At 37.8% G+C, this 60,948-nt stretch overlaps 1 protein-coding gene across 1 annotated transcript; it reads right to left on the bottom strand.

Annotated features, from left to right (window-relative positions):
• Positions 1-525: 525 nt before the first annotated feature.
• Positions 526-38,492, bottom strand: cdh5 (cadherin 5). Its single transcript, XM_085427346.1, has 15 exons — positions 37,538-38,492; positions 24,752-24,985; positions 24,230-24,509; positions 23,401-23,520; positions 23,052-23,219; positions 22,705-22,886; positions 19,580-19,684; positions 19,075-19,217; positions 18,854-18,987; positions 17,748-17,857; positions 16,862-16,964; positions 11,541-11,671; positions 11,229-11,343; positions 6,691-6,823; positions 526-5,673 (listed from the first exon to the last, which is right to left on the bottom strand). Exons 2-15 carry the CDS (start codon positions 24,983-24,985, stop codon positions 5,289-5,291), a joined length of 2,343 nt encoding a protein of 780 aa, XP_085283472.1. The 5' UTR covers positions 37,538-38,492; the 3' UTR covers positions 526-5,288.
• Positions 38,493-60,948: the final 22,456 nt, after the last annotated feature.

Below are 60,948 nucleotides of genomic sequence, written 5' to 3'. Positions count from 1 at the left end.
GGTAGAGCAGCTCATCTACTAATTGGAAGGTTGGTGGTTTGACCCTTGGCTGCTCCATTCACCTATCATACTATCCTCAGGCAAGATGCTTAACCCAAGTTGCTTCTCAAGCACCCAAGTGTGAATGTTTGATCTACCCTTAGGTGTAGAAAAAAAAGTGCTTCTCTGAATGGGCGAATGAAACATGTTGTGTAAAGCTCAAGCAGAGCAGAAATGTGCTGTACATAAACCAGTCCATTTAACATTTTATAGTTCATTTGGTGAAATATTTTCTTCTGTCCCAAAGTGTCAGTAAAAATCACCAGATAAACAAAACATATTTGAGTGGATTTTTATTCTTCTACACTTACAAAAATTCATGTAATAAAAAGTAGTTGCTGTACACCATAAAACACTATAGAAAACATCGTGTTCACCATCAAAAAAAAGCATTTTTCTTTTTCTTTACATGTTTTTTTTTTTAAAGAGTAAAGGCACATGTCGCTCCCTTGCAGACCTTAATGTTTTCACACAAGAGAAATGTGGTTTCTTTCCCTTTTTTGTTTTTTTTAACTGGTCTGATACTCATTTGTGTGTATATCTACATGGGTACAGTCATGGTACAATCACAAGCACCCTTGCACACACACACACGCACACACACACACACACACAAAAGTAGACACACAAGCAGAAAGTTACATATTCACTCGAGGACTCATTCATGCATCAAACACTATTTTCTTTCATGTGCTGAAACTGAATCTAGTTTTCCTTTATACAGCAATTAAAAAAAGAGAGTGTCAAGTTTATAATCCTTTAAATACAGTTATTTAGGCAAAAATAATAGCAACAATAAGAAAAAAATAAACAAGGTGAGGCCAGAGAAAGATCCCTATTAGGCACATTTTTTCTATATACATTTCAAAATAAAATCCCTTGTTGAAACATTAGACAGAAACAGAAGAAAAACACTTAAATGTTGTCTTTTAAACCACACTACATATTTTTGTTTCTTCACGTTCATGTGAAGAACTTTTTTGTGTTGGGATCCCACCCTGAGAGGTTTAATTTTCACTGCTTCCAATGTGACTCCTTCAGCAGGGGAGGTAAATGTCCTCCCACAACCACTGATAACCAGCATATCAAATTAATTATGGTACTCGTATGGCTGTCATTGTCCCGTAGCGTGTTATTGTAATACTTGGAAAATGTTGGAAGTTGCAAAATCTGATGAATAAGTGTGGAGAAGCGGGTGAAGAGCTCAAGAAAATTCCTAAAAATGAAAGCATGCTGGGCATGATGGATTGGAAGAAACATGTTAGTCTAAACCAATATGTCCAAGTCTTGGTCCTGGCAGAAAAAAGAAAAAAGAAATATGACACGCTCTGGAAAATATTACGCCATGTCTGACTATATGGTCCATGTTTTGGAAGTGTTTAATGATTGATGTATTCTATTAATGGATTTTTGTCATAAAAATGTATGTGCTACATTTTATATCGTTTTGGAACGAGCTTAACAAGTTGAAAATACTGCTGGCCAAAATTGCTAGCGAATGTCCATCTGCCTCGAATAATGTGCCAGCTTTTCTCACCTAAGTACAGCCAGCACTTGTTGCTTTTAGGAAAGTAGATAATGGAGCACCTGTCTCTGCTACAGCCTGCTGGTTTTTAACAATGAAGTTTTTCTTTTTCATGGGAACACCTTTTAAATAACAGCCATGATTACAATAATAGTGAACATACACACACGCACACACACATAAAAAAGATTACTGTTACTTTTAGAGCCACGAAATAGCTTGAAATAACAAGACAAAAAGTTTTTCTTTCACTGCACAATGAAGCAAAATTGAACCAAAGTTTACAAAGTTTGTTTCCATTCTTTGACTCAAACAAAGATGTCAGACAGAAAAATGAGCCATTGCTTGTTCACTGAGCAAGGACATGGATTATAAAACTAGCTAAGATTCTTAGATTCTAGAAATGTTTTTTTTTTTTTAGCAGTGGTGCTTGTTGTGCCAGAATTTTTAAGAGATATTTGAAGGTTTTTTTACACTTACAAAACAGTGGGTTGCTTTTGACCAAGATCTTGAGTGCAATGCCTAAAAACAATGAGGAGAAATAAACTGAAGGTAAGAGTACTTAAGATTCCATTCCTGCCATTTTGAAGCCACAAAACTGAGACTGTGTTTGTTTGTTTTTGTTTTTTTTAAATAAACGTAATATTTACTGGTGGGATCAGCCTTCTTTCATGAGGATGGCAAATTGTACAGGTCAAAAAAAACACATCTTTGCTCTGAGGTGTTTCTGTTCAGCTGGAAAACTAATCATTGCTCTGCATTGTTCTTTTCGTCTTTCTTTCTTCTTAACCCCCAACCTCATCCCATGCGGCTCCTTGCCTCGCTCCCTCTTCCTCTTCAAGCCCATTTCTCAGGCTGGACTTGCAGGAAGTGAGCACAATGTGTTGGCCCAGGAGAAAGATAACACAGACAGGAAGAGGCGGGCACAACCTCCCAGATGGACAGGAAGTTGAGTCCACTGTTTGGTCTCACTGATTAGACGACGGAGAAAAAGACAGCGCCGAGGAGATATGGTGAGGCAAACAAGGAGAGCAAAGCTAAGACTGAGGAGAAGGAACTGGCTAAGTGTATATATATATATATATTTAAACCCCAACAGGAAGGCGTTGAGAGGACTTCCAGCTATTGTCTCACTGTTTATCAAAAGGCATTCCAAGCAGGACTGAGTTTTAAGGGAACAAGTTCAACTCCGATTCCTGGGACTGAATAGTAGGTTAAATAAACTGAAATGAAATTACTTTTTTTTAAAAAGAAAAAAGAAACACACTACGCTGTGTGTGTGTTCAGTAGGGTGGTACTATCAGCAACAATTGGTACTAGATTCACAGATGTCACAATAATCACAGACAATGGTGACCTTCTACCTTCGTGGTGCTTTATGAATGAATGCAGAAACAATGGTTTATTTCCTGGGCATTTGTTCGTGCAATAATCTAAAAGATCTGTGATTATTGTTTAAACGCTACCGAGTGCGGCCTTGCGATTGGTTGTTCCTGATTACTTAAGAGACGGGGCAGGCCAAATATCCAGCATATCTGGAAAGGAAAAAAGGAGCTACTTTGGTTTTTGAGAAGCTCTTGTGGGTATTTCTCATATTTATTGACATTTTATAGACAAAACTTCAATTTGACGCCAAGGAGCGCCGTATCCGTTGCTAAGTAGAATATCCTTACTATGTAATGCTAAAATTCAAGGTAGAAATAATCCTACACAACTATTAGGAGAAACTATTACCTAACTTTTAGTAGCTATATTAAGTAACCATCTAGACTATCAAAAAGTTTGGGGTATTTTTCATCTCAAGTTTTATGATCTGATAGCAGCCAAGAAGGTTTAGAGGTTAAAGTTATTCAAGCCACCTCAGAGTCATTGTGGCTGCCCAACTAGCTGCTTTTCCAGCTCTGTGCTTCCTGAGTTGTCTGAATTACTTTTGTTCCAGTAGGCCTCTGAGAATTAGGCTTTCATCTCAACAATAACTGTGATGATGGGTTCTGTCAAATAAACCCTCGGAACATGCTGTAATTCTGTCTGAGAAGCAGTAGCGTCATTTCCTTTCTGTCTGTCGATTGTCTTTTCTCTTTTCAGAGCAGAAGATAACTGAGAAAATGGGCAAAATGACTTACTCGGAAAATGACCTTATTCATATCAGAGGGTTGGTTTCAGGAACACAAAGCGGGAAAGTTTTTTTAAGGTTTTCACCTTAAAAAACAGCAAAAAAAAAAATCAGGGACTTCTGATGCTTCTTTTGAATTCTGTTGACTACTGTTCAGACACCTGATGTCATGTCTGGACCTCAGAAAAATCACGAACTCAATGGACACGTCACAAAATAACCCATCGGACTTGACGCTCTGATGAACAAAGTAGACTTTACAGAGCTGAACTTTCCTCAGAGACGGTCTCTTCTAGTATTTCAGATGAAGAAAACATAACTGGCATCTTGCTGTGATCAAACACTTCAAACCCCTTTGAGCTTAAACTCGCGTGGCTGCTCAGAGTTTCCCAGTACAGTAACCCCCTCAAGCAATCATATTTACAAATCAAATCATCAACTACAGATCAAAAATAAAATCACCTCGTTCTCCCAGTGTTCGTGTCCCTTTTGTCAAATTTATAAAAAAAAACCCCACACATCAAAGTTAGAAGAGATCACACGCCGTATACCAAAAGAGACAGAAAAAAAGAACGAAGGGGGAAAAAAAGATCAGCAGTGAGTTGCTTTCACACGCAGCATTTTGCAGCCCCTGTTGGATTGAATTATTACAATTCCTTTAATTCTCTTTGTAGCAAAATGAACTAATCTTCAGAGTCTGCAATATTATATTAGCAATACATTTTAATGTTAAACAGGATATAAGGATTTAAATATATGAATTCAGTTAATCATACATTAACAGGCCAATATGATGGGGAAGGTTAATGCTTATTTTAGGGGATACAAAATGAATCGTTATAAACTTTTCATCTTCAATAGTCTGTGTCTTTTGCCAAAGTCACCACAGGGGGAAAAATCATATTTCAAAATGCTGCTGCAAAATTATTAAATGCAAAAGAAATTAAGTAATTGAGTAACATCACTGAAAGGGACTGGATTATCCATACCCATCCATAACCAACCCAACTGGCTTCACCTGCTTAGACCTTTTTCAGAATAAAAGGGTTACCGTGTAAAACTCACAACACTGCTGTAAAGGAAAATCCTCATGGTGTGGATCTCGTATTGTCACCAAATAATCAGTCCTCTTGCTAATGTATGAAGCCACTATTTCTATTATTTCTATCAAAGATGTCCTGGTGTTCTGTTCCTTTAAAATCTTTCCAATATTTCACTGGAAACAGGAAAAAAGAAGAGCCTCCTTGACTCAACTTTATGGAGCTTCCAGGATTTTGATGAAGCTTTTTCTTTTCTTTTCTTTTCTTTTGACTGGGAGTGAACAGACAGAGGCACAACACACTAATGGATTCACTGAATTACACATCATAACAGAAGTTAGTCATTGTTACTGGATAAAAAGGAGCTCCCTGATTTTGTTTTGAGGAGCAGGAGAAGTCTCTCAAGAACACGGTTATCTACTGTAGGTCTGTTTCTGTGTGAATGTGTATATTTCCTGCATGCTTCTGGTCAGTATGTGAGTGTATTGCTATGGCTCTTTCTGATTACTGTATCAAGCTGTATGTTTGTTATGTATGTGTATGATTTGTCATTATGTGGTGGTATGTGGTATCAGTACTGATGGTAGTAATCTGGGCCATCTACACCATAGAGCTCTGCCAGGGTCCTGAACCTCGGGCCCCAATCGTTGAGAAAGTCATAATCCAAGTTCGAACCAGTAGAGGAACTTCCCAGAGAGCTGAGACTTCCGGCTAAAGACTCGGGTCCCTCGTAGCCGTAGATGTGGAGAGTGTCATAAGGGAATCCATCTCGGTCGTGATCAGCTTCGTCTTTCTTTACCTCAATCATCGCTGCCATGTCGCCCTTACATGCGGTGGGCTGAGTGTGGTGGGGGGGTTTCTGGACCATGGCGTAGAGTGAGGGGTGGGGGCGGTGATCTTGGTGGCGAAGCAGGGAACCGTCATGGCAAGCGGAAGTGAGGATTGAGACATCATAGCTAAAAGAAAAGAGGATAGAGTGAGTAAATTTGCTGATCACATTTCTTCATCACAGAGATTTTCTGGGTACGGACATTTAAATATGTCCACTGACATATTTATTACAGAATGCTTAATGCTACAGCTCAACTATCAAGTTATATTTGATCTTTTTGTCTTTTTAAATATATTTTAGAAAGTCACCAATAGTAATGTAATGTCTTGGCTACTCTGCAACTTAGATATTCTTATATTAACTTGCGTTTGTGGCTTTTATCGGCAAACAGTGAGTTCTGGTACATTTAATATGGATAGTTTACCTGAATTATGTGGATCTCTAGTGATATTTCGATTTAGATTAGGTGAAACTAAGTCAGTAGATACATAAAAGATGATACGATTAAAGTGCAAATAAATGGAGATATAGGAGGTAGCACACTTTATTATTTGTTGTCAAGGATTTTATAATAATAAAAAGATTATGCAAATAAACCATAAAAAAGCATAAGAAACGTTGAATATATCTGTTTCATTTATTTTAAAAATATGAATATCAGGATGTAAGCAATAGAAACATAAACAGTATAAGGTAAAGAGGAATGTTTAAATGTTTAAAAAGCTGTCTATGTTCCAGTAGACAGTTTCAATCCTACATTTAAATAATTAAAGCTCCCTTCAGTTTTTGTGAGCTGTTTTTTTATGCATGGCAGCCACAAAAGAGAAATTAATGACATAAAAAAGAGCATTAATGGCCTCACTGGCATTGCTGAAAGTGTGAGTAAGAAGCAACATTTATTTTACATTTTTACTTAAAATGGATTTTCTGTCATTCTTTGTCAAGACTTTATAAATTCTTGGGTTTTTGTTGTTTCATTCAGAGGTCAAAAATCTTTCCTTTGAGAGGATTATAAAGAAAATAGAATCAAATGTAAGTCTGCAAAAAAGGGGGGCTGCTGATAAACCATGTCAGCTCATTTCAGTTATATTCAAGTTGTCAGTTTAAAAGTGTATAGCAGTGCTTCTTTTCATCTGCATACCCATTAGTGTCCATCTCTCCTCCTCCCTCCTCATCGTATGTGACCAGCTGCTCATGAATCTCTCCGCTGTTTTTCATATTGGCCAGAGAATCCTTCTGGTAGCGTTTCCTCATCGCGAACAGGATCACTATGACTTAAAAGCAGAAAAGAAACGTGTGTTTAGAATCTACTCGGCTGACATCCAGCACAGCGAATCAAAACTGCTGTTGGTAGAAAATGAAGACATCAAGAGTAAAACAAAAAGACAGACTGCATTTAATCATTTATCCTTTCAGACCAATGGCTCTATGACTGTGAAATCATGATAGAGACTCGCAACCAAAGCAGAATAAGAATGGGGCCAGGAAACAAGTGAGAAAAGTAGAGCACTGACAAGGGAATGAGACTAGAGAACAGTGCAGTGACGAAGGAGAGAAAATGAGGAATAGATGGTTTAAGGTATCTGAGACGTTCGCCCCAAGCGTGAAAACCTTAAGTGAATCTACCCAGCCAGAGACATGCACAGAGTAACTGCACAAAGAAAGACAAGAAAGGGGAGCATAAAAGACAGGAAGGGAATTTCAGTAAACACAACGAGGGAAGTGGAAATGAGTGTGAGAAAACAACGTGCAGGGGTGTTGAGAAGGAAAGGAAAGAGAAGCAGATGACGATGAAATAAACAATTGTGAAAGAGAGAAACGGGGGGAGGGGGTGTAACAATGGGAGTCTTAAATCACAAAATCAATAAAGAAAAAACATTTGTTTCAGTTCAAGAAACAAAGACAATTATCAGACTTGAGACTTTTAATTATGTCTGTCTCAAAAACGATCGAGGTAGCATGCTGTGCACAGGGCAAAATATTCTAGCAGAACAAGGCCTAACTCTAAACCTAATTATACGTGCAAGATTATAGATTATATGAAAGTATAATCTGACTCGAACTGTGACATTAGTAATTTTAAAAATTCCACTGGAACATCAATCAATCTGTGTTCCTATAGTAAGCAGCTATGAACAAGTATGCTGTTATTCATAAATGTCTTTTATTTCCACACAGGAACCCAGCTGTGAGGGAGGTGGGTTGCAAAGTGGCTTAAACATGTAGAGCAACTGTGGGCAGGTTGAAGCAGCTATGCACTTGATTAGATATCAACCAATTGGATGTGTAGAAGGATAACAGCTGAGCTCGACTTCATAGTCTGCATGAAATAGCTCTTTGCTATTGTGTGTAAAACAATCTCAGAGAGAATGATGGGCAGCCCCTTACGATAATCCCCTTATGATTTTATCTGCAGGCTGTTACACTAGAGCCGGTCTGATCATTCATAAACTGAAGCTATAACTGTAATTGTTTCCAGAACAACCAGGCTTACTCTAAAATTAAACGAATTGACTTGTACACAACATTATGATGACATTAAAGTGGGTTCAAAAGGCCAAACTTGATAAAAAGTAGGGTAAAAGAAGCTCAGTAAAGTTTTTGATTACACGCTGCATGTCAGTGGGCACAGAGTACAGAGGAGAAGGAAGCAAGAGAAAAAAGAAGAAAACAAAAAGGGGGGGAGGGTACTGATTGAGGGGAGGAGGAAGTGGAAGAAACTGGCGACTTAGGGGTGAGGAAATCAGGAGAGAAAGAGAGCGACAAGGAGAGAAGGAAGGATACATTTGACATTAGATTAGGCCCCAAGCCTCGGTCCCGATATGAACCTCTTTCTCTCTCAGCGGACGGGCAGCATTAGCCATGCCTTTTAGTTGAGGGTGAGTGGGACTAATTTAAGTTTGCATGGGAAACCAACAGATTAATCTTTTACAACACATGCTCTGCAGTTTAATAAGCTCTGGAGATATCAGACTTAGAGGGACAAGAAAAGAGAGGGGGGGAAAAAGAAGCCCTTTCTTTAGAGAAGAAGGACTGTGAAAAAATGTCTTTTCGTGTGTCAAACCCGGCTTCATGTGAGAAAATGTGCCTGTGAATGGGGAGCACGCTAAATTGCTTTGGGCCCTGACAGATAATGACAAGTGCATTAAATAGTTAATCTAGCCTGTGTTGGGGCTGTTTGATAAAGAGAAGGAGAGATAGAAGGGGGAAGTTAGGGAGACAGAGAGACCCACAGGGAAAGAAACAGAGGAAGGGGGAGATGAAGGGAAAAAATGAAGGGGAAAAGGCCCGATAGTGAAGGAGTGTATTAATAGTTAATAGGTTGAGTGTTTGGTGGTGCTTGATAAGCAGACGCCACCTAAAGAACTGATAAACTCCCCTCATTACCACTCCTATTCTTCTGCTGCTTTTCCCACAATTCTCCTCTTCCATGTCTCTCTTCTTTAACCTCTTTCTGTCTCTCTGTCACTCAGCCGGTCTCATTCCATCTCAATTCACCGTCTTACATCTGTCCGCCTGTTTCACCACTCTCCACATCCAATATCTAAGTCTTGATATACACTTTTTTCCACGTGTCACTTTGCCTCCATCCCCCCTTATCTTAAAGTTCCTCTTCTTTTTTCCTTCCTTCTTCAGTACATCTCATTCCACATCCCTCTTGTTTGGCCAAGTATCTCCAGTGTGCCTCTCATCCAACATGACAACTGTCTCTTTTTCCCAAAGAAATACAAATAAGGCAGGGGGCGAAGTTATCAAAGAGAATATTGAGTGCACAACTACAGGCATTATTTTCACATCCGCCGCTGCATTATTCATAAAACCAACAACACCAGAAGGGGAAAACGTTCCCCGCAAAACACAAATCTTATTTATCGCAAAGCAAGGGCAAGTGAATCTGTGCACGTGTCCCGATCACTCAGCACTGGCTTTTTGCATCTATCACTGATGCTGTCTTCATGAATTTCTCTCAGAGAATAACAATATATACAGAAGTTCTCTGCTTACCGGTAATAAAGTTAAAGAAGAATGAAGAAAAGTACTATTTTTACATTACTGTCTGTCTAAACATTTAGGCATCGATCTTTGATTCAATCTTCAAATATTTCACAAAAGCTTGTTTATTATTTGTTGTGTGTAAATGCAAACAAACCCAAAACAAGGCGAGTGAAAATGTTGTTTTTTTCCCTGTTGTTTAGAATTTTTTTCAAGTCCTATTGTTCATTTTTAAAACTTTTCCTACTTCCAACAACAACATTTTTTTTTTATCCAATCTCTATTCCAGGCATAAACATGGCTGTCTACACAGTGGGTTAAAATGTTTCATTGCCCTTTCTGTTTGAAAGTTGTATCTCCTTTTTCACTTCCAGATCCCCTTGGGTGTGCTTTGCTTCATCCATACCCATATTATGTTTGAGTTTTTTCAGCTGCTCTCTCATTAGTTTATTTGATTTGGCACATTTTTCCAAGCATGTGACCCCTTCGAGCATTTTTTGTGTTTCCTCCTGGTCTCAAACCAGAGATCTTTCACACATAAGGTGAAAGTGTTAACCACTACACCACAAGACTCACACCCTGGAGTACACTTCAGTGAGTCTCTGAGGGTGAGAAAACACATCTGACCACTGGAGAACAGTGGAAAAATAGATTTTTAGGTAAGATAAATTTCTAGCTTTGAAATCAGTCAAAATGCTTTTGCATTTCACGAGCCAGACCGAGTTCAGAAATTAAACGATTCTGCAAAATGAAAATGGTTTTGTTTCTGAATGTTTATTGGCTTTGTTATTCCAAGAAAAACAGGAAAACATCTTTTTTGGAAAATAGTCAAATGTTGGAAAAAGCCAAAAATAATTACTATTGTAAGACAGAAGATGACATTAAGCAGGTCCTCTGGTATTAAAGGTGAAAAGCTATAGTCTTAAGAAAAAACTTGTCATTTGGATATATGGATTTTCCTGTTGCATTATAATCCCATCATTATGTGCACTGATATTGCACATGCCATTATGTGTAACTTGGACAGATTCTACAATACGAATGCAAAAAAATGCAATAAATATTTCAATGCATTTCCCATACTTTCAGCATAAATGCAAATATGCTGGGAATGATGTGTTTTCACCTTTCTATATATTCTAACACAGACAAGCATAAATAAACTTAAAACAATATAGAGATAGTTACTCAAGCAAGTTCACATGCAACCAAATCAGGATCTATTACCTAATATCATAACAACTTAAAACTTCATTTTCACATCATATTCATGATGGACGGTCTAAAAAAGGATGCTGAAAAACCATATATATTATTATGCTTTCTTCCTGTCAAAATCTGACACCTACAATACCCAGAATGCAACTCAACCACTGATAGATCTGTCAGATATCTGTTCGGGTTTCTTTTGGCCTCAAGCAAAGATGAGCAGAGAACAGACATCATTGCTTTTTATTAACTCCATACCTGCACAACTTCTAGTCATCTGTGACATCATTGAGGTTCAGATTTTATGCAGCTAAAAAATAATTTTCTTATAAACATTAATACTCTTAAAAAAGCCTGTATACAGACTATAGCATTAAAAATCTCAAGGTTAACCCTTTAAGGTGGCTCTAAAAGTCATAACAATGAAACAAGGTAGAAAAAACAAGTAGTATAACAAAAAAGTAAAAAATAACTTACCGAGAATTGTCAGTATGCAAAGCAAAATGGCTGTCAGGGCATGAACACTGACTCCCATTCTCCGAGCCTCAGGTTTGCAATAAGTACGATTCCGGTTGGGATCACACTGACATATCTACAACATATTACCAATCAGTCGGTCAGTACCTTGCCTGAATGTCCATTTACTGAACATTCATTGAAGCTACATATTTACTGCATTAAAACTGGGTTTACAGAGACAAGACATTTCATCTTTACAATTATTTAAAATTATCAGTGCTAAAATAATCTCAAGCAGCTTTCAATATCACACACACAAAAAATGCATACCCCAACTGATACTGTGGAGACGCTGCTCTTGGAGGGATGTCCTCCGTCACTGACCCTTATATCCACCTTGTAATTCTTGGGGTCATCCAGGCTGAACGGGCCCTGTTTCACAATGAGAGCTGCTGTGCCATCTATACAAAGAGATACAAGAAAATACACATAGTAAGTTAAGTACAAAATATCACACCACCTTTGCTTCACAAATTTCCCTTAATTTGCCTCACCCATCACCTCGTTTCACTAAAGCAAAACTAATGCTCACCTGCTCAGTCTACAAAGTCTATTTATGTGAGTCATGCTGAACAGATAAGACTAGATTTGAGATAAGACAGCGAGGAGAGAGTGACTAAATAAAGGCAGAGAGATCATTTGTGGTTACGGCTTTGATGCATTTCAGATTGGAGTCAATTAGGATCATAAATAATCACAGAACATAAAAAATCTGCAAAAGCAAATCCTACAAGGAGCCAAGGCGGTTTTTAAATGAAGTGGCAGAACAAATGTATTAACATAGATCACTCTCCTTTGCAGAAGAATGTTGTTGTCATTGGAAATATCTCTTCATTACAGACTACTCTGTATGTAATTTGGTCTATCAGTGACCAGACAAAGTCTGATACAGAAAACTTTGGTCATCTCATTGCCGTCGTTTACATTTTGATGCCTCTCCATCGATTCTTTTCTGCTTTTCTTGCCCCTCACCCCCCATTTCCTGGCACATGGGAACCCCCAGTGTTAAGACAGAGGTTTACCTTCTCACTCCCATTCAACAAGAGTAACTGCCATATTGACTTGTTGTAATAATGTATGATCTTCAGTTACAATAAAAAAAGGCACCTTGAGATTACTGTTATTGTGACGTTATTAAAAAAGCTATTAAAAAAGAACTGAACTGAATTGCAGTTTTAGTTAAAAGAAACTTGTTGAGTAGATTACATCGATGTCCTTTTCATAGACCTGAGCAACAATACAGTCATTAGTCAAACTCCTGGCAGGCAGAAATTTCCTGCCAAACGCTTTCCTCCACAATATCCCACCACTAGAGGAATTTCAGAGAACACAATGGCAGGAAGGACCCTTCTGAATACTCTCAAATAAAGAAACACATTCAGTAGCTTTGGTTTAAGTTCAAGTTCAAACAAAAACAACTTTGCGATTTTTGACATTTGGACTTGAAGTTCAAATCCAGAGTGTTTAACAGAAGCCCTGATTTTTCACCAGCATGAATAACTTCCTGCCTGAAAGCATTTTCACAAACACTTGCACAGAGTCAAAGTATGTTCTTACACTTAAAGTCCTTTAAAGTGTTGCAATTCTTTTTCATGTACAAGTATTTCCAGCGAAAATCAGGTCACACTGTCTTGTGTGATTTATATAGGGGAATACTGAGAATGTTTACTGAAAAGATCTAGTCAAGTATTTGTTCCATTGTGTGTTGAACACCCAATCATTTCTACCTTGGAAATGAAAATATATTAAATACCTGCACCACAATTTAATTATTTATTTATTGTTTTTAAACTCTTCATGAAGGATATGTGATATTGTTGCTCTTTGAATTTGCAGTTGAAAGAATGCTCATGAACACAAATGAGTATATAAACTCTAAAACTGTGCTGCAGGTATTTCAAGTGTCCGTGTATATGGGAAAAGCAGCAATAATGAATACAGGAGAAGATTCAGTTCTGTAACAATTCCTCAATGCTGTATGGGAAATAAACAGTGATGACACTCTGGTGGTATCCAACCACCTTTTTGCATTGATCTTTAAAATATGCAGAGGTTACAGAGACACACTTGTGTGTATTATCCCAAAAGGCCAAGAGCACATAACATGCAGGACAGTGGAGCTCATTTCAAAGAGAAAAAAGTACATGATAACAAAACAAAAAACCAAACATCAAAAAGAAAAAAAAAACTTGCTTGAGAAGCACTGCAATTTCTATTGTTTTTAACCATTTATCTTCACTACAAATACATTCTTTATCTTCTGAATTCTGATTTCTCTGCACGATGAACTAAACTAAATGATGAGACAAAAGCACGAACATGAATGAGACTAGTCTATATACACAGAGTCTTCCACATAATTTTGACTCTATTCCCAGTCACAGGACATAGGGATGAACAAGGTTCTGCATATAAGGTGCTTAACTAAGTTTACTATCTCAATAACCAAGATAAACCAGATAAAGCCTGTATGACAACATCTGCAAAGGTATGTGTGGAAGGATATGGTTGTAAATGAATCCTTAACTAACCGAATAAAAGATGAAACAGCTTCTGTCCGCCCTTCATCTCATCCCTCCTCTCCGTCTCGTCTCCTGCTCCGTTTTTGTTTGATTTAATCTCTTTCCTCTCTCTCTGGATATTTCTCACTATCCTCTCTTTCTCTTTCTTTTTCTATTTACATATTGTTCTTCCGGCATCCTATTCATCTTTTCTTATTTTGTTTCCTTGTTTTCCTACCTCTCCTTCCCTTTTGTCTGTCCAGCATTAATGGGCTAAGCTTCATGTAGTCATGTGGTCGGAACATGGAGTCCTGTCACTTCACTGTGCAGCTACATTGACTGTTGGAGTGTGAGATTCTTTGTGAATCCCATAATGAAGGTTGTTTTTTGCAAGTTTTAAAGAGCTGGTAGTCGATGAATATTTCAAAAGCCTTCACTTTGCAGCTCTTGTTGTGTATGTGTGTGTTTGTGTCTCTAGGCCATGTTTTAGTTTGTGTGTTAAGTGGTGTGAGGTGTTGTCAGATGGGTTTTGGGGGGCACAGTCTTGAGCCACAGAGGAAAACATCGGTTTGCACTGACAACCAGCACTTTATCAAACAGCTACCTTCTTCTCTCTTCTCTCCTTTTCTCTGTCCCACCTTTCTTGCATCCCTGTTTCCTCTTCACCTTTTTAACCACTGCTCTTAAAATGTGGTGTTTCTAATGTTCTTTCATGTCCTCATCTTCTCTTGCTACTTTGTTCTGCAAGTGTCCTTATTTCATTTTTCATCCCATGCTCTTCTTTCTTCTCCTCCCCTCTCAAGGCACTGCTTTTCCTCCCTCTTCATTAGTTTTAGTCCTCTTTTATCTCAGGTTCTCATCTACTGTTATTCTCCTTCTTCACCCTGGCGTTGTTCCCGCTAGTGCAGGGTCCGCTCTTCGGCAAAGGTTTCTCCATTTGGTTCTGTCCAAGGGGTCCTCGGGTGATGCATTGACAGACTTAATGTCTTCCTTGATTTTGTCGGTCCACCGTTTCTTCAGTCTGCCTCGAGACTGTTATTCTCCATTTAGTTGTCTTGGATTTTCTATTTTTCCTTTCCTTCTTTAATCTTTGCCTTACGTAAAGCATCCATTTCAGTTTTATCTTCATTTTCTTTTTTTCTTTTACTGCTTGTAAGTCTCTTTTGGTTCAGTTCCTCCTGCTCTCCTCTTAGTTCTGAACTTCTTGCCTTTTTTAAAATCTTTTCTTGCACCTAAGCCTAATTTTTCCTTGCTTTTGCACTACTCTGTCTTTCTTTCCTCCTTCAGTTCAACAAGTCAACCCCTCTGGGCACGTGCACGAGTGGAATTTGTTGAGTAAAATTCACATCATTTTTCTGTTTATCTTCAATATGGTTCAGGTTTCAGATTAGATAGATTAAATACTAACACCTTACCTAAATGTTTCATCTGATTACCTTAGGCTTTCATTTACTTATATATTTTTTTTATTTCTGACTGCAACAGTTGGTATGAATTTCCCTCTGGCTGTCATGGATAATAACTGAATATGATGATAAAAATCATGAATGCACTTTTACTTCTGCTGTTATGTATCCTATATTGAATGACCTCTCCCCTAAAGCTGATACCAACAAATTTCTCTCAGGATCATACCTCTTCATATGTCACATCAGTTAATTCAAGCTAAACCTTTTTCATTTGTAAATATACAGTACACCTACATATTTTTCCCCAAATGACATCAGTACTATTCACTCTTTGAGCTCTTTGCATATGGAATAATCAAAATGAGATGTCTGCATGCTGGCTCCAACTAGCTGGTTCATTTTAGTGTCTACAGACATACTACATCCTGAAAAAGACCACTTGCATCATTTAATGAATGAGAATCAAACAACCATCATGCCTTTGAATCCTTTGACTACTTTGAAGACATTAGTTACAGAGGTTTTAGTATTGTGTGTGTTAATATTAATAAGTTTTCTCTGATTAAAATTCTTTGTTCATCCCTAATATATTCCAATGTGTTAATTACTCCTCATTTAATGAGAAAAACTAAAGCATGATATAGATATACTAAATTAAATGAGCAAATTAGCATGTCAGCACAATCCATCCTAAAATACTAACAATACTGGTCAGTTTTACATGTGACCTTTAGCAGTTTCACTGTTTTTTAAGCACAGGCGTAGACAGTTCATCTTCATGTGCAAAACATAAGACGTGCTTTTTTTTTTCTAAATTAAATGTAATCACAATTAGCATCACAATTAGCACTAAACCTGTAAATCAGTTAGCATGTCTAATTTAGATATTCTTATCGTTATATTTTGCACATTGAGAAAGGAACTCCCACTGAGAAATTTTGTCACTGTTCTCTTGGTAAATACCCAAAGTAATTTTTTTATGCCAAAACCCAGTTTGCAGTGCTACAAGTTATTAGTAAACCAGGCCCATAAAATATATATCACCAGTCTGTCACAGGGGGATCATATAGAAGCAAACAACTCACACGCACACCCTATTTAAATTAACCACTTGCTAATATGAATGTGTTTTGCCGTACCTGGTGAGAACCCAAGTAGGCACAAGGAGATCATGCAAACTCCACACAAAAAAGACCCTAGCCAGCCACTGAACTTGAGCCCAGGACCTCTTTCTACAGTTTCCATAGTTAGTAATTGTCCACTTGATGTAGTTTCTCTTTTTTCTGTCCTTGAATGTATTATAGACCTCTCAACAGCACCACTTTGTGTTACTATGCTCATTGAACATCATCAGCTGTGACAAGGTTACAACACAGAGGGAGTTATCTTCAAGCCCATCGAACTGATAGCTCTCATTATTTCCAGTCTTTGTTGTGCATTTTAGATAGTACTTATGGTCCCAGACAGGCTCTCAAAATCTCCCGTCTGGCTTAAAGAACTGGAGGATGTTTTTGGAAGTTAAAATAATTTTACATTTCAAAAACAGAACATTGGGCTTCACATAGAATTCCAGTTGTTGCATAGCAACAAGTTCCAAGGCTAGTGCTTGCTCAGAGCACCATTTAAAGCAACAAGCAAGAAAAGAAAAGTAAATAAATGTTCAGTACACAGAAGGACTTACTGCCATAGTTTCTGATGGAGAAGTTGGAATTCTCACTCGCCAGACTGAAAGTGAAGGCAACTGGCTGATCATCTTTATCTGTGGCAGTCAAGGTTCCAATTATCTGAGGAAAGACCAAAAAATGACTCTAAAATTAACCTTTCTGCACATTGACTGCACATTTCTGCAGTCAATGTGTGCAGTCCATATATGTAAATTATATATGCACTGATTTATGCAGACATGTATGGCATGCATGTGAATCATTTAGTCATCGACTGCCAAGTACATGGCACGTGGCAAAAACACCATTTTAGGTTGGGATCCAAATTTCAGATTATGTATATTAAAGTCACAATTGGAAAAAAAATCAAATAAAAACTTAAATGTAAATAATGGAGAAACCTATTGTAGCTTCCCAGGCTCCGTTATTGAGGAGACAGACAGTTAAATATGCGTTTAGGCTTTTATGTAAAATGCATTCATTACCCCAGCTCATCACATGCTTGGCTTCACGTGAGTTTTAATTCAGAAGACACATCAACAACAATTCAGCATGATCTGTTGGCGTTTAGTTTCCATTAAGATGCATCCTCTAATAATAAGAAACAAGCTTCTCCTCATGTTTTCTCCTAACCTGACACAGCAGATGGCTGCCTTTCCCCGAACCTGGGTCAGCAGAAGATTTCTTCCTGTTAAAAGGGAGTTTTTCCTTCCCGCCATCACAAAGTGCTTGCTCATAGCAGATAATTTGATTGTTGTGGGATTTTCCTGAATATTTAGAGTCTTTACCTTATAGTATAAAGCCACTTGAGGCTAATGTTTTTGTGTGATTTGGTACTATATAAATTAAAAAATATAATTAAAATCTATAAATAGTATAGATATAAAAACGATCACCTCTTACCGTATTAGACTCGTCGTTCTCACATATATAGATGTCGTCAGCTCTGAGTTCAGGTTCATTGTCATTCACATCCTGAACATTAATATTAACTTTTACAACTGACTCTAAACCTAGAGAGGAAAGAAAACATCACATTAATGACACGTCTAACAATGAAAATAGTCCAAATAAATGCGTAAAAGCTGCAAACAGAGATTCAAGAGGGCATTCAGTAGTGATAGTATAATTTAGTCTCATTCAGTATTTGCGGAGGAGATGCAAATGTGGAAACAACTGCACTTTTTGTTTCTGCAACACTTTGTGTCATTTATCTTAAAATACTGAAGCCACATAGAAATGAAATATAAAAGTTCTTAAACTAAGGATTTAGTTGTCATTTACCTTGATGCGCCAATGTAACAGTGACTAACTATGCTGGAGATTAGTGTGTATATCTCTGTCACTGAAGGACTAGATTAAAGGTCAAGTAACTGAAAGCATTTCTATTTGTGAGCTGTTTGTTGGACAGCTATTTTCGTCACATTAAAGCATCTTTTACATTTATTTTATATCACTGATGTTCTTTTTGAATATTCATCTTTTGATAAATATGTGAGTCTCTTTTTTGTCTCTTGTACTAAGATTTTGAATCTATCTTTAGTACAGAACATGTACTGTATACCGAGGACCTTGTCAAGCTCAGGGGACCATTGTCTTCCTTAAACGCTGTGACAAGCCACTAAAATAGATCTCTGTATTTCATTCATTGCTGATCTAAAAATATAGAGTTTGGTTTGGAAGCTGGAAGTGAACAAAGAGGCAGTCTAATGTGATTTTCCTGCTTACTCTCTCCTTCTCATGTGGGTCGACCAGGTGTTATGGTGGTGTGTTAAGTCTGTAAAAATCCCTGTTAATGTGTTACACTCCCATCCTTCAATAAATCTACAAGAGATGTTCAGCCAAGAGAACAAACTGTCTTTTTTGGCCTTTGTACTTTAACTCCCTCCCTGTATGCACATTGCTGTTGTTGTAAAACACGTGGTTTCAATTTTTCATGTGAGGATGTATTGTTTAGAGGAAAGGGATTAATAAACCCTGTACAGCTCTTATGAGAGTGTGTGACATACCACTTGGCTCCTCTTGCGCCTTAACTTGAAACATGTGTGTGGGCTTATCCTCTCTGTCCAGATTTCTCAGAGTGTACAGTTGACCTGTGAGTCGGTTGATACCGATAGGACAGTCCGGCTGCATGATGGAGAACCTAAACAGAGAGACCAAGATCACTCTAACAAACACTTTACAGGATTAGTAACACTATTACTTATTTTGGGGAATGAGTGCAGCATACTGTATGGTTTTGTTGGCTCTGTCAGGATCTCTGGCTTTGATGAATCCTATGTTGTTCACATGCATTTCTTCCTTCACGTTAAAGCTGTACATGTCCTCAGAGAAGATCGGTGGCTCATCTACATCTAACACGTTGATGTTGACCTGGCAATTTTAAATGATTTAAATGATTGCCAACAGTTTAGACCAACATTGGAAATGTAATTGTACTAGGAATATGAAACTATGAAATGTTTTGTTTAATTTTTTTTCTATAATCCTTTACACAGCATCACACTGTGTCCTGCTAATCCGAATCTGTGAAAAGTATTTCTTGACAGTGAAGCATTAAATACATTCCTCAGCATTGATTCTCTTTTTTTAGAGAATGAAAATCAAGTCGGCAACTGTCTTTGAAGATGGCTAAAGTGATCAATAAAATAAAGTAAATAATCAATTTGAACTGCAAATCACAAACATTCACTTGCTGACTCATGAAAGTTACAGTTGCCCTGTTTGATATTTACCTGTGCACTGGTGATTGCAGCGTTTGTGTTGTCAGCGGGAGTTTGGACATTTTCTTTCATCCGGACAGTGAAAGAATAGCTGTTTGTCTTCTCAAAGTCCAGAGCCTAGGGAGCAAAGATAGTGTGAGTGAGTAAGCAACATGTCAGTGCTAATTAGATTAGAATTGATAGCTGTGACTCTAAGCTTCAGTGCAGAGTCAATACTATCTTTATTACATAAATATACAAAACAGTGTTCGTAGTGGAAGGTTGCGCTCTTTCAAACATTAAATATTTGAGATTTTTGTTGTCGTTAATTTCCATTTTTTTAAGGCATCTGAAATTAGATTATGCTGTTTGCTTAAAGTTCTCACTAACACAGAACTCAACTGTATGCTGTGTGAATCTGATGCATTTGGGTTCTGTTACAATTTCTTTCAGTCTTCCACAAAATTAATAGTAGTCCTTCAACAATATGTTACTCTTTAAGCCTGTCAACTTTAAATCTTTTGACCTCATTTTCCTTGTAGGTCTTTGCTTGTAACTGGGGACACACTGCATTAGCACCTTAGTGGTTTTTTTCTTCATAAATGTGTCTTGTACACCTGCATCAGTCCACCAAGGACAACTAACGATTTCAGGTGCAAAAAGGCTGTAAATGTCACAAATCAGTCTATGCAACCTGTGTAGCTCACTTTCCTCAATTTTTAAAAGGTTCTATATTTTTGGGTGGGGGGCAACAACAACTTTTAGTTGCAAAGTTTTATGGAAACATTTTTACATTGGCAAATATAAGAGCTCTTACTGTCATATTCACATTGGCACTATAATTTATTTCCTATGTATTAGAAATACACAGATATTCTTATTTTTTCTGGCAGACTCTTTTATCAGTGAATGGGACACTAAAGGTAGAGAGGAATATTCTGCTAACTGGATTATTCATGGTTACAAGGATAGTCAGTCCCAAGGTATCAAAGGCATTTGTAAACAGCTTAACAAGAATAAGACCTTAACCACAGTGTGGCCAACAGCTGGCTTATTCTGTATGTGTAAACACAGCCGTTGAGAAAGATGAGAAGAGCTCGAGAGCTGAGGGGAAGATTGAGGTACGATTTGATTCCAGGCCAGCAAGGGTGCAAGCCATTACAGAGCTCATTTCATTGGAATACATTTCCAGCTCTCTGATGTCCTAAATACTTTATCTGAAGAGCACAACCCAGTGAAGTCAACCTGCTAGAAATCCCGCAAGCATAAATATCTTTAGAAACCAGAAGGAGGCCAGATTTCAAGTCAGTCTTAAACACGTCACACCTTATACATCCTGCAGGAAAAAAAATCTGAAATTTGACATTGCACCTTTTAATGTTATATATAATTAGTGGCCATGCGGTGGCAGAGTATGCAGGAAGGCTTCAGAAACCACTTTGAAAATGTCAGTACATTAGTATTTTGAATTTGTGGAAATCCTGTCACCATGCTGTGGCTATGATCCTCGTTGGTAATGGTAGACTGCAAATCTATTTTTGTGCTAAAGCTGTTTGGGCATGAGGTCCCATCAATTTGGATGCTGTAAAAAGTGTGAGGATACAACACTTCCCAAAACACTCTGATTTACTTGTGTACATATATAAATAAAAATAAAAGCGAGTTGCCCTTTATGTATTTTAGGATATGCATCCATTTCCTGGTGCTGCATGGAAAGACTAAGCCAGTTTACATAGCACATTAAAACTAAATTATTGATTTGATTACATAATATTTATGCGCAATATGTGTTCATGGGGCAGCACGGTGACACGGTGGTTAGCACTGTTGCCGCACAGCAAGAAGGTCCTGAGTTCAATTCCACCATCAGGCCGGGGTCTTTCTGTGTGGAGTTTGCATGTTCTCCCCGTGTTTGCGTGGGTTCTCTCCGGGTACTCCGGCTTCCTCCCACCGTCCAAAGACATGCAGCTTGTGGGGATAGGTTAATTGATTAATCCAAATTGTCACTAGGTGTGAATGTGAATGGTTGTCTGTCCCTATGTGTTAGCCCTGCGACAGACTGGCGACCTGTCCAGGGTGTACCCCGCCTTTCGCCCTATGACAGCTGGGATAGGCTCCAGCGCCCCCCGCGACCCTGAAAAGGATAAGCGGAAGCGAATGGATGGATGTGTTCATGAGGAAAATGAACACACTAATAGGATTTTTAAAAATCTATGTATTGCAAAACAGATGGTCATCAGACTGATAAATCTGCTTTTACAAAAGTAATAATATTTCACTAATTTCACCGTTTTTTGTTTGTTTGAAATACAGAAAGAAAACCCACATAAAAATAATGTCTGATGCACATTTATAATATAAATTACTACAATCCCTTGATTGGTAGCAATGGGTCAAGTAGCTAATTGAGTTTATAAGCCTGGTACTGATTAAAATTGATCATGTATAATAAAATTTTTAAAGGCAATCACTCAGGAATGGTGCCACTCCTCGTGGTAGCATGAATGATGAAATTTCACCTTTATCATATTTTGACCAACAACCAAACAACTTTGGCAGAATAACATGTTTGAATCAAGTTAAATAAATAAAAGAATAAAATGAAAGTCAAGGTTTGTTTCAAAATAATTCAAATTAATCCAATGAAATCATCATGTCTTTTAAAACCATAAAATAAAGATGAGGTTGAGCAGGTCAGAGCTGTTTGCGTGCACAGGGAAAAAAAATGCTGGGAACCATGTCTCTATTTTATCCCCAAACTGGAGACAGCAATTACAAGAGAGAAATCACTCTCTAAATGAATTATACAAAAATATGGGACAGCCATGGCAGTTCAGGAATGTTAAATTGAAATACAACAGAGAATTATACGTCAAATATGGTTGCCCCACATTCCTCTTATAAGCCAAACAGGAAATGAACCAGCAGAACTGTTGCACAGGTTCAGCTGGGTAGTGATAAACATAGCTATATGCATTAATTGTAGTAAAAATGCTGATAAACGTACTTGTAATTCCATCAGTTAGACATATCCATAATATATACTATATAATACTAGCATGGATTTTATTAACATAAGATTATACACGATTGATGGGAAAAAAAACAACTTATTTTGTTATGGCTCTCTTTCTACCATTTACACATAAGTCTCCTACCTCTTTGAGCACGAGGTTTCCATCCTTGTTATGGTTGGGTTCAATATTGAATATGTTGCTATTAAGATTTTGAATGGTAAATATGGGCTCCTTGTTCTGAATCTCATCTTTATCCACCAATTCCAGAATCCCAATCGTCTCATCCACCTTGTGGTTTTCTGGAACGTTCAGATCATATTTTGCTGTGGATGGAAAACACACACTAATTAAGACTGAATATTTCTGTTGATTCTGTACAATTTGATAATGTAATGCTTCTAATGGTTCTAAAACCTGACTGATGATAATCTCTTCTTTTTAAGCATCTCTTTATCATTACTGTAAATGCTCATAAAACTGTTCCTTACTTCTGGTAAAAGAAGCAATGTTGTCATTGATGTCAGTTATCTTAATAGTGACTGAGGTGGTGGCTGTGCTGCCAGAGGCCAATCCTCTCATGTCCTGAGCTTTAACCACCACCACATACTCCTCCCTGGTTTCCCGGTCCAAAGTGTTTATCTTGCAGCTGATCACACCTGCAGAGGGACAGAGAAAGAGCGAGACATTTGGAGAGGGTGTTATCTTTCAGGTCAACTCTGACTCATATTACAGTAAAAATAGCTTGAAACCCTCAAGTGATCCTAAATTAATTTGCCAGGATGAAAAAAGGCCGCTAAAGCATGGCAAACATGGTGGGTACCACTGGAGTCAGCCTACCTGTGATGCTGTCGATTTCAAAGGCTGAAATGTCTCCATGGGTCAAAGAGTACCTGAGTTCTGCATTAGCAGTGGTGGGGTCGTCTGCATCAGTAGCTTTCACCTCAACCACTATTCTTCCTAGAAGAAGGAAATAATATACATGTATGATAGAAATCCTCATAGTAAATAGCTGATCATGTTTAAGTGTATGTGTTTTGCAGATGTCAAATGGTTAATGCTTCATGACTAAGTGCCAACACTGTAATTAAAGTCACCGACTTGTGTTTTTCACAGCGAGATGTACTAATGATTGTGACAGGTGTGAGCATAATGTTTCGTTTTGCTTAGGATTTTCACACTTCAGTCTATTTTGAATCTGTCTCATTACCCCTGTTTAGCAGATGCCACATGCATACTTAAAAAAAATAATGTTTAGCAACTCTGAAAATTGTGTTTCTGTACCTTTTCTTTCTGAGTTTGGGTTCCTTCCTTAACATTAACCACTACTTGAGAGTGTGATGCCTCATTATACTTCAACTGGAAGTCTACATTGTAGATTATAACCGAAAACCCCTATTAACTCTACACCACAACCTTCCTTGCCATTCAGCCATTGTAGGCTGCGTTAACCTCATGTGTGGTTACAGTTCTCAGGAGGTGCACGTGGAAGGCTACAATCTAGGGTTAAGAGGGGTTTCCAGTTACATCGTAGGTTTCCACTGCACAGTTAAGGCACGAGGCAGTACAGATAAACGTAAATGCATGAACATCTTTTTTAACCTGAAATAAGCTGCTGGCAATTCCTTCTACAAAAAAAAAAAAAAAAAAAATCCTTGATAATACTTACCTATTCTAGACCTCTCCTCAATGGATCCATTGTATGATTGAGTGAAAACAGGAGTGTTGTCATTGATATCTGTCACCTGGACAACAAATTCTCCAGGGTTTTCTATTCGGTTGCCATATGCATCTGACATCATAGCAGTCAAATGGTAAGCATTCTTCTTTTCTCTGTCCAGAGATTTGGTGACAAACAGGTCTCCTTTATTATCCACGATGAAGATGTCGTTTGCTCCCTCACCTTCTATTTTAAAAACCCCACCTGGGTTACTCTTGTCTGACTTGAGCTGAGAAAGAAAGAAAATAGACCTTTTAATAAATTACTGCAAATAAACTATTCTGAAAAAAAAAAAATTCAGATATGCATGAAAGAGATTCTCAGCAACAGATAATGCCCCAGATTCACTTTGGATGTTATAGCTTCAACCTGAGGGGGCGTGGCAAAATACCAAAATGCTTTCTCATAGACAGCCATGGCAAGGAGAATGCTGTTTTTGACTCTGAGGTGAAAATACTAATATTAATATACCCGTCCTATCTTGAGCGGAGTCACAACAGGTTTCTCCTCTTCTACATAGAGAGAGTTCCAGATCCAGCCTCTTTTTTGCCGGAACAGCACAGGATGGGATTCCTTTTTGACAATGTCAGCTGGGCCGAGATTCTCTCTTTCTACCCCAGGAAGTCCAGAGTCTTGAGCAGTGATGACGGTCAAGGCCATAGTGGCCATAAGTCCTGTGGTCCACTGCTGGAGCCAAGCCATCATCTGGACAGAAGAGGATAGGATCAAGAAGAGAGAGGAATGAGAGGAAGAGGGGGTAAAAGAATAAAGATGAAAGAAGGAAGAGGCAAGACAGGAGTAAAGGATGCAGAAAGGAACATTGGGGTAGTAGAAAAGAGAGAAGAGAGAGGGACCAGAAAGGAACAGAGAGAGGATCACATTAAAACCACTTATCAGCTACGGACAGACCCCTTCACTGTGCACGGGTGAGACTTAGAGTGAAGGCCAAGGACTCTCTGTCCTCCCCTTACAGTCAGCTACTGAGCTCGAGGTCTAGCTATCATTTAGGACCAGGGCTCTTAAAGCTTTTCATCCTGGGACTCCAATAAAACATTTAGCCCCTCATCATGGGACCTGGAATGAAAGCACATCACCACTGTGGTCATATGGGGATCTATTAAACATAGGCTTGTGACCTATTTTAGGTCTTGACCCACTGGTGTAGTGCGAGAGAGCGGCACAGACAGAGAAAGAGAGACTGACAGAGATGCTACAACCACTTACGATGTCTGTCTTAATCAGCCATTAGAAAGGCCACTTTCCATAAAGGGACTTTTTGACATTTGGATTTCTGGATTTTCTTTCTGGATTTTCTTTGTTCTTTTTCAATATAAGGTAGCTCGGGTTTTGTATTCAAAGTTGAATAATTCCGGCAACTCATCCAACAGCTGTAGAGACATAATACTCAAAGCCAAAAAGTTAGCCAACATCATTATTATTCATCAAAAATGTTTGTACAAAGCAACTATAATTAATATTAGAGATGGCACGATACCACTTTTTTATGTCCGATACCAATACCGATATCATAAATCTGGATATCTGCCGATACCGATATGAATCCGATATAGTGTAGTTTTTAATCAATAAAACAGTTTTTTTTAAATATCTTGCTGCATTTCATATAAGTTCATACTCAAGTTTAAAAAACAAACAAACACTAAAGCTATTCTGTTATACTTGTATGCAAAAAATACACTGCACCCAAAATATTTCATAGTTCAGCAATACTGATCAATCTAATGAACTTAAACCTACACCATCCTCCCTATTCTGGTATTTTAAAGAGTACTTAGCGGAAATATTAAGCAACCTAACTAATAGGGTTGCAAGCTCCCAGCAAAAAATAAATAAATAGGGAACCACCCCCCACCCTCCGCCTCCTGATGCTTAATCGAGGTAATCAACTTTAATTTAATGCACGTGTAAAAAAAAAAATGCACAGAAATCAATTATTTTTCCACAATAATTAAATAGATTCAACATCTTTCTTCAACAGAATTGCAGACAGCACAGATGGTACCTTCCCAAAGGAAAAAGTACTATAGCTTACTAGGGTATATATTAGACTTAACAGTTACTATATACAGTAATGGACTTCTATACATTTTACATCAGATCAAAACTTTGGGTGTAAGATTCAGATAATTATTTATTAAAAGCTACACATTTTAAATGAGAATAAGAAAGAAAAGTATTTCTTTGTATCCCCACTTTTCCCTGTTAATGCCCTATCGGCCCCCCTGGCTATACTTTGCTAGTATATTACTTTGTAGAAAGTAATATTAAATACATTCTAACAATAGCCTATCAAGCTTAAACATGCTGCTGTTGTTTAGCCGCTGGTTTCCTCTTTCTGGTGCAAAGTAGGCCAAAAACAAACAAGAGAGACCTGAGTCGCGACAGAAAAGCCGATCAGCTGATCATTGATCAGTTTCATGATTGAAGTAGCAGCAGGAGAGGGAGGTGGAGAGAGAGGCACTCGCTCCATATATGGGTTGTTAAGCTTCACGTGGGAACACTTTACAAACATTCAGAGATGAACTTACACACTTGCTTTACTTCCCTCTGGGATAACTTTCTCGGAGATGAAATGCTGCTTCAAATGCTCAACCAGACCGCTGACAGGTCTCACATACCACAGCCGCTCTATCACATGACATACTGCTCCTATGTGCTAAGGTTATGAGCCATGAGTTACGCCATGTCGCAAGTTTTGTGAGGTGCTTTCGTGATATTTAATAGATCGGATTACATTTTTTTTTATTTTTCTCCGATATTCGATCCAGTAATTTAGGTCAGTATCGGACTGATAATAATATTGGATCGATCCATCTCTAATTAATATATATGAGATTTTGCATTGCAATTCATTCTGATGCATGAAAGTTAATCATGCTGCTAGTGTAGTTAAAAATATAAAAACAATGGGATTAAAGACATTCATAATACACTGCACGGAAAAGACTGACGCAACCTTCAGATCTAAAAAGTTAAACTAATGCAGAAAAGCCTTAAACCTGCATTATTTCTCATTCCCAGCAGGGGCAAGTGCTCTGGTTGTGAAAAGACAATTCTATAGAAGTCAACAAGAAAACACTCTCACTTGATTTTTGACTTCAGTAGGCATTATCCTGATGTCTTTACTGTATGGTCCCAATTGTTTTGCATCTTCTTTATTCCAGAATGACATTAATATTTAAATGATGGTTCCTTTCAAAGTTAGATAAGCGAAAAAGCAGGATATGAAGTAGGGACTGGCTACCTTGTAACTGACAAGTCACTACACTATGAGAGTGCAAACCCTCACTCATCGCTTCTGATTTCAGTCGAGCGATATTACCAGTATTAACTGATATTGACCATTTTACATACCTCAGCTTTTTTCCAACACTTGTAAGTCTTACTGTTTTCTTACATTTCCCACCACTTCACTCATAGATTGCATCATAAACCATTGATGTGGTGTGTACTGTAACACATGCAAGCGATTCGCATTTACCTTGACCCAAGCTATCTAATCATGAACAACAGCAATCATTGGATTCATTTATATCAAATTCAAAATTGCTTCCATTTATCGTAAAAACTTGGGCCCAACTGGCACCTCGTTTGATTTATGGCTTTTGACTGATTACAAGTTGGAAGGCATTTCAGTGCGTTGCATCACTTCTTCCTGCCTGCAAGGCATTTAACACCATTTAACCAAAATGAAAGTGTATGTGGTACACAAACACCAGCAGTGCAGCAAATCTTCACTTTTGTTGCCAGTCTTTCTTATACTGTTTCACCCTCTCTGTCTGTGTTTGTCTTCCCCATCGTTCCTGTCTCCCCCCACTGGGCCCTATCTAATAAAGCAGAAATGCCAGGGAAATAATCTTCAAAACACTTTAGTCTATATGCACTCTGTACTTCAGTAGATATTTCAGCACAGCCCCTCGCCATCCCAGCAGAGATTAGTGCATCTTATTGTCTTCCAGCCATTAGCAGCAGGGAGGAAGAAAGCAAGATTATGATGAAGGGATTATACTGGCACAAAGTCTCCTCACTCTAATGGTCTAATCTCATATTCTGCTGACCTCCCATGACCTCTTCACACTGCTCCCCACAAATCAGCTCAGACAAAGACTTAGTAGTGTTTTTTGGCCTTTAGTTGACGTCCCTTTGTTTGGGTTTTATTTTTTTCTCTTGTGCTTTCTTTCTTTAGTTTCCTTTCAGGACTAAATTAATTAAACAGAAGTGCATTGTGTTCTATTGCAGTCTAACAGAGACTTGAGTGAACATCTGAGCACCATGTTCATAAAAGTGCATTTGTGCAGCGCTAATAAATATTTGTTTTTCCTGGCTGTGGATCCCCATACGTCTGTCCCCATGGGCAGGTAATAAACACAGTGTGATCAAAATGAAATTAAAAGTTAATACCACTGAGAAATAATGTTGCCTCCAAATACTTTAATTTCACTTGCTATTAACCTTCTTTTGCTTTATGATTTTTGTTACCTTTAAGTAGCTTCAGCATCTGTTTTCCATAACACTGTTATTCTATCTTCTAAGTAAACATTTTTTTTATTACTTTTACTATTACTTTAAAGCAGTAATCCAAGGATTTGGTGATTTGATTTGATAAAATTACTATTTGTGTCGCTACATTTAAATTTTCCTGTGAGGGCAGTTTTAAATCTATCAGGCAACCTACATTTACCTTATTGGAAATGTCCCCCAATCATCAATCACATAGGCTGATGATAAGCACCTGTAAACACCTAAAGTTAGAAACACTGATGGATGGGTAAATGTGACATCAGAGGATACAAGGGAGAGTGTGAGATAGAGGCAAATGATCCGCTGGTGTGACCCTTGTCAGGATCAGCCCCCAAAAATGAGGAAGACTTTGATCTTCGGGTTCAGGCAGCTGTGGCAAGTAGCTGTCTGTTAGGCATCACCTTTTCTAATTTGAATTACTAAACGTCAGTAAGACAAAGGAGCTGATAGTGGACTTCAGCACTAAGCAGGAGAGGAACTACCAGACCCCCGTCATCAACGAGTGCCCAGTGGAGAGAGTGGACAGCTTCAAATACCTCGGAGTTCACATCACGCAGGACCTGTCATGGTCCTGTCACATCAACACCGTGGTGAAAAAGGCCCGACAGCGTCTCTACCACCTCAGACGCTTGAGAGACTTCCAACTGCCCTCCAAGGTGCTCAGGAACTTTTACTCGTGCACCATAGAGAGCATCCTGGCGGGAAACATCTTAACCTGGTTCGGGAACAGCACCATGCAGGACAGACGAGCTCTACAGAGGGTTGTGCGGTCAGCTGAGCGCACCATCCGCTCCGAGCTCCCTGACCTGCACTCAATCTACAGCAGGCGGTGCTGGACCAAGGCCAGGAAGATCGTGAAGGACCTCAGCCATCCCAACAACAGACTGTTCTCTCTGTTGAGGTCAGGAAAGCGATTCCGCTCCCTGAAGACCAACACAGAGAGACTGAGGAGGAGCTTCTTCCCGCAGGCGATACGGTCTCTCAATCACACCACCACACAGTACTGACCCACACATACAGTTCTTACACACACACTGGACTTTCTGGACTTTGGTTTTGCACAACACTGGTCACTATATTCTTCATTTCCGGTTAATACTTGTACAGCTGCTGTTATTGTGTATATATTTATTTATATTTAGATTTCTTCATACATTCTTATATAGTTCTATATTGTGTATTGTGTATTTTGTTGTACAGTTATTTTATTTTCAACTTTAATTTATATATTTATCTTTATCTTATTCTTCCCAGTTAAATTTACCCTTCATTCTAATTTGTGTTGTACAGTTATTTCATTTTTAACCTTAATTTATATTCTATTCCTTCCTAGTTAAATTTACCCTTTTTAATTTTTCATATTTATTTCCTATCTTATTCATAGCCTTTTCCTTTTTTTGTTTTCTTTAGGTCACGAGCAGTTGTCCAAGCATTTCACTACATATCGTACTGTGTATGACTGTGTACGTGACAAATAAAATTTGAATTTGAATTTGATTTAAAGTGTTCATTTTTTGTTTGCGGACAAGTCAGCATCTTCCGGGCAAATTATGGGAAACCATGGCAACGACAAGCATGGCAAAGCTGCCAAGGAGGTCTCTGTGAAGCACCTTAAACCCCTTTGAGACCAATTTTATTGCTAGCGACAGCCAAAAGCTTCTACCTTCCACTTGCCAAATGGTCACAGAAAACAGTCCTTTGGTCTCTAGACCTGCGTGAATGGCGCTTTAGCAACTGATTTAAAAGCAAATGCCAGCAATCTCCAGTATCCACTTTCAGTCAGTCAGGTCTAGACACTGGTTGCTTCAGGTTTCTAGACCTGTGGTAACTGAAAATGAATTTTGCACTAATTAGCAAGTATGTGTGTGTTTGTCTGTGGAATGCAGCCCTACAGTCTATTACTGTAGCTTGCCAATCAAGCTTGTTAGCTGATAACAGCAACCCATTCCAAGTAGGATCACTTCTGGCTCCAACATGACAAATATGCCAGCCTTGAGGTTTTGAAACATCGGTTTGGGCCACAAACCAATAAATGATGCACGGCTGCTACAGCTGTCTCTTATGTAGAGTTGACAAGAAAAAAATGTAAATGATGATCATGAGGAGAAGAGTCTGAACCTATCAAATATTGCCCCTTTTTTATTTTCATGCAATACATTACATCTCAAAGTTTATCTTAATTATATTTCAGGGGTGAGTGTGATGTCACAATGCCGATCTGTAAATGGATGACAAGGTGATTTATTTCCCATTCATTCCGCTCCTTATTCATTTTTTTTCCTCTGAAAAACTGGAAAAAAAATAATAATATGCATTTGGTCCCTTCAAACATTTACATCTTCAGTAAATCATATATTAACAGTACATTTCTAATCACTGTATCACCTTTGTTTAGTTTGTCAGCTTCTATGCTTCTTCTTGACATAATCTGAACAAAGAAAGCAATCACACTTTCTGTTGCCTTTAAAACAAAGAACTGTACTCACTAAACTTGCCTTACCCTAAATTTGAAGAAGAATGTTAGCCAAGACTAAAGCTAAAATAAATACAATTACATTAAAACAAAATAAAATAACTCAAAACAAAATTATTTGAGAGTTAATCAAACTCATTAAACCTCCCTAAATTTCACAAACACCATAAATGAAGCAATTTAACATATAAAACATATGCAGGAAAACCTCTTAGGTGACCAAACCTGTGATTTGTCCCATAGCTGCTTAAGAGGACTGCGACTCATTCAGTGTATTTTGATGGCAAAATGAGCTACTTAACTATTAGAATTTTTACTTAAACAATTGTTGACTTCATTTATGTTATTCCTGAGCAATAGAGTTGAAATAAGCACTAAAAAAAATTAAAGAATTGCTTCACCTTAGTCTCAGCAGCAGCAGGGGACTTTTTAAACTGACAACTCAAACATTAATGGAATTGTGAAGGGTAAATCCCCACCTTAGTTCATAATTTAGTGAGTACTTAAAAGTAAAAGACCGAATCAGAGATTGGCATTATTTTGATTCCTGTGATTCACACCTACTTGTTCATTTTGTGAGTTGTATGTTTAGCCAATATAAACTAATATACCACAAATATAAAGGAGTTTAATAATTAATTACTAATAACCATTAATCATTATTACCTTTATAACATTTCCACCTTAGAATGTTGACCAGCAGTTAGAATGCTGCCCTTTATTTTATTTATTTATTTATTTATTTATTTATTTATTTATTTATTTATTTAAGTGTCTCCACAGTGTAATAATTTACACATTTGCCTAACAACCGAATGATCCCCAATTCAGTCATGGAAGGAAACACAAGTCCCCTGGATTGTGTCAGGAAAGGCATTCTGTATAAAAATCTCCCAGATCAAATATGTGGAGCTTCACACTGTGGCAACTAAAAGTAGCTTCAGATGAATAACAATAATTGTTTGACAAAGCTGAACTTTAGCTGTGATTGCATACTGAAAAAAGAAAGATAAAAGTCAAATATCTCACCATCACAACTAACTTTTACACAGAAATGTCACACGTACATTCACAGTTATTTCTGACAGAGAAAAAATCTGTTAGGGGCGTTTTCCCCAAAGGGGCTTTTTTTTTTTGAAACAGCAATTCCTCCTTCTCTTTATCAGCAAACAGGAAGTGTAAACACAATGCCTTCTGGGAAATGCTGTCGGGTCTACTAATGTGGGGTCATCATTAGTAAGTGGACACACCCTTCCTGGGATTCATTCCTGCTGCTGACTGTACATTTGTCTCAGTTTCAGACTCAGTGTCTCACTGTGTTTGACTAACATTTTGTATTTTGTGTCATTCCTTTTTTAGTTTCCCCATCTCTTTCTGCCCGTTGACACCTCGCTGCCTCTCTTCCCTCCACGTCTTCTTTCTTTTCTTTTCTCTGACAGTGCTTTCAATACATTTTTCCTCTTAAAAGTCTCCACTTGTGGCTTGTTGTATCTCTCAAGGTGAAAGATGCATGTTGTTTTCATACAGTCTATTTCTGTCCCTGTCTATCATTCCTTCTCCCTTTTCCTTTTCTCACCTTTTTTCTCCCCCTTTCCTTTTCTCCACCCCCATACTCTCTCTGTCTCACCTTAAAAGCAGATATATATGGAAGCCCGTTTCCGCCACTAAAAAAAAAAAAAAAGCTAGTATCCATAACTCGAAATTTCGAGTTATTTTCTCGAAATTTCGAGTTATTATCTCGAAATTTCGAGAAATATAACTCGAAATTTCGAGTTACTCTTCTCAAAATTTCGAGTTAGCTCTGCCAATCAAAAATATACGTGAATGAGGTCGCTTTCTTGTTACCTGGAAGCATATGGCGCAGGACCGCGCACTCAAAAACGGATCCCAACAAATTAAAGTATGTTTGCTGATAGTAACACCATGTGATTCAGCTAATAACACAGGGATTTCATCATTTGTGAAGCCAGGCTGAAAACACTCAGCAATCTGTGCATTCACGACTGGATGTAATACCGGTAGCTTAGCTGTAGCATTTGTAGCTGAGGGCTTCAGCTTCCGGGTAACATGGAAATGACGTCATTCACGTAGATTACTGATTGGCAGCGCTAACTCGAAATTTCGAGTTGCTTTTCTCAAAATTTTGAGTTAATATGTCGAAATTTCGAGATAATAACTCGAAATTTCAAGAAAATAACTCGAAATTTTGAGTTATGGATCCTTTTTTTTTTTTTTTAGTGGCGGAAACGGGCTTCCATAGATCTAGCACCTTATAAGAACCCAGATAAATAAACACACCAGTGCACCCAGTTTACCCAAGTTCACCCCTTTTTTATAGTTTAACTCAAGTTTTTTTAATTCTTTGAATTAAAAATGTAAAAACAGACATGCAGATTGATGTATGAAAAGTTACAGGAGTTTTCAGTTTAAGTGTATGTTTGTTTGTTTTTTTAAATACATGACAGTATATATATAAGCTTATATAATAATCACTTTGTAAACTGCAAGTGTCAGACACACAAATCTCACTTGAGGATTATACAAAGTTATTTATGGCATCATTTATCAAAGGCATCTTTCGGAGCTATGAAGAATAAATAACATTCAGGAATATCTGTAATTACATCTGTACATTGTCCGCAGGCAAGTGAGTGTGTGTGAGTGTGACAGAGGAGCAGAAACAGACAGACTCAGAGACACAGTTGTCATTCTCCGGGATGTTTTGTGACTGGCAGACAGATCTGACCTAGTTCTTCAGTCTACCAAAGGCTAAAGCACAGAAGCGAGTCAACAAGATTTCATAATCCTAGCGGTCGCTGAAGGGTATTTGAAGTTCACGTTGAAGTCCTGTTGTCGCGTCTGTGTTTTTGAAGATGGAAATATAATTTGATTTAATCCTTTCTCACTATGGTGGGACAAGAAATCTGTCTTTCCTTCAGTCTGTCATTCAGCATATCTTGACACTTGGTGGATTTGAGTCAATGACTTTTTCTCACAAAGAAATTCAGGCAGATTTGGATTTGCAAGAAGTTAATTACACTTACCAAGTTTACTTCTACTTTTTCCTATCTTTGTTTTTGACTTATCCTAAACCAAAAGTTTTAATTAAGGGTGCCACAGTGGTAGGATGTCTCCGCGACTCAAAACACCACCTCTAATGGGCAGGAAATCTGAAGACAAATCTTAACCTAATAACTCATAACTAAATAACTAAAACATTTAAAATGACTAAAATAAAAATGTGTCCATTCAAGTTTAACTAGTTCCAACGCTCTAAAATCACATCACTTTTTTTAGTTGTTAAAACCAATCTGGTCTTGAGAAGTGGCATCTGTTCCTCCAGTATTAAATTGACAAAGTAAGATCCTTGATGATGATGATTCCTTTCAGATTCTTTTTGCCATAATATAATAATAATATGTCTATAGATGAAATTGTAACTAATTTATGATTTCAATATGCATAACTTGAGCATATAAAATCAATATTCAGTAACATCTGTCCAATGCTTGTGTTGAAGCAAAAGATCTCAACAACAAATCACCACATAGACATCATATCTTTGCTGTGGATAATCATCATCTGTACCTTTAATTAAAATAAAACTAAACGTTTGTGTGCAAAAGCGGGATCATGTAAGTGGCATTTACATGATAATCTATTAAAGTTATCAGCTGGTTTATTTAACATGGAGGTTGTCGTAAAATGAAGCAGGTTTAGTATGAGATTTGCTTGGACTCCAGATCACGACCAAGTTGTTGATTCTTTTGAACAAATTCTCATAGCTGAGAGCTGGCGAAAAGCAAAGCAGAGCTGGAACCATTTTAATGAATTCTATCTCACTTTAGTGCTATTATTGATCACATTTAATTCATGTCTTTATCTGTTCTGTCTTCCCCAAGTTTGGATGTTTTAATCATATTTTGTACATTAAATAACAAATTATACATGCAAAGGGACACTAGTTTCTTTTTAATGAACACATCACCATCAGTCTTTAGGTTGTGTTACACAAATATCAGTGTTTGGCACTATTTAGCTTTTTTAGCCGTTTTTGTCACCTTAAAATCAGGAGGTTGTTTATTTGTGGGCAGTAGGAATGCAGAGTGATTTCACAGTCTCAGATCTGTGATCTTCGCCTATTGAATAGTGTAGTGTGTGTTGTAGAGATTAAAACAGGTTTAATCACAGAGCAGCTTCTAACAATCTGTCTGCCAGAAAGTCACACCAGGAGTCATTCACACACACACACACACGCACACACAGCGTCCTCGCTGACACAGTCACTGGGTCACATCAGACAAATCCCATTTCCATACAGTGAATTGGTTATGACTGATGTTGGCCAGCTTATACGCGATGGTGATAACAAACAGTCATTTGAAAGTAATTTAAAGCCTCAAGTCTTATCCTCATTGGTTTGGACTCAGCTGTCAGCCCCTCTGCTGAAGGCAAATTTTGCAACTACAGCGCTACATAGCAGATAAACAAAATAAATGAGTCTAAATACTGGACTTATGAGTTTCCTTTCATATTAAACATAATTTAAATGACCAAAAATACTATGAGCAATATTTATAATCTAATTATTTCTCAAAAATCGAGCTTCATCTCCAGTAAATACTCCATAACTCTAAGTGGTGCTGACTGAATGTAAAAACAATAAATACATGAATGCTGATTTGCCAGATCAGATCAGTTTGCTGCACTGGAAAGCTTTTAATTCCCCACAGTGGGCATAGTAGTGTGGGAGCTGGAGACCAGTTGGATTATTCCTCACTTTTATTCTTAATTTTATTGATGGCATTTTCCTATTAATCAGTTTCTCAAGCGATCACAAAAAAAAGAAACAAAAACATTTTAAAAAAATCTGAAGTAACAAATGACATTGTGGAGATACACAATGGAATAAGGTATACTGTGTAAAACAAAGAATACAGGTCAGTCCCTTTAAGTAAAACCTTAACTGGGTCTTTCAGTAGTAATCAGTAACTTCAGCTGAGCTAACATCGCCACAGCTGGACAGCTTGTCAACCACACTGACATATTTGAATGAATGAACGGCTCTAATCATGAATCTTGTGTGTGTGTGTGTGTGTGTGTGTGTGTGTGTGTGTGTGTGTGTGTGTGTGTGTGTGTGTGTGTGTGTGTGTGTGTGTGTGTGTGTGTGTGTGGGAGGGTGAAGTCTCCCAGATGGCACCCAAAGGATTTCTCTCTCCAGGAATTAGACCACTGGGTTTAGTTGCATCAACGGCTTTCAATGTAACAAACAAATCAAATCACTTCTATCACTTTGAGCCATAGATCCAGAGTACTACAAAACAACTGTTCCCATATATACAGGGCATATATGCAGGTACACAGAAACACTTTGTCTGTGTAGTGATAGCCACAGGCAACTACAGCACACTCTGAATAACCTAATAGAAATTAAAATTTTACTGTAAGGTGTTATTTTCTCTATCCTTTCATGTACAGTTTGGCTTGAAAGGTTGATAAGAGGGAGCCTAAACTCACTATAACGCAAGGAAGTCTTCAGCTCACAAATTGACACCACTCAACTGACAAGAGCTACGCTACCTTTTAATATTAGATGTGCGTCATACTTTGTTTCATCAATATTTAATCGCAAATGAACTTGACATCAGCTTGACAGTTAAGTTTTTTTTTCATTGTTTAACTCCTCAAAATTGAATAACTGAAGACCACCCGGTGAACTGAGATTGGTTCTAAATTTTTCCTGCTGTGTCTCCGGATCATCCTGTATTGTTTTAATGGTTATAACCTCTTGTCTCCAGGAATGACAGTCCAGCCTCTGGGGGGGAGAACAGCACTCAATTACAGCATTCAAATCTACACAGAGCTGTCCGAGATCATTGGCACAGCATATGTGAACAGTGACGGGGGCTGACAGCATGTCCTTAAAAGGGGTTATAACCATCATTTTCAGTTATTTCTGTACCTTCTTGGAGGCAGTTTTACAAGTATTCATGAGCATTTCACCCTGGAGTGAATGGGAAAGTAGCCTGTAGCGTTTTAAAGGGATCTGGGCTACATTTTTCTGGGTACGCTGCAGTGCACTGCTTTTCAATCAGAAAGAACTGCTTCACACTTTCCATTTGCTGAACATGAAAGCGCACACCCTTCACCAACTCACATTCTCATTATTCAGGTACAGACACACACGTATATAACACACATGCACAGTATTTTTCTTTCCAAGACATAAAAAGAGAACTTACCAGTCAAACTGAAGTCGAAGCCAGGCAGAACTGCTGTTCAGATCTTTGTCGAGGTATAAAATGAAGCCCAAATCCTTCAACGTGTTCACTTGCTCAGACTTGAGTTATGCTTTATTAATTTCGCAGGTAGAAATCAGTGGTTGGTGGGTGGTCATGAGCTCAACAGAGGCAAAAACCACCTACTGATACGACTACTTCTTTTCCTCTCTCGTACTCCTTTTTTTTCCCCCTGATGTAGAATGAGAGCAGCAGGTGTACAAGCAGGGATTTCTCTCTTTGTTAGATTTTTACTAGGCTTCTGTACAAATCCCTTCCTGGACTGCCAGAGAGATAAGAAAGTCTGTGATGATGAAAAATGGGTTGATGCCTCTTAAGTTGTATCCCAGAGATGGATTTCCAAAGAAAAACTGAGAATCAAATATAAAAAAAACCCCACTCATCAGATAATTATCAGTTTTTACTCAAGTGGGTATTACAGTTGTCTCTTAGTTAGTAAGATTTTTATCAAAAAAGTAAAAGCTCCAGCTACTCCAACAGTGGAGTTTTTACCCCAAAATGTCTTTGTCACCCTCTTTCTCTTCTCAGGTTGTCGAGGTTTTTCCGCAGGTGTGAATCCAACAGGTTTCGAGTCTCTCTTGTTCTCTTTTCCTCTCTCCCCTCTGATGTGGTTTTCTCATCCAAGACCCAAAAATGGTGAACCACAGCTGTCTGACCGCAGTCCTCTCTCACACAGGTCACTGCCCACTTCCTCTTCCTGTTATTCTGGTCAGTGTTGTCCGCTGGTGCTCCCAGCTACTGCTCCTTTTCCTGTCCTGGAGGGGAAAACAGAAAGAGATGGAGGTATGGGGAGGTATTGGTGGATTGGTGAAAAGACAGAAAAAAAGGGAGAGAGCAAGAGAAGCAGAGAGGGAGTGCATATGTCAAAACAGCTCAAAAACACTAGGAGAGGCAGAGAAAGCAGCCGGCTCATGTTCATGAAGCAGATGGAGTGAGTGTGTGAGATAGGAGAAGGGAGGGAGGGTGATGGAGAGTAAGGTGAGAGAGGCGTTACTTCTCGGTCCTTCTCAGAGAGCGGGAGAGCGACGGGGAGTGGGGGAGAGATTTATTATTCATGTGTGTGAGATAAGGATTAAGTTAAACAGGTTATTGGGGATAATCCTTAGAGATTTCCCCACATGAGGCTAGTAAATATTTCAGAGGGCTGACTTTGTGTGTGTGTGTGTGTGTGTGTGTGTGTGTGTGTGTGTGTGTGTGTGTGTGTGTGTGTGTGTGTGTGTGTGTGTGTGTGTGTGTGTGTGTGAGTGTATCTGACAGAGAGATGTCGTCTAAGCTGGAAAATGAGATGAGAGGGACGCCTTGCCACACGCACGCACGCACACTCACACACTCCTTATCTTACTCCCCCCGTCTCTTCGGGGGTGAGTTGTTCGTCAGTAATTTGGCGAATTGGACAGGAAAGCCGGCTGTGTGTTTTTAAATTGAAACCTCTCCTGTGGCAATAGCAGTCCAGCCTTTCTTTTTCACTCCCATCTCACCCTCCCTCCCTCTCTCTGTCATCTTTTTCTCATTCTCCCCGTTTGCTCTGTCTCTTGTTTCTTTTATATTTTATTTTGCAGTTTCAGCTCAGTTCTACATAAAATATTGTCATTTCATCTGGGAGCAGCTTTTCCAGACATCATACATCAACATTTACTTTAAATCTACTTTATGTAGTACTTGTGTATGTACAGTCTCTCTCTTGCTCTCAGTTCTCTGATCTGATTAGTGAGGGCAATACTGTTATTTTTTTCTCTCTAGACACAGTCCAAACTTTAAGACAAAAGGACTGTTTGTCATTGCTTTTCAAATAAGAAACAGACGGCCTTCACAAAAACAATGCAAGCTTCTTCTAATCAGGAACTTCTTTAATTAATGAAGGATTTTCTGTGAAGCCTGTGCTGTGTATGTTCTATACAAGAGGATTACAGACTTTATAAAACAGACAAATGTCATGTATGAGGCCGCACCATCCCAACAACAGACTGTTCTCTCTGTTGAGGTCAGGAAAGCGATTCCGCTCCCTGAAGACCAACACAGAGAGACTGAGGAGGAGCTTCTTCCCGCAGGCGATACGGTCTCTCAATCACACCACCACACAGTACTGACCCACACATATGGTTCTTACACACACACTGGACATTCTGGACTTTGTTTTTGCACAACACTGGTCACTATATTCTTCATTTCCAGTTAATACTTGTACAGCTGCTGTTATTGTGTATATATTTATTTAGATTTAGATTTCTTCATACATTCTTATATAGTTCTATATTGTGTATTGTGTATTTTGTTGTACAGTTATTTTATTTTCAACTTTAATTTATATATTTTATCTTATTCTTCCCAGTTAAATTTACCCCTCATTCTAATTTGTGTTGTACAGTTATTTCATTTTTAACCTTAATTTATATTTTATTCCTTCCTAGTTAAATTTACCCTTTTTAATTTTTCATATTTATTTCCTATCTTATTCATAGCCTTTCCTTTTTTGTTTTCTTTAGGTCACGAGCAGTTGTCCAAGCATTTCACTACATATCGTACTGTGTATGACTGTGTACGTGACAAATAAAATTTGAATTTGAATTTGAATTTGACCTCACAAAGCAGCCCCACCCACAGCCCTAATTTAAGTTTTTTTCACTATGCAAACACAATGAAAAATCTGCTAGTTTCTCTGTATTGCTAAAACTGACTTCAGCACTGCATGAAGCACAGCAACAGTGCAAAAAGCTCGAGGAGAAAAGAAGTGCAGAGGTGTGAGATGGCTAAAATCTGACCAATCAAAATGATGGAAGCACAAATTTCTGGCCATTTAATTTGCAGTGTGAATACCTTGTGTGTGCAGTTTTTTCCACTCCATTATCGAAATGGAGGATGAAGGGGTCTTGCACTATTATAAAAACGTCATGCTGCCTTTGCATTCGAGAGTCTTGTCTGCTCTGTTCAGTATTCTTGTTCCACCCTGGTGAACCACCCTTCCTAAGTGTTTTCTTGTTTCTGACCAAGTAACATCTACCTTCAGGGAAAATCTTTCACCCGCTTCACTCCTTCTCTGTCGGAAAATGAGTGTGCGTGTGTGTGTGTGTGTGTGTGTGTGTGTGTAGGTGTGTGTGTGTGTGTGTGTGTGTGGGAGAGAGAGAGATAGAAAGACTGTCATTTTAAACAGATAAGAAATAAGAAACTAGTGACTTGAATGGCAGCTGCACATCAGGGGGAACAAAGAAAGCTTGAACGATGGTGTTTGAAAATGTGTCGTTTTTTATTTGTTAGTCCATCATTAGATTTAATGAAAATTAAGATTGCATCCTTTACATTGTGTGCAACATTTAATGACATTTGCATGCTCACATCATAACCACTGTTAAATCTAAAAAGACACTCTTTAAATCACCCATTAATTGGGCTCAGTTTTACAGAGCAGAGGCAGTGATGTATGTGAATAAAGGCAACAAGCGCAGAAATAAGAGGAAGATTTTTTCCTCATGTTGGCTGTCTGTTTTCTTTCAGTAAACAAGGCGACATGTACAAGACTGAGGGTTGTCTCAAGAACAAACAAACAAAATGTCACAAATATGATGGAAACTCTCTTGTTTACACATCTCTTTCCCTCTACCCCTCAGTGTATCTCTGTCATTCTGTCTTTTCAAAAATCCTCATGCTCTTGGCCTACTTTCCTAAATAACACTTTGGCACTAAAAATTGCATCTTCGTTCCACTCATGACATGTAAGGAAACGGGCGATATTCCCCCACTAGTGGTTTGACTGGAAGAAGACCATTGGGGGCTGAACATCAAGGAGCACTGAGAGGGAAGAAAGAGAAGGATGAGCAAGAGAGGAATATGTCTAACATGACAGATGTTTCTTAAATAGTGTCTATGTGCCTAGAGGGTCCACTTTCATCATTAACACATATAATGTTTTTCCTATAAATATAGATCCCTGTTGAAAACACTACCTCAAAGGTGGGTCCACACGACACAGGACTTTTCCTACTTATCTGTTCCAGTATGTTCCCACTGCTCATAACGATTAAAAGCAACAACGTTTCTGAAAAAGAAACACGTTCCCTATTAGGTTCACAAATATCATTCTTTTAAGGGTTCAGTTGCAGCTGACCTTTAAGCAAATTCAGCTTTTAAAAGTAAAAGTAAGTTGTTATAATTTCAGAGTAAATTATTGGCTTTTTAGTTTGTCCAGCTGACTCCCACAGGCTTCAACAAGGCATTTATTTTAAATGAAGATCCACCAGTTTTATTTTGACTTAGTTTTCAATAATAAATTAAAAGTTTGAAAGCCACGCTCGTACTGTAAGGAACCATATGTTTTTTCCCTTTAAATAATTTTTGTTTTTCAAAACTGCCAACAGGGACTTGGAAATTCTGACATGTTTGTTAATTTATAAGCAGAAGACTTATTTTTCTTTAGGAGAAAAACTGCTCACAACTGGGCTTGATTTACATCCGTGTAATTTTTGCACAAGGAATTCTGCTGCTTCATGACTCTGCGGCTACACCAACCATGTAACATATGCAGACCATTTATGAGACACATGCTACATGATTATGTTACTACCACAATAAGTGAAAGTGGTTACGCCGACATATGCACTGCTAAGATCTGCTCAGATAAACCAGTCTCTTGATTTTATTTTTATCTTTTACCTACACTAGCATTTGGTATTTAGCATTTTGCCAGTATCAGCGGTCACACCTCTCCTTAAATACTCTGCTGTCTCACTCGTTTTTTATTGTAAGCAAAGCATGCAACTCTGCTGTCATTATTATAGTGAAGGAGTCAGTCAGGAATAGCACTACATTTAGCACTTTAAGAAAACAGATCTTTCCATCAATACTACTGCAAATCCAGCATTAGTTCTTATCTGCTGGTTTGTTGGTTTGGTTCTGCTTGGTTTGGTCCAACCTCAACATACAGAAGCCTTGAGTTTGGGTCTCTGTTGGTTGTTCTGTTTGATCTTAATCTTGATTAATTTCTAGCTTTATTATTAATACTTTTGGAGTCTAGTTAGTGTGTCTCTGTTAGTTCTTTGTGTTTTCGTTGAGATTGTGGTGGGTTTTTTGTAGCATCCTGTTTTAGTTTTACTTGCTGACTGTCTTCCCTTTATTGCTTTCAGCAGCTCTTTATTAGTTTCATTTGCATTTAATTTACACTCCTATGTTAAACCCCCCCATTAGTGTGTGTCTATAAATACTTCTATAATTCCTTTGTTCAGTTGTTCAGTATTGCATCATCCATTTAGCTGGGTATCTGCAGCAGTTTGTTCCTGAGCTTGTGATCCTAGTGATTTTTGGATTTCTTAATTCCCTGGACTTTGCCTTTTCTGTTTTCTTGGAATAGAAGATTTTGGACTATGCATTTCTTTGACTTATTAGCAATAAATGTTTATTTTTGTACATCTTCCTCCTGCGCCCTGCTCTTGGGTACTCAAAAAAAAAAAACAACTACACTCGACATAGAAATCTATTGTCATGACAAGCTATGTCGAGCGGGCAAGAATGATGAAATCTATTTAAACACTGAAAAGAGACATAAAAATTAAGTCATTTTGTTAATGAGCAGTTTAGAAGATAAATGTCTGTATTTGTTAAGCTTTCTGTGCCTCAAATCTTTGGCTCATTCTCTAAAAGAGTGCATCTTCTTTTAAATTATAGTTCCCATTTATATTTTCTTTGTTGTTGTTTTGGACAGTTTTCATCTACTCTTGAGACAAGCATCATATTTTATCCTCCTCAACCCTTCATTATACGAAAAAACCATACTACAATGAATCACAACAAATTCCATTCCCTGCATTGTTATCTATAAGCACCAGGCAGCACATAGTTAGAAAAGCAACAGACTAGAGCATTGTAATCTGCCCATCTGCCCATCCAGTATATCAGAATATTACCTAATTATCACATAAAACTAAAATGATCACCTTACGCATTTATGCCTCCAACAGTCAGTTTAACTTCATGTCAGTCTGGAAGACTGTCTAGAAGAGTTTAAAGCAATTTAATAGGTGGGCATCAAATCAGTATAAAATCAAATTTAAGTATAGTGTGAGAACAGTAACGGCATTGAATTCGATTTTTTCCAGAGAAGTGGACCTTTTATCATGTGGACATAAACTATCATCACATCATTATCATTAGACATTTGCATGAAATTTCTTGAGGAAGGAAAAACGTGTTTGTGAGGTCACTTGACATTTGATTACTAATGTCTATTGAGGTTTTCCATATATATGACCACTTACCACATGAAGTCAACATGTAATCATGGTGAGAATATAAGATCAAGTGAATAAAGCACCAGTCACAGAAACCTAGAGACCAGTCGGTGACCCCTTGGCAACCATCTGTCGCTAGGGAAAAATGTGTATTCTGTAACTAGTCTGCAAAAACGTCCTTTTTCTGCTTTGGTCACAAGCAAATTGTTGCATACAAATTTTAAGTGGAACCAACTGGCTTGTCTATAAACACCAGTGAAACTGTTTATAGACAAGTGTGAAATATGAGAAAAATAATACACAAACTGGACCATAATGGTGAGCATTTGACTTTCAATTAAATATGCTTGTGAAACATGTGGGCTGAGGCAAAAGTCTTACTTTGAAGGCTAACCTCTATTTCTGCTTTGAGTTGAAATTTGTCCTAGTTTTACTATACTGCTCAGGAAGTAGTTAGAAGTATTTGCAGACAAACGTGAAAAAAACAAAACAAACATAGGCCACCATGCTAGCAACCAAGCGATCAATACGAGGTTTTCATTGTAGCACCTTCATTGCAACCAGTTTCACCCAGTGACAGCCAGCAAGCTCCAGGAACCACTGCTAAGTAGTTGGGCGATAGACGTTTCCTTACTGGTTGTAAGTATGTCCGATATCGTCGGGAACCAATCTCTGACACCACATGAGAAACCCCAACCGACTTCAATTAAAAAAAAAAAATCTTCTCTTGATGCATTACTGAGATTCCCTACCCCAGAGATACCTCATTTGCAAGAACAGGATGACCTTGATTGTTGACCTATTACCGTCTAATCACTTCATCATTGAATGCAAGTGTAAATTTCCATCAAACTTGAAGAAATCCCTTCAAGGTGTTCAACAGATATTGGTTTCAAGAGAATAAGGCAGGCAGAGTGAATTTTTATTATGCCTCTAGCCAAAGTTTTACTCTACTTCAAAATATGATATACACCTTTACGCTTTGCAGTTACTGTTAAAATGTATTTTTTACATAATTTTTTATTTTAAGATGAATTCATTGGGAAAAACTGCAGTTTCCTTATCTCTCCTCATCAAATTTTCACATTTTTATCTGATAAAGAGAATGATTACAACTCTTGTGACTGGAATGAGTCTTTCTTGCTGTCATTTGGCCAGTACTTGCATCATCAGATGTAGGATTTCAGGTTGTGAACAGAGCCTGCCAAGAAGATACAGAATATTGACAAGTGAAGTGGAGTATAAAGGCATGTCATAGGATGACAAAAGCATGGAGCTACAGTTGAAGAACTGTGAAGTAGTTACTTAAGTGATGAGAAGTCCTTCCTATCTCTTTAGTAAATAATTTGAATCCCATCCATATTGCTAACAAATACTTTGAAAATATATTTTCAGTGGAACAAGTTCTGAAAAGAACATTAAAAATCTTCATTGCACCAGTTAAAATGAAGCTAGAAAAAGATTTCTTACTGAAAAAAATACAGATAAAAGTAATTCTATTCAAGTCAGGACACCAAGGTTAGATTTGTAACTTTAAGGAACTGAATGCGTAAATTGATTTGGAAATGTTTAACCTTGAAATCATCAGCCTTCAACTACTTTATTTTGTTGCAGATTACACTTTGTACATGCTAGAGTCTGTTAAATCCTCCGTGCTATACACCCACCTCACACCATGCCGAATAACAATGTTTCAATGCTTACTGCACAAGCTGATCACTAAATACATTTCAGCATGTAAATTCAGTCATGATCATTAGTCATGCTGCAACACATTTGTTAATCGCCTAACCACCACAAAAAGGCTGTTAGAAAAGCATTATGTAAATGGCTGTCAGTAAATTTCAGCATAGTGACTGAAATGGTTTAATGGTTGTACAGACCTCCTCGGTGTGTTATTGCATCAGATTCATTTCATGTGAAAAAGCTGCATATCTTTACTTTTAGATCATTCTTAGCAGCTGTTGTACATTTAGGTCAAACATACTGGGATGCGATTAGATGACCCTTCGTCCTGGCAAGCTTGTATTAGAGACTCATAGCCTCCATGTTTCTAGTCACCCACATTATGCACATCAGCCCTGATTTCCACTAAATGTTGTATTTTGGCTCTCGTTCCTAGAGCAAGTTGGGCAGAATTATCAAATGCCATGTCTGATGTTTCTTTCAAATCTCTACTTTTTCCCCCAAATCTTAGGTCCAAATATTTTATATAATATAAACTGTAACTAATGCAGAGGAACCCCCCCCCCCCCCCCCCCACACACACACACACACACACACACACACACATATTTACAGTAATATATAGTTAGATCATCTACTACAAAGTAAACGGCTGCTTCCCATTTATAGTCAGTGTTGGCTTCATTTAGCCATCTTGATCCTTGTCTATTTTCAACCAACTATTTATGAACACAACACTCAACATAGATCATACACACACACACACACACACACACACACACACACACGCACATAAAAAAAATCTTCTAAGCCACATTTAAAGACAACTTTTTTCACAAACCATCTTAGTTCTTACCAGCAATAAGTAAGATATGTTTCCACTGGGTGTTGGACTCTGCAAGACCTGCACTCTGTCACTAATTCTGTACATAATTATTATAAACAGGATTTCTAGGAGCAGCCAATGGGTGGAGAGTATTGGGTTAGATGGTTTCAGGAGCTTATTTCTGCGTTTTTTGCAGATAAATCACATCTTTTGGCTGGTTTGGGAGCACCTTGGTCTCACCAGAGGCTGGGGAGAAGGTCTGTGCATGTCCACTTAGACTGCTGCCCACAACACAGATCCCGGTGATATCATAAAACTGGTAACATTTTTAACAATTATTTTTGCTAGAAAAATAAATTTTCGAAAGCAGATTAAAAAGCTCATCTATATTGTTCTACCTGCCTGTAAGAGGAAGTAAAAACCTAACCATCCACAGGGAGAACATATAAAATCCACACACATGCAAAATAAAGTGTATCGTCTGTAAAACAAAGATATAATGGAGCTTCCAGTAAAAGAGCTCTTGTATGCCGATCCACCATATATCTTAAATATGTTATGGCTACAAGTGAAAAAAAAAAAGATTTGTGGCCATAACATCATTTACTAGCTATCAAAACCCAAATTAGAGCCAAACAGACAAGTTACCCTTTTCTGCTTGGCTGCCTCAGGCAGACTGTGGGCATCTTGCTTCATCACCACAGACAGTTTTAAAACAGGTCAGACTGAGTTGCAGATGTATGATTTAGTGTTTGTGTCTGTATCTGAAAAGCTGAGGTATCTAACTCTCCCTCATGCTGTCAGTCAGCTGTGACTCTAAAGCTTGACACCTGTTCTTGATTTTTCATCACATTAACCTATAAAATTTAAGAACAGCAGTTAAAACAAGGATTGAAACCAGCCTGTTCTGCAAAGTGTACTAGTATCTAGTTTCCTGTTAAAAGATGCAGTATAATATTTGTTCCACTTTGCACTTAGAAGGAAAAACAGAGGCATTTTCTTTAAAATTTAAAGAAAAAAGTCCAGCCTTTAACCTGGAGACTGACTTGATTTGTATCTTTCACGTTATTTTTGAATTTACAGTAAAATCTAGAGAGCTTTTGTAATCTGAAAATGTTGTTAAAATGAAACCAGGGCAAACAAGGCCTCCCTCTCCTATGACCTCAGTTTAAAAAAAAAAGTCATTTCAGTTTTAACCAGCTTGAATTGTTACGACACACCAATCAAGAGAGATATATGTTAGGACATTAACCCCTCCTGTGTGCATGCGTGTGAAAATCTTTTGTGTTACTATACATGCGTCTAACATCATTTGTGTGTGTGTCTGTGTGTCTTTGTGTTGTGTAAATAGACAAGATCCCTGAGGACAAATGATGAGGAGATGATATCTTGTGAAGTGTGCCCTTTAAAAATAGCAGGGTCGCTGTCAACATTACTTGGCTCTGGATGAGCTCTTTGTTTCTGTGTCCATTTGTCCGTGTTTGTGTGTGTATTCCAAGATACCACAATGATCTTTGTGTGCGCTAATGCATGTTTATTCCTGCACTGTATCATTCTGTGTTTTCTGCATGTGTTCCGATGAGAAAAAGGATCTGTTTTCAGGCATGACTGATCACTGCATGCCCTTTGTGCATGTGTGTAATAATAAATATATGTGTGTGTTTGCAAAGAGGAATGAGGTGTATTCATCCAGAGCTCCTGTGTCTGATGTACATAGTAATGTGAAATACTGCCCCGGGGTGACTCAGGAAGAGAAAGAATGGGATGGGGGGTAATAAAAAAGGTAGATGAGGAGCCAAAAGAGCAATATAAAACAAACATGCTAAGTATTTATATTTGTATGTTAGCTACATGTAATTTAATGTTCCTCCATCCCTATTTTAATCCCCACAGTTTTTGACATAGCTTCTGTTATTATCGCCCCATTGCATTTAAATGTGAACAGAAAGAAAGTGTCACCTCTATAGGCTAAATCATACATAATCCCAAAAGCTCAAATGTAAAGCATCCACAACTCACATCATTGGTGTAGATTTAACATTTCTGTGGGGGTTGGGGGTGTGCATAAAAGACAAGATTTATGAATCAACTGTGAAGAAAAGGAAGGGTCTTTTTACTCACAAAACATAAATGATGAGCTCACATAACCAATCTTTTGTGGTAAACAACTGTGACAGAGGGAGTTTTGTGATCTTAGTCAGCAGCTGCAGCATTTCATCTGGTGTTGGCAGTTGATAATCAGGGAGGAGGCACACGGAAAAAAGGGTCGAAAGTCAGGTATTCAGACATCTTTCCATAAGTTTAGAATTGTTGCTGTTTGCAAACCAGCTTGTCAGATGGGTTCAATCATTACATGCTGACTGTCACATCTGGGGGAGTGAGCAACAGACAAAACACAAAAAGGCAGAGCAGAGCAAATTTATGCCTATATGTGTGTTAACTCAGTAGGTATAATAAAAACAAATAAAAACAAAAAGTCAAGAATATTTTTCCCCAGGACTCAGGAAATTGTGCCTGCAGCTCAAAAATGTATAGGGTGTTACCCCACCCAACCCCTCCTCCCGATGCTGAAATGAAGCTCAAGCCCATGACTGTCATTATTAATTATCTTATCTAATTCTGCATACATCAGGAGGGAAAAAAAACTAACCAAACAATGAAAGAATTTGATTTTTTTCTAATCAGTCACTAATGACATAGATGTGTGGCTGTATTAGCTGTCTGACAGTGCAAATTAAAGCTGCTTAAGTAAACAGCTTTATCTTAACACTGAATCAAATTATGTTATTTATGAATACAAAGCCAACAATTTAGCAGATAAAGATTTACAGGAAATCTGTGGCAATCATTTCTCTGAGGAGTAAATGAAAGCCAAATGTTGAAAGCTAATGTTGGACCTTCAGGGTTTGGTTGAAAAGATCCAAATCCAAAATCAGAGGCTGATAAGATAAAGTAAAAGTAGCCTTTTATTTAGGCTGAAGGAAAACGCTCAAAAAACAAAGAAAAGACGAAGAAAAATTCTAAACAAGAACACCGAGACAAACAGGTCAAACTAGGGAAACAAAAAGGTGATCTCACAAAAGAAATATCTACACAAAGACACACTGAAGGTAATCATGGGTAACAGAAACACCTGAAACCAATCAAGGATAAAAAAAACAGGGGGACAGAGAACTGACAACACGATGACATAAAGGAGGCATCCAGCAAAACAGAACACACATTAAAGGAAATTAAAGCTACACAAAGAAACATGTTTAATCGTAGATTTTTTAAGACTCGTTAAACTAAAGTTCGTTACACCAAATAGACACAGAATATATTTAATTTTAAATAAAGTTCCTATAGTGGCATTTGAACCTTCCACCCCACCGATCCAACTGCCAAGAATATAAAGAAAAACAGCAATAAATATAAAAATGGGAAACAATAAAACAAACAGAGCAAACAAACAAAGCATAAAAAAGAAGCACCATATAATACCTCAAAATCCACAGTCCCAACGCTACCTTCACTGGGTGGCCTGAATCACATCTCCAAAATGAATAGCATTGTTGGTATTTGACTGTGTGACTTAGCCAGTTATTTGTTAAGCTGTTTGTTAAAAATGTTTCTGAGAGTAAAAGAGTAGCGTAACATCCTTGACCTAACAAAGTACTGATGCAAAATGATTCACTGGTAATAGGTGCTGCTGTGCTTCAGCTGCTTAAAAAAACAAAATTGGAAAACTGGAAACATGACAGCAACTGGCCTCAAACCAGGGTGTTACTTTAGTTCAATGACTATGTACTTTTCATGTTATCCAAAGAGATTAATATAAAAGAATCCATGTTATTTGGGGTATTTTAAAGCAGAAAAATGACCAAGCTTAGAAATATTTTCTTCCAGTTGATCTCATAATATATTTAGTAGTACAGTTTCCTCATGACACCAGAAAATACTACTTGTCTTTTGTTCTGGTGTTTTGAAAGACAGTCTCTAGTGTAGAACTATAGGGAGAAAATATGGAGGTGAAGAAGGGAGAAAGGGAGGTGAAAAGAATAAAGAAGCGCTAAAGGATACAGGACTCACTTTCTTACACCCACACACACACACACAGATGCACACACAAAGGATTTATATGCAACATCCCCATTAAAATCCAGAGATAATGACCTACAAATTTCTCCCAAACAGACTTTCCTCCCTTCTGCCTCCTCTTGTTTTACTCCCCCATCTCTCCTTCTCTCTCCCACCTGTCTGTCTCTTATTGCTGCTGTCTTTCATCACCCCCTCCACTCTGTGGCCGAAACCTATCAGAGGTTGAATCAATGACGAGATGTCTGAGGATGTCTCTGCATGTATATCTGAGATCTGAGTGAGAGAAAATGTGTGTATGCATTTGCACATTGTGAAAAGAAATCTGTGTATGTGTTTCTTCCTCATTATTGAGAGATTTTGCGATTGTGTGGTTTAATGTGCTCTGCCTAGCTCCCATTTCAGTATTTCATACATCAAAAAGTGTGAAAAAACACATTTACGTGTGTGTGTGTGTGTGTGTGTGTGTGTGTGTGTGTGTGTGTGTGTGTGTGTGTGTGTGTGTGTGTGTGTGTTTTTGCATGTGTTTGAGTGAGCTTCTTCTTTGAGAATGCTAACTAGTGGATGCTAAATAATGCAGCATTCTGCCGAATGCCTCTCCTCCCCAACAACATCCTGATTAGTGATTCGGGGTTTGAAAATGTTAATGCTTTTAACACAGTCACTTCTCATTCACATCAAACTGTTGAAAACAGCAGGACTGAATAGGCTCACATATAGAGCATACACAAACATGGACAGTGGTAGAACCAGATAGACATACTTGTACCAACTCACATGTAGGTAGACAGATGCAAGCATGGAAAGATACCCCTTCAAAATATAGAAACTGACACTTACATTATTGCATATCCACAGAGAAACAGGATAAAAAAAAAGACATTGGAAGAGCAGGTTTAAAATTTTTAGCTTTTGTTGGTTTCTTCATTATTGACCTTCATTAAACTATTAAGTAGTCTTTACTGTTGAAGAGAATTTAATTGAATTGTCTTTTTTAGGTTTCGTCAGCTTCACAGACAGAGTTACATCTGTTTCAGTTTTTTCAAGCAGAGCCCTGATGTAAATTAGCCTTTATATGTTTAGTGTTCCTGGCTTCTTTAACCCTGATCAAGACAACCTACTGAAGCTCAAAGTGAACATCAGAATGGGGAAGGGAGGTGATTTAAGTGACTTTGAATGTGGCATGATTATCGGTGCCAGACAAGCTGCTCTGAGTATTTCAGAAACTACTGATTTACTGCAATTTTCCCACACAATCATCTCGAGGGTTTACAGCGAATGGTCCTAAAAAGAGATAATATCCAGTTAGCAGCAGTTCTGTGGATAAACATACCCTTGTTCACGTCACAGGTCAGAGGAAAATGGGCAATGGGAACTAAAATGTGCGGAAGAACATCTCAGAGCACACAACACACTGAATCAAAAACAGGATACTAAGAGTATAATTCACTTCGGTTTACCAGAGTAGATAATACAGTAGAAGATTGGAAAAATGTTGAATTGATTAGTTTTGATTTCTGCTGCAACAAAACTTGGTGTAACCAACAAGAGAGAATAGAGCCATCCTGCTTTGTATCATTAATTTAGGCTGCTGTGGTGGTGTAAAGGTGTGGGGGATAATTTCTTGCCACACTTTCAGCTTCTCGCTACAAACCAAACATTGGTTGTACTCCACAGCCTGCCTGAGTATTGTTGTTGACCATGTCCATGCTGTTTCCACCATTGTTACATGCCTTTTCACAATCACCTAAAACTGTTTTTGTGAGCATGAAAATAAATTTACTCTATTCAACTCACCTTCACAGTCACCAGATTTCAATCATAAATAGCACCTTTCGGATATGGTGGACCGGGAGATTTGCATCATGGATGTGAGGCCAATAAATCTGCAGTAACTGTGTGATGCTATCATGTCGATATGGGCCAAAGTCTCTGAGGAATATTTCCAACTAGGTCCAACCCAATACTAGGAAGATATACAAAGTGGCTGGTGAGTGAACAATAGGTCCACTTGATAATCATATGTTGTCTGTGTATGTGGGGACACTGTTCTCCCCTCACCCCTAACCAGTGATGGCAGACAGCCCCTCCCTGAGCCTGGTTCTGCAGCAGGTTTCTTTCTGTTGAGAGTTTTTTCTTCCCAATGTCACCAAGTGCTATCTCAAAGGGGCAAGTCTAACTATTATTTGTCCTTCTGTTATTGTAGGGTCTTTAACCCAAAATATAAAGTGCCTTAATTTTATATGAATAAAATTCATTGAACTGAACTGAACTGAATTAAAACAGCTATACTGATTAGCATTCGGATAATTTTTCTGTGAAGTAGAGTTTAACCGAACGTACGGTATTTGTAACTAGCGTTCTCACAATGCTAATGTAATGCATGATTCCTGTCTATGTATATTTTATAATTTTCATGAGGTTCAGACATTTTCTCTCTCTCTTTCTTGCATTCCAGTAAAAGTACTTTTTTATTCAATATTTATTAACACCATGTCCAATGTGATCAGCTCAGTTTCACTAGTGGTGAGAGAGCAATGCAGACTAATCAGCATGTAAGTATAAATGCAAACCCAATTTTTTAAATTTAACACATTGACCAGCTGTGATGAGCAGAGTGAAAGAACTGTGTTTAACCTTCACACTACTGGACCACCCACACTACCTTGTGGAACACATTCTCACTTTAAATGACAAACAAGGTAAAGTATTACAGCAGTACTTTCTATTACAGCTCAGTAATAAAGTGGTAATAGTAGGGAAACACGAGAGAAACAAGAACCTAATAATGTGGTGATCAGACAATAGTTTTCCCCCATTCACTCTGCTTCCATTGCAGTAAAAATAAAGAAAGAAAATGTACAGCAGTTATTTTGGTTTATTATGGATTTTTATGAAATGTAATTAATTAGTTTAATAATTTATGCTTTCCTTATAGTTGTGAGTGTTGGTCACTTTAAACTGTCCCCTTCAACACTAGGCACTGCGGGAAAGAGCCACCTGCCAGGAGGTGGCAGAATGCTGGGAGTTTGCACTTTCTGTTTTATCACTGGATAAAGACAAAGAAGAAGTGGGGCGACACCTGTTAACTTTAGCCTCCTTTTGCCCCCTTTTTGGCTTAACTCATAGATCCATGCTTGTATAAACCAGTCGATTATAACACAAATATCTGGAATCAAATCCATATGCTAGCTACGGCTGTACTGCAAGGTAAGTTATATTGTCTTGTTGTTATTAACTTAAGCTACATACTATTAGCTCACATTAGAGTATCTAACAGTGCCTTAGCATCAAATTTTAGCTTAGTTCTTCAATAAAGAAATAAAAACTCAGACTGAATAAAAGTAAGGTTGTCTTGAAATAAGTTGACCATTATTATTGTAAATATGAATAGAGAACTAGAGCTTATTAGACAAAACTACCATAGATGTTTTCATTTATTAATCCAGAACATAATATTTAAATTATTGCTTTTAAGCAAAGCAGAATGCTGGGAACCTAGTGTAGGATTCATTCAAGCATTGTAATATAGTAATACTGTTCAAATATGACATGAGCCAATATTACCTATTAATTATGAGGTTATTACAGTGAAAACTTTTAAAAATGTGAAAATTCAAGCTCACAGACATTACTTTCTTATTTCTAGCAGGTTATCATATTGCTACCTAAGTATTACACTACTATCAGCAATTGGTTTTGTCTCATGTGAATTTCTTTATTTCCACATTATTATCCCCAGTTTGGGGGTAATATTGGTGTAATATTACTCAACTGTTGATATTTCTTGGCTATTAAGTAGTCATTACTTTGGTAATTGAGTAGTATTTACCATGTTATTACATTCTTGTTTGTGCCTTGTTACCCTACTATTACCACTTTTTTACCGAGCTGTAACAGAAACTGCTATCAGTATTACATTTTAAAAAATTATTACTATTTAATATTTTTCTAAAATGTTTTCTGTCTTCTTGCTCTACAGTCTCAGCGTTAGCTTACAGAGCCACAACATCCGCATGAAAAACGAGCGATATTTCAGATGAAAACAATGTCTCATTGTCTCAGCTCTCAGCCTTTCCGCCTCATTGTGACAGAAAGGCTGAGAGTTCACTGGAACTGTAGTCAGCTTTTGAAATAACCAGTCATAACAACAGTGTGAGATAGCAGTCAACTACACCATAGCTGCTTTTCCATACCACAATTCTGCCTGTGCATTATTTTAATCAAAGGTATTTGAAAATCCTTCACTTGGAACTTGCAAAATCTTACAACTGCACCAGTGAGCAGCACATATCAACACTTTGTTTACAGGCAAACGGAGTGATGCTCAACTTCTGAAATGAGGCAATAGACAACCAACTCACACTGCTGCATAGAGTATTAAAATGCAGAACCGTGAAACTGGCATGTGTTTTATTCTGCTTTGTTTGAATTTTGGGTAGCGCTCAGCAAACAAGGTGAAAAGAATGAGCTCCTGCTTTTAAAAGAAAAAAAAGTGACAGAGAAAGACTTTATCTTTTCAAATGACTGAATTCAAATGAACTCACAGTGCAAAAGAAAATGTGTTCAGTTTAAACTGCCTGAGGCAGAAAGGGAGAAATAAACATGCTCTGCACGCTTCCTTTTTGTATTCCTCTTGCATTTTGGTTTGAAAATGAAGCATCTTTAGAGACATTCTGCATGTCTCATGCTATTTAAAGAGAAAAAAAGGATCTATATGACGAAGGTATATTTTGGTTGCCTTTGCTTAGTATTAAACATCCACAGTATATTTGCCACATAATAAGTACTTAGCATTCTTATATATTCATGAAGCTTTTGTGTGTTTCCGTCTTTGCTTCACAGGCATCCTTATTTATTTATTCTTTTTAATCATTTTGCCACAGGCATAGCAATATTGCAGTACCACGGGAGCAATGCTGTACTATTGGGATTACTGTATGTCTGTCTGGATCTAAACCTCCGCTAAATGTGTTAAAAGGTAAAAATGCAAATGATTTTGTTTTCAAGGTCACCAGACTGTGTGATTTTCTTTGACATCCAGCCATCCAGCTGTGATACAGAGAGCATCAAGGTTAAAATGCTTTGATGCTTCCAGTAGGTGATCTCCCTCCGTCTCTCTCTCCCTCTCTCTCTCTGATGATGCAACCTCTCATCACTCCTTGCCAAACGGTGCTAACTAGTGCCCAGACTCTACAACTGCCTCCTTCATGCCTTTTCTTGATATTTTTCTTCCATATCGCTGTGTTTCCCCCTACTGAATGCGATTCAAATGCCCTCCCTAGAAGCACACAGAGCACCATGCAAGCCAAACAAATCTGACTGAGTTGTTTATCACAAGAGCTTGAATGTCAACTTGGCAAAACCTCCAGCTATAGTGTGTGGAAAGGAATGAGAGTAATTACACAGACTGACAGACACAAAAACACACGCGCACACACAAAATTGCAAGAGATGCAACTGTGCAATCAAAGACACAAACACACACACACACACACACTGTTTTTGTATAATAAACAGACTGAGGCAACGCTTTCATGTCGTCTCTCAGTTAAATGTGTGTGATGAAGCCATTAATTGTCTTTCTCTCTCTACCTTTTCCCTCTCTTTACTTAGGCTCTATTCACCTCTTTCCTGTTTCCTCTAAACCTTCTTCATTCTCTTTGTCTCTTCCCACCTATTTCTGTCTTTCCACCTCTCTCGCTTTCCCCTTTGCCTCTTTTTCTCACATGGTTCAATGATTGGAGACTTCAAATTGCCACTGAATTTCATCATAGAACCCCACTCCTGCTCTCACTGCCCTTGTAGCCTCCTGCCAAATACACCAAGATATGCAAGAACACACACAAGCTCAATATGCCACCAGGACAAAAATCCATGTCAAAGACAATTGGAGAAAAGAGGGGGTTAGGAAAAAAAATACAGGAAAAAAAAACCCCATTTCTTTTGCAAAAAGCAAAAAATATTTGGTGCAATGTTTGATCCACATAAATCAACAAGGGACGATAAGAAAGACTGAAACATTACACTCAACTAGGCAGTGCTTTAAATGTAGTGCTCTTCCTGTGGCCGTAACTAACCACTTTTTGTTGAAAAATGTATAAATTAAAAATTGCCATTATAATTTTGGGCATTTCTTTTTTTCCAAGATGGCGACGTTGTACAGAACAACAGATTTAAATTTATTTTTTCTTTTCTCTAATCCACACAGGTGGTCGTAGGTTTAGGAACGTAGGTGTAGGCTAACAAGTTGCAACTTGTTAAAAGACATTTAAACATATATTGGTGGGGGTGTATATGCATATATGAGCCTAGTTTGAACTAGGCTTAACCTAAAAAAAAATCCCAAATAAACTCAAATTTGTGCGTGCAATTCTTTTTTTGTTTTGTTTTATCAATCATTAAAGATGTATACCCTACAATCATTCCACCTTTGAAAAACAAAAGTTCAAAGGATTTATATAAAACCAAAAAGTACCATGACATTTATGACCATGACGAGTGTGTGTAAACTTCTGACCACAACTGTGTGTGCATATACAGACTCCCTAGGCAAAGGTATTTTACACTTTGAGCTTGACTAATCAGGTTTGAGTAGGTTTGGGCTACATGCAGGTTTAGAGCCCCTGTGGCGAGGACTGTTTGGAGAAAAAGAAAAAAAAAAACTGCTGTTGCCCTCAGAGCCCAGGGGAACTAATCAGGCCATCTAGTTGTTGATTATTGTTTCTCAAGTCCATATTTCTGTAATGTTGATGTATATGACCAGTCACTTCTTCCTTTGAAAGTTCCTCAGAAATAAAAAAAATAATAATTTTTTGTTTTTGCCCACAGTTATAAGCAATTTTCAGTTAAACAGGTCACATTATAAGGTGGGCAGCATGTAGATGGGAGATTGTATTTTGAGGCTTTTTTGGGCCCAATTTAAAGTTTCACTTTCGCTCACTGTTCACATTTAGTTAGGGATAGACACAAACAGTTTGTGGTTAAGGTAAGGAAACGATCCAGGTTTAGCTTTTAAAATTGGCTATTTAAAAAATAAATAAACCAAGGCTACAAAGCTTTATTCTACAAATTTCTCTGATGCTAGGTTTCCCCAAATCTAAAGGTAATGGCACCGAGTTCGAGCTAATTTTCACTCAAGGCATTACATCAGCTCACACAGATGGCCTAGCCTCTCCCTTCTGAAGGACAATAGTTTCTGTTTTGCCTAATTCCAACGCAACTATAATAAAAATCCACTTTTCACTAATCTACAGATCTTTCCAATGAAGAATCCTCCTAGAAAGAGAGCAGTGTGTGTTGTGATTTAATGAGCGTTATATCTGAGCTGTGTTTAGCAGATGTTCTTGCAACAGTTAAATAAGTCTTATAGGAGAACAACATGGATCTGGACAAATCAATGCTGTGAATCAATCATTTTTAACTTATCCATCGTTAAATTATATCCAAGCAAAATAAATTGTTCTATCAGTTATACTAATACTGGCAGGGGCAGCAGTGTAAGCAGACATTCCTAGAGCTTCTGCTCCCTGTCCACTGGATCCAGCTCTTCTGGGGGAATAACAAGGCGTTCCCTAGACAGCCAAAGTACATAATCTCTCCAGCATCTGGAAGAGAGTCCTGGGATTCCCCAGGGGTCTCCTCCCAGGTAGACATGCCCAAAACACGTCACCAAAAAACCATCCAGGAAGCATTATAGTGAGACGCCTGAACTACCTCAGCTTACCGCATTTTATTGAATTTTTTTAAAAATATATTTGGCATTAGTCAAAACTGATGTTTTCATATGGGAATCCCAGAAAACTGATTCTGTTCATCTGGATGTTGCATTTCGAATATAACATCCAGATGAACAGAATCAGTTTTCTCAGACCTTACCTGTATGATTGAGCATACTTCAAGACCTTTAATATGGGAGGCTCAAACTACTATTGTCACAGTAAAATAAAATAAAATAAAATAAAATAAAATAAAATAAAATAAAATAAAATAAAATAAAATAAAATAAAATAAAATAAAATAAAATAAAATAAAATAAAGGTTTATACCTGGGACATGGAACATGTCCAATATCTTTTATGGCACCTTAAGAATATAAGATATCTCATGTGTGATTTCAAAGTGTTGAGACCGCGTTGTTCAGCAGTTTTACTGCTCCTTAGTAAATCATATTTCCTAAGAACATGGCCAGTCTGGTGACCTACAGACAAAGAAAGGTAAACTCTTAAAAACGCTATCAGTTACTTTTGGAAAACAATAGATACACGCAGCATTTTTTTTACAAATTCTGTTGTGTTTTTTAAAAACACTATTATTTATGACAGTGATGAATAAATGAACAAACAAACTTCCTCTTCTGATAACTGATAAAAACACCAAGAGGTCTCAGCTCAAACCTTATCTTCTTCTAATTACACTTTGCTCTTTGAAGTGAGGTCATGTTATTGTTGCAATGTATACAAAAGGAAGTTAGTCACAGAGGTACTTTTCAGACTGAATAAAATGTTACGACATTTACCGTAACAAAACAGTCAGCTGGCTGGCTATATTGACTACAGTTGAATCTAGATTCCCATTTAGGGAACTGAGGCTCATATCAAAAATCATTTCCATAAAAGGATTTCCTCCTTGCTCACATCTGGAAAACCAGTCCCACAGAGTGATGTGTTTGTGTGTATTTGTTTGTGTTTCAGTGTGAACATGTATGGCGTGTGTGTGTGTGTAATGCGCGGACGCACGTATGAGCACGTGTCCACTTGTGCATGTGGGTGAGCCAAGTGAGATAATAGAAACAATACTTAATCTGATCTAGCCAGTCCTTAATCAGGTCTCCCCAGTCCTTCCTGCTGGTGGTTTCCATAGCAACAACCCTTTACTTCTTTCAAGTGCTCCTCTGATTTGTTGTTTTGTACTAAAAGTATCTTTGAAGACACTTGGCTGAACCTCTAATAAAAACATAATGAACAAAATTAACAACATGCTGCTTAAATTGTAGAAATCTTTTATAAAACTTGGCTGTGATACAAAAAACATATCAAAATATACTAATAAGATTGTAAGAACAGCATTATAGGATATATCATAAATACTTAAAATTCACAATGGCTTCATCCTGGTCACATCTGATAGTGTTAAAAATTAGAACCTTTCACTTCAGCTTTACTTTTGATAACATATTCTTATAGACATTACTGACTTTTCTCATTTACCAGTGCATTGTATCAAAGTTGTAAAGTTTTTTGTTTGTTTGTTAGCCTGGGGGGGGGGGGGGGGGGTCCTAATTGAGTTGACAATTTTAATTAATTTTATCCAGTATTACTTTATTTTTTCACATTAATGTTAACTGGTTTCTATTTTAAACTCCTTTATTTTGCTGTATTTCGTTTTTATTGCTATTATTGTTACAAATTTTAGTCTATGTGAGCTTTAAATTGCAATATATTTTAATTTATTTTTGTCTTTTTATTAGATTTTTATTTAATTTGCTCTGTCTTCTTATGTTGTTAGCATTAGTCTTCTCTGTAGCACTTTGATTTGCACTGATCTCAAGACAAGCCGCTATATAAGAGATTGTTTTGATGACCATGGTTAGCTGCTAATTTACTGTTTTCATTTTAATTTTTATCTTCAACCCTCAAAAGTGGCAGTAGAGGAAATTGCAGAGGAGTTCTTAAAATATTCCCAAGGTGTGGCTGCATCGAGTTGAGTTTTTACAGTGAACTTAAAGTGACGTAAAGTAGTTATCCAGCTGCACTGGTCAGAAGTTTCCATCAACTCAACAGGAAGACAGAGGTTACGGCATTTCACAGTGCTCTCTGCATGTGTGTGTGTTGCATGCTGCTACTGTTTCAATAGTAGGAAGTCAGTGTGACCCCACACAGTAGAAAAATTCCTCGGCCCAAAGCATTTCACACTGGTAACATCACGTTGAGGACATTTACTCGCCTGCAAGTTACTGTTGATGATTTGTGGCAGAAGACTGAACAAGCAGTGGTGGTCCACAACGTTTCAGTACAATGTTTCAGTAAAAGAAGGCACTTCTCACCGGACATCCAGTTATCCGGTTCTGCTTGTCATATAGCATGCTGGAGAAGGTGTTCTTCTGAATCGCTACTGAATAAATAATTATTCAGTAGCAGCACTTGAAGTTGCCATTGTGATTCAAGAACTAGCTAACCAGTGACCAGTGTTGGGGAGTAACGGAATACATGTACCGCCGTTACGTATTTAAAATACAAAATGCGAGGAACTGTATTCCGTTACAGTTACCGTTTAAAAAGGTGGTATTCAGAATACAGTTACTTTGCTGAAATAAAGGGCTTACACGGCGGTATTTTCCTGTATCATATGTTCAGCTATGCCCTCTCTATTTTTGGTTTCCACACCCCAAGCAAAACACGCATTGAGAGGCTCTAATGCCTGTATCTCAATCCCGCGGCCCATGTCACCCCTACTTGCGGCCCACATAATGATGTGAAGAAATATTTTTCAAAAAGTATTCACAAAAATTATTTAATATGAGTGTTACAGGCATAGTCCCAAAGAATGTA

The sequence above is a fragment of the Rhamphochromis longiceps genome, linkage group LG13 (assembly GCF_057381845.1).
Source record: "Rhamphochromis longiceps isolate RC_006_pf linkage group LG13, R_longiceps_female_GT1.1, whole genome shotgun sequence".
In the NCBI taxonomy this organism is placed as follows: domain Eukaryota; kingdom Metazoa; phylum Chordata; class Actinopteri; order Cichliformes; family Cichlidae; genus Rhamphochromis; species Rhamphochromis longiceps.
The sequence above is the reverse complement of the archived record's forward strand: the minus strand, read 5'-3'. Positions and strand labels throughout refer to the sequence as shown.

Coding starts and splice junctions, on each gene's coding strand:
- cdh5 (XM_085427346.1), bottom strand. CDS start 24,985: ATGATGGCTTGGCTCCAGCAGTGGACCACAGGACTTATGGCCACTATG. Junction 23,521..24,229: donor TGAGGAGAGGTCTAGAATAG/GTAAGTATTATC, acceptor TCCTTCTTCTAG/GAAGAATAGTGGTTGAGGTG. Junction 11,344..11,540: donor TCTCCACAGTATCAGTTGGG/GTATGCATTTTT, acceptor AATATGTTGTAG/ATATGTCAGTGTGATCCCAA.